The sequence below is a fragment of the Cryptomeria japonica genome, chromosome 10, assembly GCF_030272615.1.
Source record: "Cryptomeria japonica chromosome 10, Sugi_1.0, whole genome shotgun sequence".
In the NCBI taxonomy this organism is placed as follows: Eukaryota; Viridiplantae; Streptophyta; class Pinopsida; order Cupressales; family Cupressaceae; genus Cryptomeria; species Cryptomeria japonica.
In genome coordinates this window covers 318,529,600-318,601,688 of record NC_081414.1, presented here as the reverse complement: position 1 = coordinate 318,601,688, position 72,089 = coordinate 318,529,600, and the positions used below count along the sequence as shown (strand labels likewise).

Here is a 72,089-nt window from a genome sequence, read left to right as displayed (position 1 = left end):
CCGAAGATGTAGCCCTTTAGGGGTGAACTCCGAGATCATTATGGTGTTATGTGATGTTATTCTCTTATGTTTCCCTTATTCAACTTTATCATGTATGATTAGCTTATGTTAGAATGGATAAGTGGATAAATGGAATTAACTTTAAATGCTTATATGGAGTCCTTTCTTGAATGCCATTTTGATCGAATGCATAAGTGGTTTAGATGAGATTTATTGTAGATGCATGTATGCAATCATCTTTTAAAATGTATTAAATTGGAATATGAAAGAATGTAACTTAGAGTAATGGAATATATTCAGTTGTTGTTAAGAAAAATTAAGTATGCTTGAAAAGATCTCATATGTTTATGATGAAATTCTAGTGTGTTAGAATATTCGATGTATGGCTTGTATTTTTATGAAAAGCTTGAAGGAAGTTTATGAATAGTTCTTAATGGATGAATCTTTGCTTGTGATTTATATGTCCATCTTCTTAAAGAAATTATCCTGATTAAGAATTATCTCGTTATTAAGATAATTAGCTTATTGGTTTAATTGTGCGAGTTAAGTGAATTGCGAAATTTAAGTAATCTCGTTGGGAAACTCTTTAGGTGTTAGTTGATGTCTTCCGCTTTGTAATCTGAATCTTTGATATCTTGTTGTATCTTATGTGGTGCATCTTAAAAAAAAAAAATTATTGCACTCCATTTGTATGTTTTAGCTTTATCCCTTCGGGGTTTCCTGGCGGGGCATTACACATCTCTTCTCCTCTCCTAGGAGATGTGGTTCTTATGTTGGGGGATAGGCCTTGGTCAAATTTTGAAGGTCTCTCCTTCTGCTACAAGAGATGCTTATCTATGAATCATCTTGCTTCGAACTGCTCTATTTCACACCACAAAGGTGTCTCTACCTGGTGGAAGAATGCTACTATTGTTCACTTAACAGTCAATGCTCTTGACTCTGCATTTTTTGGCTCCTCTCATGAGGATGATGTCGATGGCGTGCCCCTCACGACTACTGATGCTCCTGTTTCTTTTTTTGTGGCCTCATTTCTTGAGGTTCCCACTCCTCCTTCTCTTGTTCTACAACCACGCTCTTCTATTGTTGAATCTGCTTTTGCTACTATTTTGTCACATCATGTTGTTGCTCTTCAGCAGCCCCCTATTGTTCTATTGCAGCACTTTGTTGACACCATTGATTGTTACTGTACGGGGTCCCTTCCGATTGATCTCTCTTTTGATGGACCTAATGACAGCATCACCTGGACTGTAGTTTCTCACAGGCGAAAGGGGAAGTCTTCTCCCCTGCCCCTCGTTGGGGTTTGGGTGTCTCTCCCTCCCTTTGATTGAGGTATTCTTTGTTCTCTGGTTGGATAGGATTCCTTGCTTGTCTGACTGTGTTTGTTTCCAATTGCCTTTGCGTTGTTGTTCTTGTTGCCAACATCATTTCTCTTGATGTTGCTTGTTTTTATGTTGATATCTTTTGACTATGTTAAGGGTCGGCACCCTAGTTAACATCGCTTTACTAATAAAAAACAAATGGTATACCAACCTTTTTTTTTATCATGAAATGAAAAACTTTTGTAATACATTTAACTTACTAAATTGGTTCAAAGAGCATACATAATATTCTAAATGGGAACATTTCATAACAAGATTGACTTTGATAGCATACTAGAAAAGGCCTTCATTAATATGTCAACATATGCTTCTATTTGTGAGGGGTGATTGTTTATTAAGAAAATATGTGAAATCTCACTCAACATTTTCCATAGGAATAAGTGATAGGCTCCTCTACTACATTTAACAAGACAGAATTAGTAAGATAAAACAAAATTATCCCTCATGCTTTCTTATCCATCTTGTCACACAAGTCTTGGGAAATATTTTTAGGTTTGGATTCCTCTATTGTTACTATCCATTTATATCTCTTATAAGAGATCCTTCATCTTTAGCTTCCAGAACTCATAATTAGTTTTACTGAACTTCTCAATATCTATCCGAGATGTAGATGCAATCACGGCTTACAAATCTACAAAATAAAATTACTAGAACTCTTACTACAACTTAAAAAATCTTTCAATTCATCAGGACCAAAGGTAGATAAGTTGTGACACCAAATGTTGAGAATAAGGAAAGCAAACAACTCTATATGAAACATTTAAAATAAATTTTACAAATATAAAATTAAGTTGTTTGAATCGCGAAAACCCATACAACCTTAATTGTAGAATACTATATGGAGTTTAACAAAGTGCATATTATCTTCAAAAGCAAAATTGCAATACACCATAATCATTTCTCCTTCATTTGTCTTCAATCTAACAACTCTTGTGAACATATTAAAATTTGATATGAAACCTTCATCCAAGGCTCCAACATATAGATTTATTGGAGGGAGGAAGCCAACAAATAGTTTTCAACAAAAAGAGGAGCACCAAAAGCCCTCTTACAAAAACCAAATCCCTTGGAATCTCTATGACAAGAGTCATCAAACTTCGTGCTCAAAACATTTTTTCCCTTTGAAACTAACAATCACCTTCATGACCACAAATCATTACTCATTTTGAAATGCCCCCACTTGAGGAGTTAATTAATATTAGTTATAAATAATTATTTTTTGTTGCTAGTGAACCCCTTCACTCCTACAAATGTATTTATAAACTATAATAAATTAAAAATATATATATATATCAAATCAATAACATCCTAAGCACCTAGAGAGACCTTAACAATGGTGTTGGAACAATGAATGACATATTTACTGTAAATGTTATTCAATTCTCAATTCAAAATGCAAGTTATATTCTAGGTTATCTTTCTTTTAACTATGTATTATCTATTTAATATGATAAATCTGATTATCTTCTTTTATATTGCAGGTGAGAGGAGCATTTATTGATTTCAATGTCTTTCTCACAAATGTCATTTGATATATATATGAAGGCAGGGAGGATCAAGCAATGCCTTGACCGGTCATGTCTTTTAGACATGATCGATCAAGACATTACTTGATCGCACCCTTTGACTATCGTAGCATTTACCAAACGGTGTGTACTTAACAAATCACCCGATACTTAATCGGCGTGACTATCATATGCAACATAACCGATATTAATCGGTATGTATTAGTTAAGCCTGATAATCGGCAGTGTTCACCATTTAATATATCAACCAATATTAATCGGTGATCATAGTTTAATATATATCAACTGATATTAATCGGTGATCATTGTTTAATATATCAACCAATAATAATTGGTAACCACAGTTAATATGATAACCGATATTAATCGGATTGCATACATTTATAATGTAAACCGATACCAATCGGTATTCTGTGTTATGAGCATTGATCGAACTTTACAAGTATGATTGAACATATATAAATGAAGAGTGATCATCAAATGAAGGAACAATAGCTTGAAGTTTTCATCATAGTTTAATCGATAGGATAGATGATTGAATGAGAGACTTCATTTATCTCTCATTCAATCATTTATCTTACCGATGCTATTATGCATTAACACTCCCTCTTAGCTAGGTAAGATAAATGAAAATAACATATCAAGCATCACAATTCAAATGATGGTTAGTATTCTTTACATAATCTAACTCTTCAGAAAATCATATCACCTAATCACATGACATGAAGTATCACCTAAACACGTGATACAAATGTTCATCACATCAATCTTGTGATGATGGGATATCAAACTAAGCATGTGATATCAGTATTGCCTAAACATGCAATACTTAAGGATAAACATATAAGAATGATTAAATTCTCATCTTATCCAAGTTATGGTATGTGCACTAACATCCTATACAAATGTTTTACCACAACACAATCATGGCACATCCATGACATACCAGAGATCCAATATGATAACTAGTTTGGACATCATAAGATCGTCACCTTAAAATGTCTACATACAAGTGTTCATTATCTTGAGAGATCGTCACCTCTTAGATATGAACCCAGGGGATATAATCCAAAATGTCCTATCATGACAAAGAAGTTTACACATTAAACATCTTATTGATATGCAAATACAGATTACAAAGCAAATTACCTTTCTATCATACCTAAACCTTTTCTGAAGTGATCAACCTTCACTCTAGAAAGTGGTTTGGTCAAAATATGTGGTTCGATCTCCTGTACAAACATATTCTAATTGGATCACATTCATGTCTACCATATCTCGCACATAGTGGTATGGAATCTTAATATGCTTGGATCTGTCATGGAACACTGGATTTACTAAAAGTTTTATGTAGCTCTGATTGTCACAATGTATAATAGTGGGTTTTATAGGCTCTCCAAACAACCCCACAAGCAACTTCCTAAGTCATACTGCCTCTCGGGCAGCCATAGAAGCTACAATGTATTCGGCCTTCGTGAAGCTTTGAGCTACAGAAGACTGCTTTCTGTTGATCCAAGATATCATTGTTGAACCTAGACTGAAGCAACACCCTGAAGTGCTTTTCCTGTCAGTCACACTTCCAGCCCAATCTGAATCTGTAAATCCATGTAGGTCTATATCAACTTTCTCATATTTGAGACCAAGTTTTCGGGTACCTTGTAAGTATCTCATAATGTGTTTTACTGCAACCAGGTGTATCTCATTAGGTTCACACATAAACTGACTTAGAGCATTAACTGCATAGCAGATATCTGGCCTTGTATTTACCAGGTACATCAGGGACCCAATCATCTGTCTGTATAGAGTAGGGTCAGTGGGTTGTGACTTTGTTGTTACTTCTTTAAGTTTATGTAAATTGGTTTCCATAAGAGAGGTCATGGGCCTACAGTTTAGCATTCTGAATCTCTTCAAAATGTCCAAGGTATACTTTCCTTGGTTTAGTATAATGTTATCAGAATTCTGCCATACTTCCAATCCTAGGAAGTAATGAAGGAGTCCCGAGTCCTTCATATCAAATTCTTTGGATAGATCTTTCTTGCATTGATCTATAAGGTGATCATTTCCTATGATTAATAAGTCATCAACATATAAAATCAATATTAGCATATTACCTTTATTTCTTTTGTAGTAGAGATTAGGATCTGCATCATTCTTAGAGAAACCTAGTTTTGAGAGATAGATGTCAATTCTTTCATACCAGGCCCTGGGAGCCTGTTTAAGCCCATAGAAAGCTTTCTTGAGTCTACACACATGAGACTCTGCATCATGAATTACAAACCCTTCAAGTTGCTCTAGGTAGACTTCTTCTGAGATCTCACCATTTAGAAATGGTGTCTTAACATCCATCTAGTGTACCTTCCACCCTTTTGTTGCTGCAATGACTAGTACAGCTCTTACTGATGTATACCTAGCAACAGGTGCAAATGTTTCTTCATAATCTATTACTTCCCTTTGTGAGAACCCTCTAGCTACAAATCTGGCCTTGTGTTTTTCAATATTGCCATCTGCAGCATGTTTGATCTTGAAAAGCCATTTAGATGAAACAATAGATTTCTTAATTGGCCTAGGAACAATCTCCCAAACATCATTATTCATAATGGACTGATACTCTTCAGACATAGCATCCTTTCATACTTGATGTTCAAGTGCATCTGATACATTGTTTGGTTCAGCTTTAGAGAGATCATTCATAAGGGCAACATAGCTAGTGAATTTATTAGGCCTTTTGCTTTCTTTGAAGGTTCTTGAAGGAAAAACTTTTGAGCTTCTGCTACAGTCTTGGTGGCCCATAGTGGTCTTTTCTTGATGTTTTCTCTAGGTGGGTTTTTAGTTTCACCTATAGTTTCCTCGGGATTCTCCCTCTGAAGCTCAAGAGTAGGATATTCATCTATGCTAGGGGTAGGGATATAAACTTCAGGTTTTAGTGAGCTTTGGGCTCTTTTGAAGGCTAAGTCTTCTTCAAAGATCACATCCCTACTTAGTTCAATATTCTTTTGACCAGGTATATAGATCTTGTAGGCCTTGGAGGTTTCACTATATCCTACAAGGATTCCCCTATTTCCAGAAGGCGCTAATTTTAATCTTTTCTCCCTAGGTACATGGATATAGATAGGGCATCCAAATATCCTAAGGTGACTGATATCTGGTTTTGATTTAGTAAAGACTTCCTCAGGGGTCTTATCTTCAAGATAGGAGTGAGGACATCTATTTTGAATATATACATCAGTGCTAGTTGCTTCTGCCCAAAGATTGACATTTAGATTTTGATCAAGAATCATAGCTTTGGCAGCTTCAACAATTGTCCTATTTTTCCTCTCAGCTACCCCATTTTGTTGAGGATTATAAAGTATTGTTAACTCCCTCTTAATCCCTAAATTTTTACAAAAATACTTAAATAATTATGATGTGTATTCCCCCCATTATCAGTTCTTAAGGTTTTAATTTTATTTCCTGAGTAGTTCTCTGTTACGGATTTGAATTCTTTAAACCTATTGAGGATCTCTTCTGATTCTTTACATTTCATAAAGTAGATCCAAGTTTTCCTAGAGTAGTCATCAACAAATATTACATAATACAAAAATCCCCCTAAAGAAGGTACGGACATGGATCCACATACATCAGAATGAACTAACTCTAAAATTTTACTTGTTTTCCTATTACTATTTTGAAAAGCACCCTTAGTATTTTTACCTAGGGCACATCCTTTGCATGCCCCTGAATGATATTACTTTAACTTAGGTAGGCTTGTGACAAGGTCTCCCATTGATGATAAAGCTCTAAATTTCAGGTGGCCTAGTCTTCTATGCCAGATTTCATTAGCATCTATAGTTTCATGGATTAAGACTAAGTTGGGCTCTGTGCATAGCTCATACAAGTAGCCTTGTCTTTGACCAATAGTTTTGGCTTTCTTGATGGACGAATTCTTTGGCCAAGCCAACACTTTGTTGTCCATGAAGGTCACTGTGTATCCATTATCCTCCAGTGCTGATATTGAGACTAGGTTTCTCTTGATGCCTAGGACATATAGTACTCCTTTAAGTTGTAATGATACACCTGACTTTAGTTTGATGGTGCAGGTTCCAACTCCTCTGACTAGATGTGTGGAGTCATCTCCGATAGTTACTTCCTCATCATTCTTCTCTTTCATGGAGTCTAGCACTTCTTTGAATCCTGTAATGTGTCTGGATGAGCCACTGTCGATTACCCAGGAGTTACTTTGTTTGATGCTTGGTTTGTGAGTGTTGAATAGAGTACATACTTCTCGAAGTCTTCTTCCCTTTTAGATTTTCTTGTTTTGGCAAATGTGACTTGTTGTTTGGCTCTTTCTGGACATTTGGCAACATAATGCCCAAATTTGTCACATCTGTAACATTGAATTTGTGAAAGGTCCTTCTTGAAGGTGTTCTTGCCATGACAACCTTTTCTCTTTCTAAATTGTTTCTGCTTGCTTTTCTTGTTTGAGTTTGTATTTAGGACTCGGAGATCTTCATCTATATTCTTTTGCTTGATTCCTTTCTTATTTTGTCTTGATTCTTCTTGGAGACAGTCATCCTTTAACCTATCAAATTTTGGAAATTCATCCCTTGCACTGATGCCTTGGACGAATGTTTCTCATATACTAAGTAGCCCATCTAGAGCAATGAGTGTTAATTCTTTGCTTTGGATCTCATATCCAAGAGTTGCTAGTTCATCCCTTAGGGCTGATATTCGCATGAAATAGGCATTGACTGATTCTCCTTTGATCATGGCTATGTGATTTATTTCTCTTTTTAAAGCCAAAGTTCTACTAGCATTGGATATCTCAAATGCATCTTCAAATGCTTTGAACATGTTGTAGGTCATTTCATGTTTCCTTATGATAGAGCATAATATTATTTCTCGCCCCATCAACTATGATTTTGATGGCCTTATCATTTCCCTCTCTCCAAGTTGTTTTGTTAGGTTCAGTCTCAGGTTCTGCAGTTTCAGTTTTTACAAATGATTCGACTTTATTTTCTTTTAGAATCATCTGAATTCTGAACTTCCATGCTAAGAAGTCATCACCTCCTCCGAGTCTATCTTCAAATCTGATAGCGCTAGCCATTAGAAGAATTGTGATGTTGAATATATGCTTGTTTTGAATTTTTCACAAAATTGAACAACCTCAGGTTCGATTTAACTATAGCTCTGATACCATGTAAATGTTATTCAATTCTCAATTCAAAATGTAAGTTATATTCTAGGTTATCTTTCTTTTAACTATGTATTATCTATTTAATATGATAAATCTGATTATCTTCTTTTATATTGCAGGTGAGAGGAGCATTTATTGATTTCAATGTCTTTCTCACAAATGTCATTTGATATATATATGAAGGCAGGGAGGATCAAGCAATGCCTTGACCGGTCATGTCTTTTAGACATGATCGATCAAGACATTACTTGATCGCACCCTTTGACTATCGTAGCATTTACCAAACGGTGTGTACTTAACAAATCACCCGATACTTAATCGGCATGACTATCATATGCAACATAACCAATATTAATCGGTATGTATTAGTTAAGCCAGATAATCGATAGTGTTCATCGTTTAATATATCAACCGATATTAATCGGTGATCATAGTTTAATATATATCAACCGATATTAATCGGTGATCATCGTTTAATATATCAACCGATAATAATCGATAACCACTGTTAATATGATAACCGATATTAATCGGATTGCATACATTTATAATGTAAACTGATACCAATTGGTATTTTGTGCTATGAACATTGATCAAACTTTACAAGTATGATTGAACATATATAAATGAAGAGTGATCATCAAATGAAGGAACAATAGCTTGAAGTTTTCATCATAGTTTAATCGATAGGATAGATGATTGAATGAGAGACTTCATTTATCTCTCATTCAATCATTTATCTTACCGATGCTATTATGCATTAACATTTACAAGGATGATGACACCTTAATCCTAACAACACCCCATGATTCCATCCATTTTTTATCGATTTCTCATAATGAAATGAAAGTAAATACAAGGATGAGCAATGCAATATGTTTAAATTTTTTGTATCATGTTTATCATGGATGCTACTAGTGCCTCATTGTGCCCATGCATGCAAATTTGAAGATGTGGCCTCGTTGAGATCATGAAGAGAGTGACAATGTTTTTCAAACTTATATCCATATAAAATATGCTTGCTAGTTACCAACTATCTTATTTTAATTTAACATGTGTGATTCATATAGCTCACATAGACAACAAAGTGTCTTTTCCTCACTCGTCATGTACTCATTTTGACCTCATATTTATGTCATTTTGGTATTTAATTTGATGGATTTTAGCGCACAAGATAATTAAACCCATCTAATTCCCCTATATTTTACTAAATTCAACCCTACAATCCAAACCCAACTCAATTTTTACCTATTTCTCCATATTAGACAAAGTTGTGTTAATCTATCACATGTGATCTTGTCTACCTAATTTGAATCCAATTTTGACACTCCAAAATGGACCATTGTTAACTTGCATGCTAACATATCCAAATTTGGCACTTACGATGCCATGGTAAAAGATAAGTCTATAGCGCTTACAATCATTCATTTGAACAAGCATTCAAGTGCCCAAGCACCACTCCAGAGAGCATTTAAAGCATAAGAGTATTCTATACTGGAACCTTCCAAATTGTGCATCAATCAACTTGCACATCACATCTTTAATTTCAGATACTTGGAAAACATGTCTACTAGTGTATAAAGAAGTATCAAACTTTAATTCTAACATGGTGAAGTCCAAAATGTGTTCTTCGACACCAATACAATTCTAACTCAAATATCATAACAAGGCAAAAGGTAGACAAACTTGCAAGTGCCCCAAACAAAATCACACGTGATCACATTAAACTATATTGTAAACTTCTTGGAATCGTTAGGTAAAAAGGTAAATTTATATTTGATTTTCACATTGTAGGAGAGGTCTAGAGTGCAACTATAGAATTCAAATCAATTTTATCAACTATCATCACCATCAAAAGCTAACCGCCTAGTAATCTCTATTTATTTTCCTAATTACTTTTCATGTTCCATATTTTGACTATATTTTTCTAGAATAAGATTATAGTGCTTTATGTATCTTCTTTTATTCCCCAAATTAACATATTTTTGTAGAGGGGTATTTATTTCCTCGACAATAATATTATTTATAATGTTATCCAAAATAAATAATTAAATATATATAATGTTTTTGATTGGTTATGCAGGAAACAAGGGTGTTGAACCCTTTGCGATAAAAGCCCCAAGGGGCAGCGATAAACAAGCCAACAACATGCCAGTTACCATACACCCATAACTCAATTATTAGTTTGGGAAGAGAGACGAAAGACCTTTCCTCCATCTACAAACAATAGTCCAAGAAATATTCTCATACATCTCATGAGACTAGAGTTGAGCAGAAGCTATAGGCAAAACAAGCTACAAGCACAAAGCAGTAGGTTCCCCAACAAGGTCCACAGGGCACAATAAGGCCACATCAGAAGTAAAAGGCTCATTGATATCATGGGAGGAGTCATCAAATGTAGAAGCAAAATCTTGGATGGTCAAATGATCACCAATAGCATTCTTCCAAAAAGTAACAACACCTTTATGATGCAAAACAGAACAATCCATAGCCAAGTGACCAATTGAGAAGTAATGAGAAGGAAAAACGAAGCCCTCATAATCAAGCAATTGTGTCCAAGGCCTATCCCCAAACATCAAAACCACATACCCATGAAGCAGCCTGGAGATGTCAATATCCAGCAAAATGCAAGCAAAAGTAGAGTGCCCCATACAAGAAGTGAAATCATCAACCTTCAAGAAGCAAATGATAGAGTTGTCAATAACCTCATAACAAGAAACCTCCAAAAATTGGAGGGGGAAATTAGGTAGCTAACCCAAACCAAATGCATGTTGAGTGGTTCAATAAGAGGGTTAAAGGAAGTTAGTCAAGGTTTGACAAAGAATGAGTGCTCTCCCTAAGCCCACAACTTAACACCAAATTTATGTCCTATAAATAGCAAAGGAAGCAATTAAAAAACCCTTAAAACAAAGAAAGAGTTCAATCTTACCAACCTCTAAGAGCCTCCAAAAATCCAACGCCCAGTTGTGAGGGTCCACAAGAAAAGGCCGGGGATTAGAGAATTTGCACACCAAACCTCTACATTGGTAGAACTTCTCATTTTCCACCACATCTTGGCCACAAACTACTACTGGAGAGAGTTTGGCACAAAGAGAGGACAATGTTTTTCCTTGGGAGGATGAATAGCAACAAAATCAACTACATGAGCAAAGCTCCAAATACCAATAGTAGTAGGAGGCCTCAACGGCAGGGGGGGGCACACTTCTCCCCCACAACCCCAAAAATACCACTAGAAGAACCCATAGGAGCAGATCTCCCAGTTATAGGGTCGACGGGACTATCAAAACCAAGCAAAGACGACCAAAAACCAGCACTGTTGAAAACAAGGGAATCCCCCACACCACCCAAAGAAAGAGGCCTCCCAATAGAAGCAACACCAACAAGCTTGGCCAACACCAAGCCCATGAACACCAACAAGAAATACAAGAAGAAAGTATTTGAATCTTGTCCGTGCAAAATTGAGCAAGAGGGAATGGTTACTGTTGCAGAAGCCATTAGCATCCCATCAAAAATTTGGTGTATTAACACCAAGGTAAGCAACTCTCCATTGTTGACACATCAAGCGTGTTTTTTGTTGAGTTATCATAAAAGACCCCCAAAATAAGTACTAAAACTGCATCAAATCATGTTCTTTTGGTGAGCTATGATATAACAAGTTTCGATTAATTATTACTATTTATGATTAACACTAACAAACTTGAAGTCAAAACTAATTATTCTAACCTCTTAAATATAATACTTTAAACCTACAAATGTTAGCTCAACTATTGGATCCTTTCTAGCAACAAAAGCATTATTGGGAACACCCATGCTATAACAACAATGCCACTCTGCAAGTACAAGAATCATAATAACTCAGTAGAAATGAAAACCATCGAGAATAAAAGTTTTGGAAGAGATGGACCTCACCATCCGAATAAACTGCCCTAACTCTTACCCAAGCAATCGTCAAAAAAGTTAATCTGCATAAAAAAATTAGAGGGATTTTCTCAAGTAATAACAGGGAAAGTAATGAAATTGTCTTCCTGCACTCAATTCATCTATGATGATCAATATCCCCATGTCATTTGGTGGATGGTTTCAAAATTGCAAACCCCTATACCCTGAATGTAAGAAGCTACAATTTAAGTTCTATGAAGGATTGGGAAATAAAATTGCAAACCCTACAATCAGATAAAACATATTACTCAAGCACAAGTAGCTTTCACTCACACTTCGAAAGAACATATATACTACCATGCAAGACTGCAGGTGTCATCACTCTGGTGCCTGCATATCTTCCATGTATGTGCTTTGAATTCTTTCTTTTGATACTTTAGATTGAAACTTTGAAATTCCATCCACTATTGACAAATTATAAAATAACATTTAACAGTTTTTGGTCATGAATAAAATATTCACGTCTTCATTGATCATTTGATGTTGCTAAATTGATGTTGAACGTCTTCATTGATCATTTGATGTTGCTAAATTGATGTTGACTGATCTCAAAAAAAGTCATCAAGACTTGCAAGAGATGATGAGAGAGGTAGCATCAATATTTTTATATCAACCACTCGTAAACCATTGTGGCATAAGCAAAAACAAATGTGTCCATACATTCATTTCGCTCACATGAAATTTCAAATGAATGCATTCAATTAGTTACAAATAATTTTAAACTAGAGAAAATGATAGCAGAAAATGATAAACTTTCAAGTCAGACTGAGCATCTACCAAATAATAAAAATTCAGTTTTCATATGCCTGAGGATTGATCACTACTTCGAAATAATAACAAAAATCAAAAGCAAATTTCACACCATATGAAGTGTGTAAAAAATGTTTTTTAAATCAGAAATTGGTTTCGCTACATTATTCCAAGAGCATGAGCCACAATTAATGCACACAAAACCACTGTCCAGTATACACTATGAAGACTACAGAAAAAGCATATATGATTTGTAATTTTTGAATGCTTATAACATCATTACAATATGAAGAGAAACTGGGTAACTAAATGCAAATATTTTTCAGAGAAGCAATAAACAATAGACATTGCATAAATCAACAGCAAAGGCAATAGATTACACGCGTCGTGTGCTTAAGCCTGTCATTTAGCCAGAATCATGCTTCTGCACCAATTGAAATATAAGAGGAAGCAAATCCAGAAGATATCTGGATATGGGAAACTGCTTGGGTTCAGATAAGTTAGTCTAAGACTCATGTGGTGCCTCAAACCTTGTTGGTGTTTCAATTCCCATCATACAGCTAAGACCAAACAGCAATATTATCAGAAGAACGAGACCCTGCAGCACAAATACAAAAGCATTAGTTATGCTCAACAATAAAGTTCATGCATAAAATGTCCAGAGTGATTAAATATTCTGGCCCAGCTGAGAGATTATACTTAACACAAAAGCCTACATCTAACAAGAAAGATAATCTAAAACAATAAATCTTATTCTCAGGTATAACCTATAGGACTAAGATAACATTCCTAATAAACTGTTCTGTCATAGAGCTAATTGGAATAACAAATTTTATTCTACGATAGCCATAGAAATATAATATAGTGACCAAATGACAGAAATAAATGTATTATCGAATTTTACTGAACTTCAGAATGATCTCTTTATGCCACATAAATGGCCAAGTTAATTTTAATTTGAGCTTTCATATATGAAATTTACATCAACAACCCTATTTAGTTGTACAAGCATTGAAATAAGAAACTAAGGATAAAATCTTGAATCTTATTTTCAGGTATAGGACTTAGATAACATTTCTAATAAACTATTCTGTCATACAGCTAATTAGAATAACAAATTTCATTATACGATGGCCATAAAAATATAATATAGAAATCAATTGACAGAAACAGATGTATTATTTACTGAACTGCAGATCATAATGGTCTCTTTATGCCACAAAAATGGGCATATAATAATCATTTGAGCTTTTCATATAAAATGTGCAACAACCCTATTTATATACCACAGAAATCAGAAACTAAAGATAAAATCTTGAAAGTATCAAAGACATTACTACGTCAAATGTCTTGAAACCTGTAACTTTCCTAGTTCCTATTTCCAACTAGAACGATATGACACCTGCCATTGCCAAACATACATTCCCAACATATGTAAATATCCCCTTAAGTGTGAATAGTTTCTAATGGCTAACAAGTACTTTTTTAAACCACCAAATCTTTTTGGGTCTTTCTTATTGTTTTCTTTCAATTCTTGCCAATATAGTTTCCTTGAATAACATGTCACCAATTAAGATACAGGGAAGTTTCAGGTCATAATTCCCTTCAATATTGTTACCTTTATATTCTCTGTGACTTGAATAATCTCTATAGCACACCTTCAATTTGTAGATGGATGAAAAAAAAATCTCTGAAGCAAAAACAAAACCTCTGGCCTCTGGACGAGAGCATCAGTTTTGTGTAGTTGTTATTATCATGACAAAGCAAAGCTTGGTTTGAGGAATTTGTCTATCAAAGAATCATCCATTATTATCGTCCTTAGGATTAGAGTAGATTTCTCTAAACCCTTTTCCTTTTGTCTTTGTTTGAGTTTGAGATATTTAGTATCCACATTCCAGCTGTGATTCAAAAGCGTAAATCCCTTTGTGATTACCAGCAAGATCACATCATACACACCAAGTCTATCCATTTGCAATGTCAAGACCTGACTAAAGAAACCTTGGGGTAGCCTTACTTGATCATATCATTTAGAATATAAGGGTTCCTTGTTCAAGATAGGATAGATTACTTAGTATTTTATTCTATGTTCTAAGTGCATAAAAAACACATCAACAGGTAATAGTTAGTTTATGATCAGCATATTGTGAATTGTGTTATTCTTGTAGACTTTTGAAGGTTTGCCCCCTCAAAGTAGCAAACTGTTCTCAAGTGTTATCATGTATTTGCAGTATAATTCCTATTATATTCTTCTCTTGTGCAAGTTGTTTCATTACATATACCCAATTACGCCTGAAAACCCACGGAGATCCTTCAGCATGTGAGGTACTAGCCAGATAACAATTACATGAAGCTTTGAGGGTCTGCCTTAACTCTACCCTTGAAAGTGATGTGTACAAGGTACTCCACTTCCTGTTGAGCAAATGGGCATTAAGACTCCTTGACATATGTTTGACCGTATCCCAAGATCTGCAGAGCCTACATGAAATGATGAAAATGACACTACCAAATACTGTTGTAGGTAAGAATATAATCAAAAATATACCAAGACAGCACAACAGGTGTGGCCAAAAAATTATGTTCATCAGAGTTTGGAAAGCGAACAGTGCATTGGTTTGGCCAAATGGCAGAACCTAGAATTCATAATGTCCCTCATGCTTCTTAAAGCAGTTTTAGACAAGTCCTCTTCATGGATCTAAATCTCGTGGCACCCAAAACAAAGAGCAAGCTTGAGAAGAATCCTGCTCCATGAAGTTCATCTAAAGGTTGTTAATAACCAGAATAGGAAATTTATCTTTGAGGAAGATCCAATTGAGCTTCTAACAATCAGTACACAGCTGTCAAGACCCATCCTTTTGGGCTAAAATGACTGGAGCACAAAAAGCAAATAGTACTCAGTTGGATGACTCCTACATCAAAGTTGTGGACAAGTTGCTTAATTTCATTTTTCTACAATTGTGGTTACTTTTCCACCCTGAAGTTGGGTGGCACAATCGCAGGAATAAAATCAAGAAAACGTTCATGATTTCAATGCAGTAAGTAGTAACATTCCTTACGAAGGATCATCAAAAACATTTAAATGCTTAGCAAACTGGACACGACTCAAGCTGCATTTGGATAGGATCTCTAGTAGCTTCAATACAAGTGAGTTACGCAATGATTCCTGATTCCCTTGTCCATCTTTCTACAGCAGTTTCTCCATGCAATGGGAGGTGATGACTTTAGTGGGGAATGCATCATAAGTTGTTGAGTCTTACAGTTCTCAAATTTAATGACTAATTCTTCAAAGTTCATGGAAAAGGTTCCAAGGTTTTTAGCCACTAAACCCATAGTGCAACATCAAATCCACCAAGACTGATGGCACGCATATATGTGTTCAACTGGCAGTCACCCATTGCTAGCTTTTCATTCTAGCAAAGTCCACGAGGAATTGTGTCTCCATTGGCAATAATCACTTGAAAATTTATGACCAGATAAGGTAAGCAATTTAACTAGCTAATCAACTTCTTGTAAAAAAAAATTATGATAACCTAATTCAATAAGAAAACTAACCTTTTTTTTAACATAATCATAGCTGCTTGGAGACAAGGGGCTCCTTGGTGCCAGTATGGTGACAAGGACACCATTAAAATTGGGAAACATGGGTAAATGAATATGGGTGTGGCTACATTATATATAAGTGTAGTCACCAAACATTAAGGGTATGGGAATAAGAACATGATCCTTATTTGGATACTGGAATTTCGTAGGAACCGAGGACATAACCCTCAATTCACAATCTCTAGAGTGCAATAAGGCTAGCTAGAACATGCATAGAAATGGTGGCCAAATCCAGACAGTCATCATCTAGAACTTCCCTTGGTTCTTCATCTAATTCATCTGGATCATCTACATCAATGCCCCTTTGACTACTACTTCTAACGCAAAGCCTTAGCTCTACGTTCTTTTAACTACTTTGAGGAAATTTTACCATTGAATTTGACATCTTTTCAGTAATTGGAAAAATAAATAAAGCTAATGTTGTTGGCAGGTTCTTGATCAAACTATACATGCTAGCAATTGCAATGGATAAAGAACCAAAAATAATTAAATTTTACTTAAACAAGATGATGCCCTGATACCAATTGTAGGGAAGCTTCTTGATCAATGGAATGTGAAGATCAGAATAGAAGCTTTACTTAATATTTATCAATTTGATGGGGCAACCTCCCATTACAATTAACTCAAATGCTAGGCATCCTTCCTTGAATACACAACTCTTATTCATAAGAGATAATAAGATAGTCACATGCTACCTAATATATGGGAGATTTAAAAAAGAAGAAAAATTAACAGAGCACCACATGCTACCTAATATATGCAGGACTTAAAATAAAAGAAATATTAACAGATCGTCACATGATACCTAATATATGTATTCAGGGAGAAATGGGATAAAGATAAGAATACAAGAAAAGGGAGATAGAAGAAACAAGGAGGTAAGAGGTGGGGTACATGACATAAAGTTTAAGTAATGTTATTTCTTCAAATTCTGTGAACAAATCAAGTGGGAAGACTACTATAAATACAAAAGAAAACTGCAACAACCCTATAAAACCTAATTGATAGGGTCATGCCATCTTCTCATGACATTTTTTAGAAAAATAAAACATTGAAAAAAAACCATAAATATTTCCCAACATGTTAGAATTTAAGTAGTATATGACATAGAATAATGTAATAATGGAGTTGAAGATGAATGACTCTTTGTTTTCTATTTTCAATATGGTATCAGAGCAGGTTTGATAGACTCTTTGGTTGCCTTCCATCCACTTGTTTTTACTCTCCAAAGCAGTACATACAATGGCCAAGCAGTGCAGACCATTTGCAAAAGCCATGGATGTCCGTGCACCATTCTTGCATTTTGTCAACAAAGGAGCAGTGCAGAAACTGCAGACCACGTGTAAATCTGTGACATTCATCGTATTTGCATTTCTTTTCTATTTCCATCTTGTTCACTCGTTTTATAGCTTTTCATTTCACTTTGTTCATGTTCATATGAAAAATTTAAAATGGAAAAAACAGAGGTGCTGCAAAAAAGTGCAGGAGGTTAAGGTGGCTGAGAAGGAATTTTTTGATCTTTCAATTATGAGATTGACTGTTTGAAGATTGGGGAGATATTATGTTGCTCTTTGATGGATATTCAGTTTGTGCAAAGGAGGAAGCATATTTTCATTAGGCACTATTCTATTATTGGTACATTGTTCTAATTTTCAATGGTGGTTCAACAGTCTCACTAGAACTGCAATATCTTTATTATTTCGTATTTCCCAATGAAATTCAAAAATTCAAAATGTTCTGTTAAACTGTTTTAAAGGAGCACCAGAAACGTTTCAGAATAAAAGGCATATTTAATTTACAGTGTGATGCAGAAGATAGAGGCATTTCAATGGTTACTGCCAATTTAATCTATCTTTCTCATATTGTATTTAGATTCTAGAGCCATAAGGGTTTCAGTTGCACATTGCAATTGGATGCATTATCGGTAGAAACCGACATCCAGAGAAAAATTTTCATTTAGAAGGAAAAAATTTGAGGCAAACCAATTGTTGCTACTGCAGCACCAAAATAAACTCCCTATGTCAGCCCTAAGGGGGTGTTGGAAATTAAGTAGTTCATGACATAAAATACTGTAATAAATAATAAATTACATTGTTTGCCAAAAGGCATTTGGTTTAATGACAAAATCCATGTAGTAGGCAGCTAAATGGTGCTGAGTTCAAATCTTCTACAATACAAAAATTAAGTTAAATTAAAAAAATGAATGTTATTGTTAATTTATTATATGTTAGTTTTTAGTTAGTTGTTAGTTAGTTGTTAGGTAGTTGTTGGGTAGCTGTAGATTATATGGCTTCATAAAGCCATTGAATGTGATAATGAAGAGTTGAAGATGAATGAATGAATTTATTGTGTTAAAGCCTTGTGCTCTTCTTTGTTTTTCTCCATTTTCAATACAGCACACTTTTATCCTTTTACCTAAAGAACGAAAGGAAATGTATAACAAGACTTCTTGTGTGCTTCCCTAGTGTCAAATATGTATATTCTTTTAACATACGTAGTAAAAATAAAAAATGATGAAATAAGAACCAAAGGAAGAAACTTACAACAAGAAACCCTTCTAACATTGATGCTTTTGATTGACACACTATATCACAATAAGTCACATTTGTGGATGTATTCTCAGAGGCATTGGCAATAAGGAGTCTTTCCAATTTCTCAAATCTCAGAAGCGGAGCCATTTCATATGGATCTGACGTATACAAAACTGAGTATGCAATCCCACTCTGTTTTAGATCCATAAGAATATTGGCTAAATTTTTGCCTGAAACAAAGGTTATCATTTGGAATGTGAGATTAAAAACAGGATATAGTTTGTTCAAGAGTTTGCATTTCTGAAATAAGCTTAAACAGAAAAGTTAAGAGTGGCATACTTTCCATTTCGGTCCTTCCAGACTCTTCAATTACTGGTGATTTATCACTGCACACAAAGATCAAATTGGTATCTCCATCTGTTCTTAGCTGCTTCTTTTCATTGACGTACTCCTGAAATTTGAATGCCATATAAGCTCCAGACATTTAGAATACAAAGAAATAAAACCAGTAAAGATCTTAAGCCTTACATTCACAGCTTTTAGGTCAGATAACTTCTTAATATTAGTGCCCTCGACAGAGCACGAAGCCACCACAGCTATTTCAATGTTTCTAAATCCATGGTCACAGTTTTTCATAAATCCCGAAAGCAAAGAATTCGTTATACTCCCTCTGTCCTCAGACAAAGCCACATATGGAAATGCCATTGAAAAATCTGATTCTTTAAAAGATTCCTGGGAAGAGAACAAGGAGTAGAATTAATAATTGATTTCATCATGTATTAATCAACACTAACATTAAATGAAATTTATACCAATAAATATCTAAAACAGCGAACGAAAGGTATAAAATAAATGGAATAAAACTCATATTAAAATAATTCATAAGAAATTTACCCAAGAGACAACCTTGTGCCATGGTATATCCAAGATAATGAATCAAAAGTATTAAATAATACAGCAAAATAAACACTAAAGCCACTAAAAAGAAGCGAATGTCAAACTAGTGGAAATTTAATAAACTCAGTGCAATTTCTAGAGATATAACTGCATCAAAGTTTTTAATGTTCTGTGACTTCTGTCATTTTAAGTTGCAATGCTAGAATCACCATCACTGAATTAAGTTTGTGCTTCAATTTACTAGTTCTTTCACAAATGGCACATACAGAGGAAAGATTTAAGTCAATTCATAACTTAGAAAATTAAGGTTTTAGATTACAAAATTTGCATTTCTAGATACACATCCAGAACAAACCAGCACTCGTGGCCCTATAGCTCAGGAAAGTCGAGGAATTTAAGAACTTGTAAATTTGATTTATACATTGCTTGCATTAATTCAACTCAACACTAAGTTCAACTATAGTAATTAAATGCCAGATGGTCTGCTCCTGAAAACATTCATAAAATATTAAATGTAATGAGTGAAAGCCATTTTGATATGACAAAAATAGCAAAGACAATTCTAGAATGAACGGGAGGAATGTCACATTAGTTGCAATTTCCAGATTGACAATGCTAAACCCATGCAGATATCATATCCCTTATAATGGAAATAGACAGGACAATTAATTCTGTCTGCAAAATCCTAGTATCAATCAATTTCTCCAAGCTTTCCAAAAATGCAGAAGACATCTGTTAATTTGATATTAAAATAAGCAATTTGGTTTCAGTTCACTGTAAGAGGAAGACTTTTGCTATAGTTTTTTAATTCTGTCTTCTCCCAGATGAGACTGATCACGGGGGTTGCCATGCCACTTAGAGGTTCTCCTTTCGCCATCCTCTGTATCAGATAACAAAAATTGGGACAGCTAGTGCAGCAGCTGTAAAGAGGGAGATCATGGACAACAAATCTGTGAGCAATGTTTCTATCACAGCCATGGATGAAAATTGTGCAGTCAGTCTAAACAGTGGTGAACTCACAAAAAGTACTTCATCCTTGCATGAAAGAAGTCTGATCTGCAGATTTCTGGGTACTCAGCTTTCTTTGGAGGACTTGCATGCATGGGTAAAATAAAACTGACAACCAGATAGCGAATATGAAATTGGATTGCACTAAAAGTTACTTTGTAGCTATCTTTGTCAATGAATCTAATGCAGACAAGATTGTAGGTGGGGGCCCATATTTTTTCAGAAATACAGAGCTTTTTATGAAACACCAGAATCTGGGCTTTTTGGCAACAAAGGAAATTCCTTCCACTGCTCCAGTTTGGATCTGTATGTAGGCTTTGCATCAAGCATCCTAGTCAAAATATAGCTTTGACATGATTGCCAATTCCTTGGGCAAAGCAATTGACACCTCTCATCCCTACCAGGGCAAAGGGCTCCCCAGTTATGTGTAGACTTGTGTGAAATTGGATCTAGCAAAAGCTCTATTGAAGAATGTCATTTTGAAAGCTGGGGAAGTGGAACGGGAGCAAGCCCTTGATTATGAAAACATCCCATTCAGAAATCAGACCTTGAAGACAACACGGACAAAGAAGGCTTCACCAAACCAAGGAATAAAACAAAGATTTTGACTTATCAAAGAGGTAACAAAGAAAGGGGGTATGACAAGCTCCTGGATAGATATGGTTTCAAAGTTGATGCTGCGAAAATGTTGGAGGATCTGAATTCCTCCTCAAATGAAGAAAATAGAAAAGATAACAAACCTGGATAAACATGGAGCAAGAGTCAGTGCCCTCACTGGTGAGCCTCACACAACTGCAATGATTACCAAGGAAAGAAGTGAGGACTCTAGTTCAGACCAAGGCAGCAGAATCTGCCTTATAAGCAAAAGAGGAAAAGAGATGTTGGTGCTGAAAAAGTGGGAAGACAATCCAGACATGATTTCATTCAAACTGCTGCTATAGCAGATAATGCTGCAGGAAACCAATCACAACTGGTGGACAACTTGGCAAGCACCAAGAAATTGAAAGTTTTACAATGACGGTCATCTCCTAGAAGTTAGAACATTAGGGGACTCAAAAGCCTCTTGGAACTTTACATGCCAGACATTCTTCTTCTGCAAGAAACCAAATTGGCTGACCCTCTAGATGGTTCCACTTTCCAGAATTGGCAAGTCTCTTTCCAGAAAGCTAATTGTACCTCTAGAGGATTGGAAATACTTTGAAATGAATTCTCTCTTTCAGTCCAGGCAATCCAATCCTTAGATCATTTGGTAGACCCTCCAGATCCATCGCAATAGTCTTGGTCAGAACCTTGGTCTTACTCTTATTAATGTCAACAACCCTTATGGTAATCAAGAAAAAGAGTTCATTTGGGCTGAAGTCCAACAGATGCTTACCTCTTGTATGAATTTGCATTGTTTTGTAGCAAGGAACTTTAATGCAATTATAAATCACTCTGAGAAACAAGGTGGAACTCTCAAAAATTAAAAACATGAATTTCCTTGTCAAGTGGAAACAGCACCCAAGTGTCAAGGATGGCGCCAAAATGATGGCATCAGGGAAAAACATGTGGAAGTTGAAATTTTCTCCATCAAGGTCGAATTTCCTCCAAGTTATGGATTCCACGCCCAGTTCAAAAGATGAAAAAATTTCTAAGGCATGGAAATCCAGGGGCCAAGGATGAACAGAAAAGGAAAGTCCCCTCTAGAAAAATTTTCAAAAATCCATTTTTAGGCATCAAATCACATCCAAATTTCAAATTTTTTACAGATTTGGATTTGTGAGAGAATTTTCTCTCTACTGGACCCTAGAACCCTAATATGAAAATTTTCCTAAAAAATAGGAAATGTGCAGGATTGATGAAAAATCTTCTCCAAGGCAAGAAAAATTCAAAATCTCAAGAAAATTCTTCCCAGATAAAGTTTCTCTCCAAGGGTTTCTCGCCAAGTGGCAGTCGGGTCAACGCATGCCGAATTCATGGAGACCTCTTTGCATGTAGCCGCCACATTTATGGCATTATGGTAGATTCCTTTGCATGTAGCCATTGCATGGGAAGAAGGTGGAGCATTTAAAGCATTATGGGCAATTTTGCATGAGGGAATATTCTTTGCATGTCAGGAAAACTTAGTAAAGGATGGCGCATTTAATGCATTTTGGGATTCAAATTGTAATGGAATGCAATTGATTGTATATGGGCATCATGGGTATTTATTGTAGATTCCCACCCTATTGCATCATGTGTGGGGAATCTTTTCGGGAAAACCCTAATTAGGGTTTGCAGGTAGCCAAGGCATGAAGCCTATATAAAGGGGTGACCTCCCTCATTTGTAAAGAGGGGAGATTTGTATGAAATTGTTGCAATTAAGTTTTTGAGATAATAACAATGAAACATTGTTCTCTGATGGTGTCCACTTAAGTTATTTTTCAAAACTTGCCTGATTTCACCTTCCTCACTTAGAGTAGAATTTTATTTTCTCAGTTGTTAGATAAAGTGCTTTGATTTCAATGAAGAATGTAATGGTGTTTGATGAATTTCCATGGTTCATACTTTTTGCATCTTGTTGATTATAAGATGCAGTGTAAAGTTAGCCTGAACCCCCAAATTTATGCTAAGTTCGATTGTGAATAGTCGTTTGGATTGCACCATGTTGTGTATTCAAATGCACTTTCTCAATGTGAAAATCCTTCAACATCCTCTAAAGATTGCACCAGTTCTTGCGGAGTTGTAGTTAACCTTGGCGAAGCAGAGCTAGGTTTATTTGGAATTTGTCCACCAGAACACTATCCATTAATATCATTGCCCTTAGGAGTAGATTTAGATCCTTCTAACCCTTTCCCCTTTATTTTCAGTTTCAATTGATTTCGAAGCAGAAGCATCACGGAATCGCCATATCTGATGATGAAGTTCCAAGCCACAGCAAAGGAGTGAAAGAACGATTCAAACGTATGGCCTCTTGGATTACCAATATATCACATCAGCCAACTAAGTCACGTCCGTTGCACATAGGAACCTTGGAGTTGATTGTTTGATCTTCCCGCAATCTTAGCATACAATCGCACTTTGATCAAGAGAGAGTAAGGTGACCATTGGTAACTTTATTCTATGTTAGGCGTTGTCATAAAAAACACGTCAACAGGACAAGCAAGGAAGTAGAGCATACTCTATAAAAGGTGATTTCTTTTGAATTATCAAGGGGACCTCTCCCATATGTCCTTGGCAAAATATATGGCTATCTAAGGTCCTCCTCTGGCTGGCCACTCATGTAAGTCCTCACCTAGCCTCAATTAACCAAAACAGGTTTCGTTGGTCCTTGCAGATGTCCTTTGTGTCTTGGAAACGAGGAGATCCATAGTTTGCTCCTTCACTGTCCTTTTACAAGAGATCTCTAGGGTAGATTTTTATGTTCCTTCAACACTTGGGTTTATCACTCATTTTAATAAATTCTTGAGGAGCCTTGGGAGCTAGCTCTGGGTATGATCTCCTAGAGCTTTTGGTTAAAAAGAAACAACAAAATTTTCAATTTGAATGAGATATCTTTGGATTAGGTTTGAGCCTATGTTACCCAGGGACGCATCCCCGGTATTTTTTTCAGCCGTCCCTGTCCCAGGGATAGGGGACTCCTAGGGGACGTCCCCATAAATTCTGCATATAGACAATGAATTTTGACAATGAATTCTATAAGCAATTTGACTCAATTTAACACAAATTTGCCATAAGAACTCTACTAGTTCTTATATGTTAAGGTTCTATAATGGATATGTACATGTTTTATCCATGTTTTCGTATGAATATTTTAAATTTCCCCATTTATTTTAATTTTCCCTACTTTTATATAGCCGTCACCAAAATTGGCAAAAAAATCACCGTCCCGGAAACGCGTACCCCCGTCCCCTACCGTCCCCGTACCGGAAACTTGGGGTAACATAGGTTTGAGCATATTTTTCAACCAATTGCTCTCAAATTTTATCTCTCAATACTAAAACTAAGAACACAAAGAATAGTCCAAATGATCTCAATACCCTAAACAATTATTGAATCCTGAAAATTTCCTTTAATCTAAGCAAGCCTGAAGTCAAACATAATGATAAGAAGGACAATTGGGTCAAACCATGTGAAGAAGGATGGGATAAATTGAATTTTGACTTAGGCACCAAGAAGAATCTTGGGATCTATGGGGCTGGAGCAATCATTCACAATGCAAGATGTTTTATCATTAGTTATGGATCTAAAAGTACTACCTACAATTCTAACAATGTTGTGGAAAGAGAAGGAATGATCCTTGGCAATGAGCTGTTTGTAGCATTCCAAAGTCAACACCTCATGATCTGGTGACTATAAATCGTGGTAGAAGGTATTAGGTCTGGTAAGTTTTCCAATTGGAAGTTGGAAAGACTTTGGTTGGAGGCCACATCTCCCAACAAGAAACTTGAAGTTATTTGTTTCCTGCATATTGAAAGAAATGGGAATAAAATTGCAGATTAACTAGCCAAACAATAAAACTCTTAAGTTCAACTCTGGTTTCCCTTCTCTCTGCAAGGTCGTGTAAAATGATAAAAGGCAACTTTAACTACTTTTTGATTGGCTTTTTTTCCATTTTGGTATTGGAAATTTTCCCTAATTATTCTATGATTAAAATGATTTAGCTTTTATTTCTATATGGAAACCACATTGGAAGTTTTTAAGCTGCTTTACCCTTTTCTCCTTTTCTCTTCTGCAAAATCTGAAGGGCTTGTTAGAATCTACCATTCATGGTTCCCTATCAAAAAAGAAACTCTTATTCTTAGGACAGGAATGTTAAATCATCCTTCTGATTTCATATGGCAGTGACCAACAACAGAAGTGTTTTTGTTGTGGATTTCGGAAGAAATAAGATCTTTTGCATAATCCCAATCTTCTTGAATTGATAAGATCTACAAATTGTTTTAGAATGTACACATTGGCAGTGATCACTCTCCATTGGCTTGCTATCTTTCTTTAAAAATCCCCTTAAAGAGGGGATGTGGCTGCTGGGATTGCCTGTGGCTTCTTTAAATGTGTCTTATTCACCTCCCCTTTTAGCTTCTGGTACAGCTGATTTATTACTTTTTGTCTTTGCCTTTTGCTTACGCTGTTTCCTCTGTCCATTTCAGCACCATGACAGACCTTCTGGCTATCCTCCTTGGCTTTGCAGCTGTCTGTGACTTCTCAGCTTTTCCAATTCACCAAAAGCCTCTGATAGCCAAGCTCTTCCACCAGCAGTGTCCCTCCTAATGCCATTCAAGAGGATGTGTTGCTCAGGAGGACATCTCTGCCTCCCTGGTACCTCCGGTCTATCCTCCCTACAATTTTAATCAGCATATTTATCACTGTGGTCCTTCAAGCATTGAGAATCAGAGGAATCTCAAATGGTCTAGTTTGGATGGTGTCATATTCTTCAGGCAGAAACAAACAGATAGCAGTGCCTTTGGAATATTGCCTTAACAAAACTCCTCATGGTAGCTTGATTGAAGAGTAGGAAAGTGGTATTTAAAGGACTTAAATTCTATAGTCGTTGACATTTTGAAGGACCTAAAAATGGACCTCCAAAATTTGAGACTCAATTCAAAACAGGAAAAGGCCAAACAAGAAAACTCCTTGCTCTCAGTGAGATAATATCAAGTTTCAACCTTCATCTCCAGACTATCAATAGTGAGTTGGTGGAAGGTACTTGAAGGCTGGAGGATATTATCAAGTTTCAACCTTCATCTCCAGAATATCGATGGTGAGTCAGTGAGAGGTACTTGAAGGCTTGAGGTTATCTTTAATACATTAATGACCATCAATGTGAATATGAATAAGCTTGAAGTCATCCAGGAGCACATGAATTTCCTCCTCAACGACATCCACAGCATCCAGTATCACCTTCACCACTGGATCTGCATCCTAGACCCTAGCTCTATGTCTCTTTCTGGTCATGATTATATATGCCTGGTGGTTATTTTGGATGAAATAATCAGGACCTGATAATCATGATTTAAATAAAAAAATAACTTCTATTGAAAAAAATGCAATAAGCGATAAAATATGTGCTTAAGAAACAAATACCTTGAGCAACTCAATAATCTCTGCATCTGTGCCTCCCTTACGTGAAATGTCTTGTGAGCGTAGCTGAGCATGGCAAATGCTTATTAGTATAGTAGCAATAATGCACACTTGTAAAGTGCAGACCTAAAAAATCAATATATATGAGGCTATCTCTTGCCAATAGATGAATAGAATAAGCCTGCTCCAGTAGGCAACTCTCCAACTTGCAATAAAGAATGGTAATTTTATATGTGAGGCATCTAAATAAGTTTATTTACCAATAAATTTCCATACCTTACTACCAATAAACACAAGTGCAACTTCTGCTGCTTCATCTCTCTTCTTTTCAGAACACTGTGTGAACACACAAAAACAAGAAATACACAATCACTGGCAAAAATAACAGGTAAAAATGACAAGGTTAATTCCAAATCCACAAGTTCGATTGAAGCACTGAACGTAATGAATTTGACATAAAGTCAGAATGCAAAAGGAAAGAAAACTTTAATACTGATTATCCATACCCTAGCGATGCCTCAATTTACTGAACCATGACAGAGAATCACGTTATCTGGCTCAAATGCCTAAACAAAATCGAAGGCCTGCAGTTTTTAACTTGGAATAAAGAACACAAACATTACCAGAATTTGCGACCAGCCTGCCATATTGAGGACATTCTTGGCCAGATCTCCAGGAGAGATGATGTTGTAATTTACTGATCCTTCATTGTCATAACCTGAATACCTATCCAGCAAGTAGGAAGTATGACAAGCAATAAGACCCCATGGTTATATATTCAAATATTTGCTGTCCATTTTTCTCACTTAGAAGCAGGTTAAAAATAGCAAAAAAAAAATCAATTATTGCAAAAACTCTGATATCTATGTTCAGTGAAAAACTGAATGGTACTTATTAGATGCATCGTGTCTGAAACCAAGACAAAATTTAAGCTTATTTAAGTGCATATTGTGAGACAACTTGCATTGGCCCCACAAATTAATATGCTCAACAATAAATATTTTCGCAATGAAAGTTGAAATTTCCCAATTTAATAACCACTTGGTTTCTACTCTCAGACCAACCTTGAGAAAGAATGGAAGATAGAGTGATGTCAGGAAAACTTGACTGACAAAATATAGTTCTCCTTCCCTGAATTTTTGACGAGGAAAAAGCAACTGGACCACTAATTCATGATGGTCATGAAGTTTGGGATAATTATAATATATGTTCTATTCATGTTGCAGGTACCACCAAGAAGGCTATGTGTATATTACTTTACAACATGTTCATTAATATGGTAAATAATTGTTAATAGTGGGAGATATTATCCGTTGTCTAGACTCTATAGCTAATGTAATTTTAGATATGGAAGAAAATGGAGGAAATCAAATTTTATTTCCCACACTTTCATGGGCCGCAATGAGCTAACAAACAAGATCAATGTATTTTTAAGGCTCATTAAGGGAGAGAATTTTGTTTTTGAGCAAGAAAGACAAACTAATTACAAATTATTCTCCTATCCAAAAACATGAAAATTTGAATTGTCTAATTAGAATCCTTTACCTAAAATTTTTTGTCTCAATTAACCTTTAAAATGCAAACCAATCAATTTCAAGCTTAATTAAAAAAAGGAAAAGAAGAAATAAGTGTTGACGATAAATACAGACCCAAGGTCTAGATAAATTATGTCAAAAAGTTAACCCTAGGGTGATACAATAAGAAGGAAAGCAGAATAGATGCGGCAGATAAACATGCAAGCAAAAGAAAGATCATACACACATCATAAGATTACTCATTCAAATATTCATATCAAATACTTCTTCTTTACAATATCTATTCATATACTGCAAGCATAGATATATACATCACATATATTTGGGTAATATATCTCTTATCTTTACAATAGATTCATTCAGCTATATTTCTTTCTTCTCTCTCCATATCTCTATGTGGTATGGCTAGATACCAATATAGCTTATAAAGATGTGGACATTTCCCTCTATTAGTCTTTGTGTATTATCAGCCATTAACAGGTACCACACATTGTCAAATGCTACCACAAAGTACTTCTTGAGTGCTCCAATAAATGTGGCTTGTTATGTTTGTCTTTTGATTCCATGCCTACCAACATCCTCCCATGACCTAAACTATTGTCTTGTCCTCAAGACAAACAACCTCAGAGTTGTTCAAAAAGAAATTCCACCATCTTCAAAACCTTAATTAAGATAGGTCCTTTGATATCTCAAAATTTATCTCAAAACTTAACAAAATATTGAGCCTAGATTATGGTAGCATATGCTTGTAGGCGTTCTTAACCTGCCCATAAGAAGTTTCCCAATGTAAGATAGTTCAGTGGATGTCAAAGTAGTAGGTTCTACAAAAGTAGGAACCATCTACCTAATATTCAACGGGAGATTTGATAGTATGTAAAGGTGAACATTAACTTCTATGCCCAGCTCCTTTAGATGGCCAATCAAGTGTGTCCTTTGCATATTCATCTAGCTAAGTTGTGACTAGAGGCTTCTTAATTGTTGTCGTTGTAAACCATCTAGGTCACTCATAATGTCATAAATGCCTGTTAGTTGTATAAGTTGGATCTATATGTTATCCATCTAGATTTTTGTTGCAAGGTGATATCTAGCCAATTCATACGATACTGATATAGTATAGAAATATCATTGCAGGTGTTTTGTAACTTCTCCACTTATTTATCAAATTCTTCCCTTTATTTCTCCAATTCTTTTGTACGTGATCTAACTTTTCTGCCTAATAGCCCTAACTACGTAATTGTTTCTTCTCCTTTTCCCAACCATCAATTTGTTTTAGTAAATGTTGTACTACTCCTAACTATGTTGTCATAGCTACAAAGAAATCAAATTAAAGTTGTGGTTGCTTTTGTTGTATTAATTTAATCATTTTATCCACACTTTCCTCTATGGTGGCATTTGCTTATTAAGTCTTCCTCGGCATTGCTCCCAAACTCGGTTGCTTTTGTTGTATTAATTTAATCATTTTATCCACACTTTCCTCTATGGTGGCATTTGCTTATCAAGTCTTCCTCGGCATTGCTCCCAAACTTCACTTAGCCCTAACTTTTGCAATGGAGAAATTTGAGTGAAGTCGACTTGCAGTACTATCGAAGTGTTGAGAAATATGTTTGGGCTCATGGTCACTACTAGAGCTATATGTTTGTCTTGCCATGTATACCCTTATCTTGCTTATAGGATCATTGATTGGTTGTTTCTTTGGGGCGAGTACCTATTTAGCAACATCTTCTTTCTCCAATTCTACCTACTTTCACTTGTGTCTTTTTGAAGACCATTTCTAACACCAATGTCAATTACTGTCTTTTCTGGCGATTGCTTTGCATGTACACACTTGTTGTCCTCTCCCTTCTCCTTGTGACTCACTCGTATTTGCTCTTCTACAATTGTTTGTTGTGGTGAATTTATTGTATGCATTGGGGATAACAGTGATATAATGTCCTTAGGCTTGTCCTATGCCTATTTGTCCTGAAGTACCATGTCATAAGCATGTTTAGATGCTAAGATTGCTTCTTTAGATAGCGTTTGTTTCTATTCATCATTTTGTGAATTCATTGCAAATGTATCTACACGATCTTTCATTCTCAACTCTCAATTTAATGGCTACTTCCTCCATCACTCGACTTGTGAGTGATAGTCAATTTTACACACTTCCTCCTATTGTGAAACCACTTAGTTCTGAAGTATTGTACCTCAATTCCAATGGAAAATCTTCAATTGATGGATATGAAACCCATAATTGCTTGGATTATGATCTATTTGTTTGTTGCAATGGTAGGAGCATATAATTTTGCTATCTCCAGTGGTTTCCCAACTATGGAAAGAGACTTGAATAGTTTCTAAGCATCTAAAGACAGTCTCTTGTGATTTTTCATTTTCGTCTACCACTTGGCACCCTGTCACTCTTTTTTGTGGTAAATCCATTGTAGGTTTTTTGTCGGTTTCTTTCTCCTCTTCTAATGAACTAGCATATTGCATTAACCCCTTATGTGCCTTTCATTTTTGTCATCTTGGATTAACATGTTGCTTTTCCTCCTTTTTTTAACTCATTTGTAATAAGGCTTTTGCAGATTCATCCTTAGGTGTTCTTTGCATTTAGTGGGTGGATTCTAACTAATCAATTTCTTCTTCCTAATGCTTCCTTTTCTTTCCTTTCTCATACCATTGTGTCTCGTATTATGGTTCTTCTTGAACCACTTGTTTCTTTGTCTTTATCTCCTTCACTCCATCTTTTCTTTTTGCAATGAGGTAGTTCCACTAGTAGATCATTGTCTTTCAAATCTTCTCTTTGTTCTTCCCTTGATCTTTCCCTTCCTTTGTGCTTTGTTTCTCTATTAAATCAATGATATGAGAAGGAGAAGGATCTTGTTTTGCATTGGCTTGCTTTGTGATTTTTTCTTCTTAAAAAATTTCTTCTAAGCGTCCTTCTTAACCATTTTATCAATGTACATTCACCATGTGCCAAATATTGCTAGAATAGGATCTCGAGGATGGTCATAGAGAGCTTGTGTTGTATTTTCTAACAATCGATCACTTGCCTCATATAGAAATGTTGAGACCAAGAAGGTTTGGAGTCAACAACTTCTACGTGAATATAATCTTTGCCCACCACAAACACATCATTTTCTAAGTTGTGAGCCATCATATGACTTAAAATTTCTCATTGTTGAATTCTTGTTTGAAATTTTGAAAAAAATAAGTTGCAGCCATATATACAAGTTGTCTCATCCAGAAAGCTATGTTCTCTTTAATTTGGTTGGCTACTGAAATATCTTTCCTCCATATACATTTACCAATTCCTAGTAGTTAACTCAAATAGTAAAGAGATAAACAAATTATGAATGAACCATGCCTAAATCCATGGTGATTCTTCTTTGTTTCCTCCAAATTCTCCATTATTTGCTCCCTTGGGGTTTTGCATAAGTCAAACACTTTACATTAGCGACAATCTTGAAGACAATGTGAATAAAAGTAGCTACGGCAAAACCCTCTCAACCTAAGTGAAAAAATTTGTACACAATGCATTTGGTGGTATATCTTACTCTAAGGTCATGGATTTGCCTACTACCAAAAATTGACCATCAAATGTTGCCCCTGTCAACACCATCATGGACTTATTCTCTACTTTCTTAGATTTCGCTCCTTTATCCCATTGCCCTATAACTAACTTAATTGCTCCTTAGCTATGAGGAATGACCTATCCAAGTACATGAAATCTCCATGGATTTGGCTTAGAATTATTCAAACCCATTTGTGCTCAATTTTTAAGTTCAAAAAAATCACCTAGATATCTAATTGTAGCCTTCCAACATTTTTGTTTGGTTCCAAATGCTTGCCTATTGTGAGGATTTTGAGATCTTGATCTTCCTTTTGAAATTTTGAGTAATCCACCTTTATTAGCTTGACTTGGATGTATTTGCGAACATCTTCAGCATATACTAAACCTACAAGAATATTTGATAATGCCCTTTTTGAATCATTCTTCATGGCCTTCCATGGGAATGGTTTGTAAATAGATCTCTTGAAATCCTTGGCCTCGATGAGTTGTAGGACCATGGTTCTAATCAATCCTCATTGTTAACCTTACTGCATTTTGGCTTATGCATTTTACCTTTTTGGTGAGCTTTACACTCATCTTTGACTCCTTTTATAGCTTTTGTAGCCACTTAGCTGACATCATTGACGAGGTCATTGTAGCTTTTGTCTCTTTTGCCCACTTTTATTTATATTATTTTTGATGGTTGATTGCTTTTACATGGTAAGTACCAACTATAGTAAAGCTATGATACATAGTATACAAATTGTCCATGTACTCGTTTTGATTTTATAGTTCAATCTCCTTTGTAGTACAGTTTCAACTAGCACCGTAAACATAACCATTTGGTAATTCATCTACCAAAGTTTTCAATTTTACCACTCCTTTCCCTTGTATATGGTCTACGTGGCAACTGCATTTTTAGCTTTTGGGGGGTTTTGAACTTACTATCATATAAGTTTATAACAACACTGTATCTCCTTTTTTCAATTGTTTACTATTAATACTATAGATATGCCATGCATTTTTGTTCTCTTTTATTGTGTTTGGTTGTATGTGTAAATGTATTTCAATTTTCAATTCAAGGTGCAAGTTATATTCAAGATTGTTTTTCTTTTCAAGTATATGTTAATTCACAATATAATAAATCTGATTATTATATGGTATGTTGCAGATGGAGAAAGAGCATTTATTAATTTCGATGTTCTTCCCACATTTCACCTATTGATATATCTATGTAAATAAAGGAGATCAAGCAATACCTTGACCAGTCATGTCTATTAGACATGACCGATCAAGATATTACTTGATCATGCCTCTTCAAACCATAATCGAATTGACCGATACCAATCGGTGTGTATGCCATTAACAAGAAACCCGATACCAATCGGTGTTTTGTGCATTACGATTTGGAACCGATGTTGATCGGTATTTAGGCATTGGTTAAGAACCCGATTATTAATCGGGATTTATATGCCAAGTTATATTATGAATCAAGGGATACGATCACAGCTAGATCGTAGATCATGCATGCTATTATTGACATAAGATAAAACAAAAATAACATATCGAAGAGTAGTTATAATAATCATCAGACAAAGGAATGATAACTGAAGTCTTATCATAGTCTATCGATGAGATAGATGATTGAATGAGAGACTTCATTTATCTCTCATTCAATCATTTATCTTACCGAGGCTATCATGTATCAACACTCCCTCTTAGCTAGGGAAGATAAATGAAAGACAATATATCTAGTATCACATTTCTCATTATGGTCTTATAATCTTACTCTCTAAGGAATCATATCACCTAGACATGTGACATGAAGTATCATCAATCATATGATACAGGAAATCACATCACCTAAGCACGTGACATGAAGTATCACCTAAACGTGTGATACAAAAGTTCATCACATCAACTTGTGATGACAAGATATCACCTAAGCACGTGATATCAGTATTGCCTAAACACGCAATACTTAAGAATAAATACATGAGAATAGTTAAATTCTCAACGTATCCAAGTTGTGGTATGTGCACTAACATTTTATCCAGATGTTTTACCACAACACAATCATGGCACATCCATGGCATACCAGAGACCCAACATAATAACTGATTTGAACATCATAAGATCGTCACCTTATAATGTCTACATACAAGTGTTCATTATCTGAGAGATCGTCACCTCTTAGACATGAACACGGGGGGTTAAACCCATAAAAGTCCTAACATAACAAAGAAGTTTACACATAAAACATCTTAATAAGTATAGGAGTACAAAGCAAATTAAATTTCAATCATACCAAGACCTTTTCTGAAGTGCTCAACTTTCACCCTTAAAAGTGGTTTGGTAAGAATATCTATTGTCTGATCTCCTGTACAAATGTATTCCAACTGGATCATTCCTATCTACCATGTCTCGTACATAATGATATGGAATCTCAATATGTTTGGATTTGTCATGAAACACTGGATTCACTAAAAGTTTTATACAACTTTGGTTGTCGCAATGAATAATTGTAGGCTTCACTGGTTCACCGAATAACCCCATACTGCCTCTTGAGCAGCCATGGAGGCTGCAATGTATTCAGCCTCAGTGGAACTTTGTGCAACCGATGACTGTTTTCTGCTAATCCAGGATATCATGGCTGAACCTAAACTGAAACAGCATCCTGAGGTGCTTTTCCTGTCAGTTACACTTCCAGCCCAATCTGAATCTGTGAATCTGTGTAAAACTAGTTCAACTCTCTCATATTTGAGACCAAGTTTTAGGGTACCTTGTAGATATCTCATGATATGTTTTACTGCTACCAGGTGTATCTCCTTTGGTTCACACATAAACTAACTCAAGGCATTGACTGCATAACAGATATCTAGTCTCGTATTTACAAGATACATCAGGGACCCAATAATTTGCCTGTACAGAGTAGGATTTGATGGTTGTGATTCTGTTGCTGCTTCCTTAAGTTTATGAAGGTTTGTTTCCATTGGAGAGGTCATGGGTCTGCAGTTTAGCATTCCAAATCTCTTCAAAATGTCCAAGGTATATATTTACCCTGGTTTAGTATAATGCCATCAGAATTCTGCCATACTTCCAAACCTAGAAAGTAATGAAGGAGTCCCAAGTCCTTCATGTCAAATTCTTTAGCAAGGTCTTTCTTACACTGATCTATGAGGTGATCTTTTCCTGTGATTAACAAATCATCAACATATAGAATCAATATCAGCATATCACCTTTGTCTTGCTTGTAGTAGAGATTTGGATCTGCATCATTCTTTGAGAAGCCTAGCTCTGAGAGATAAATGTCAATTCTTTCATACCAGGCCCTGGGAGTCTGTTTAAGCCCATAAAGAGCTTTCTTGAGTTTACATACATGAGTTTCTACATCATGAATCTCAAACCCTTCAGGTTGCTCTAGGTATACTTCTTGTGCAATCTCTCCATTAAGAAATGTGTGCAATCTCTCCATTAAGAAATGTTGTCTTTACATCCATCTGATGTACTTTCCATCCTTTTGTTGCTGCAATGGCTAAGATTGTTCTTACTAAGGTATATCTGGCTACAGGTGCAAAGGTTTCTTCATAGTCAATTCCTTCCTTTTGTGAGAACCCTCTGGCTACAAATCTAGCCTTGTGTTTCTCAATGCTGCCATCTGCAGCATGTTTGATTTTGAAGAGCCATTTGAAGGTGACAACAGATTTTCCAGCTGGCCTAGGAACAATCTCCCAAACATCATTTTTCATAATGGACTGGTATTCCTCAGACATGGCATTCTTCCATACTTGATGTTTAAGTGCATCTGATACATTAGTAGGTTCAGCTTTTGAAAGATCATTCATGAGAGCAACGTAGTTGGTAAGTTTGTTAGGCTTTTTGTTTTCTCTAAAGGTTCCTGAACGGGCAGCATACTTCTGAGCTTCTTCTACAGTTTTGGTGGCCCATAGTGGTCTTTTCTTGAAATTTTCTCTAGGTGGGTTTTGAGTTTCACCTTCATTTTCCTCAAGACTCTCCCTCTGAAGCTCAAGAGCAGGGTCTTCATCTATGCTAGGGGTAGGGATATAGACTTTAGGTTCTATTGAGCTTTGAGCTCTTTTGAAGGCTAAGTCTTCTTCAAAGATTATATCCCTACTCAGTTCAATATTCCTCTGACCAGGTATATAGATTCTGTAGGCCTTGGAGGTTTCACTATATCCTACAAGTATTCCACTTTTTCCAGAAGGCTCTAATTTTAATCTTTTCTCCTTAGGTACATGAATATAGACAGGACACCTAAATATTCTAAGGTGGCTGATATCTGGCTTTGTTTTAGTAAAGACTTCCTCAGGGGTTTTATCTTCAAGATGGGAGTGAGGACATCTATTTTGTATATATACAACAGTGCTGGTTGCTTCTGCCCAAAGATTGGTATTTAGATTCTAATCAAGAATCATGGCTTTGCCAACTTCTACAATTGTCCTATTTTTCCTCTCAGCTACCCCATTTTGTTGAGGATTATAAGGTATAGTAAGCTCCCTCTTAATCCCAGCATTTTTACAAAAATCTTTAAACAAATCTGAGGTGTACTCCCCCCCATTGTCAGTTCTTAAGGTTTTAATTTTATTTCCTAAGTAGTTTTCTGTTAGTGATTTAAATTCCTTAAACCTATTAAGGATCTCTTGTGATTCTTTACATTTCAGAAAGTAGATCCAAGTTTTCCTAGAGTAGTCATCAACATATATTACATAATACAAAAATCCCCCTAAAGAAGGTACGGACATAGGTCCACATACATCAGAATGAACTAACTCTAAAACTTTGCTTGTTTTCCTAGTACTATTGAAAAACACCCTTAGCATTTTTACCCAGGGCACATCCCTTGCATGCCCCTAAATGATATTGCTTTAACTTAGGTAGGCCTGTGACAAGGTTTCCCATTGATGATAAAGCTCTAAAATTCAGGTGACCTAGTCTTCTATGCCAAACTTCATTAGCATCTGTAGTTTCATGGATTAGGGCTAGGTTGGGCTCTGTGCACAGCTCATACAAGTAGCCTTGTCTTTGACCAATGGTTTTAGCTTTCTTGATAGATGAATTCTTTGGCCAAGCCAACACTCTGTTGTCCATGAAGGTCACTCTGTACCCATTATCCTCTAGTGCTGATATGGAGACTAGATTTCTCTTGATGCCTGGGACATATAGTACTCCTTTAAGTTGCAATGATACGCCTGACTTCAGTTTGATGGTGCAGGTTCCAACTCCTCTGACTGGATGTGTGGAGTCATCTCCGATAGTCACTTCCTCATCATTCTCCTCTATCATGGAGTCTAGCACTTCTCTAAACCCTGTAATGTGTCTGATGCTTGGTTTGTAAGTGTTGAGTAGAGTACATACTTCTCGGAGTCATCTTCCCCTTTAGATTTTCCTGCTTTGGCAAATGTGGCTTGTTGTTTGGCTCTTTCCGAACATTTGGCAACATAGTGTCCGAATTTGTCACATCTGTAACATTGAATCTGTGAAAGATCCTTCTTGAAGGTGTTCTTGCCATGAGGACCTTTCCTCTTCCTAAATTGTTTCTGCTTGCTTTTCTTATTGGAGTTTGTATTTAGGACTTGAAAATCTTCATTTATATTCTTTTGTTTGATCCCTTTCTTATTTAACCTTGATTCTTCTTGGAGACAGTCTGCCTTTAGCCTTTCAAACTTTGGAAATGTAGCCCTTGCACTAATGCCTTGGACGAATGTTTCCCATATACTAGGCAACCCATCTAGAGCAATGAGTGTTAATTCTTTGCTTTGGATCTCATATCCAAGGGTTGCTAGCTCATCCCTTAGGGCTGATATCCGCATGAAGTAGGCATTGACTGACTCCCCTTTGATCATAGCTATATGATTTATTTCTCTTTTTAAAGCCAAGGTTCTACTTGCATTGGATATCTCAAATGCATCTTCAAGTGCTTTGAACATATTGTAGGCCGTTTCATGTTTCCTTATAATGGGCATAATATTATTCCTCACCCCATCAACTATGATTTTGATCATTTCCCTCTATCCAAGTTGCTTTGTCAGGTTCAGTCTCAGGTTCTGTAGTTTCAGTTTTTACAAATGATTCAACTTTATTTTCTCTTAGAATCATCTTAATTCTGAACTTCCATACTGAGAAGTCATCGCCTCCTCCGAGTCTATCTTCGAATCTGATAGTGCTAGCCATTTGGAGAAATGTGATGTTGAATATATGCTTGTCTTGAATTTTCCACAAAATTGAATAGCCTCAAGTTCGATTTAACTATAGCTCTGATACCATGTAAATGTATTTCAATTTTCAATTCAAGGTGCAAGTTATATTCAAGATTGTTTTTCTTTTCAAGCATATGCTAATTCACAATATAATAAATCTGATTATTATATGGTATGTTGCAGATGGAGAAAGAGCATTTATTAATTTCGATGTTCTTCCCACATTTCACCGATCGATATATATGTGTAAATAAAAGAGATTAAGCAATACCTTGACCGGTCATGTCTATTAGACATGACTGATCAAGATATTACTTGATCGTGCCTCTTCAAACCATAATCGAATTGACCGATACCAATCGGTGTTCTGTGCATTACGATTTGGAACCGATGTTAATCGGTATTTAGGCATTGGTTAAGAACCCGATTGTTAATCGGGATTTATATGCCAGGTTATATATATGAATCAAGGGATACGATCACAGCTAGATCGTAGATCATGCATGCTATTATTGATATAAGATAAAACGAAAATAACATATCGAAGAGTAGTTATAATAATCATCAGACAAAGGAATGATAACTGAAGTCTTATCATAGTCTATCGATGAGATAGATGATTGAATGAGAGACTTCATTTCTCTCTCATTCAATCATTTATCTTACCGAGGCTATCATGTATCAACAGTATGTTGCAATTAACCAATTCTCACTTAACTTCTCCAATTTGATCATCCTTTCTTTAATAGATTACTCTTCATTCAATCTTGTGGATATTGCTAGTCTTAAATTAGAAACCATGTATTGTATTGGTAATGTTGCATCCAACCCATATGCTAACTGAAATGTACTGTTCTATATGTTGTGCATTAGGCCCATAGTACCACAAGTATCTTTTGATCCCAATCTAATGTATCACCATTACATACCTTTGAATGTGCCTTACCTAAAATTTTGTTAAATACTCCATTTGCTTGTGGATGGTAAAGTGTACTTTTGCTATGGTTGATCATTAAAGTTTTCAAAAGTTGCTTGATTGTTTCGTTAACAAAGTGCTTTCCTTGATCACTTGTGATGTTCAAGGGCCATCCAAATCATGTAATAATATTCTAGTACATAAACTTAGTAGCAATTCATGTGGTACAATACTTAGTTGGTTTTGTGTTCGCCTACCTAATTGTGAAATAGGTAGCATGTAACAAAATTAAAGTTTGGACCATGATTGTGAATTTCCTTAGTGTATCCAACCTTCAGTATTTTCATGATGAAGCTCAACAAACAAGCGGTGAAATACTGGAGATACATTTTTTTGGAGAATGAGAGTGTGAATCTAGCCGGAGCAGAAACAACTTTAATTCCTGAAATACAAGACAAAGATGTTGAGGATACAAATTATTGTAATGGTATTGAATTTTTGCATTGGCTTCTAGTATTTCTGAGTCATTCTTCATTGATATTGAATATAGAGACATCTATGCAATTAGGTAATACCATATTTGTTCCAACGTAAAGATATGTTGTTGTTCAAACATCCTGAGGAACTTGTTGTTTACAGGGGATGACAAAAAAATGGTTTGTTCAGTTTAAGTGCATTGTGACTCATGAAAGGAAGCAAAATATTAAAAAAAATTTAGCAGGCACTCCTAGAAGAAACAAAGGATAAGAATAATTGAATCTCAGCTAAGTGGTTGTGAAAAAGTATTATAACATATTGTAAAATCCCATGAATACTATTAGTAGGCATACATTATAAGAAAACTTAGAAGGATCACTGGAAGATGGAACTCTACAATAGTTGCCTATGAACATAGACAGGCCATCTTCCAATGAGATATACGGTAGATTCAAACTTTTTATTATTTGCTGAATTTTATATTTTTAAATTCTCTCTCTCAACTAAGAAGATAGCCTCACATAAATTGCAACATTTCTAAGCCTTTATCACTCTTATAAGAACATTGATACTATCGGCAGCCAGCAAACAAGGCACCATTAATAAACTTCATGTGAAACCCTTGCAGTAAATCTCTGCACCATGACAAGCCATTCAATTATTGGAATGCTACACAACATAGAAATTTATAATCAAATATTGGAGATGAAGATGCAAGAACAATGTCATAAGCATAGGCTCACCCACATGATGGCCTAGATTCTTCATCTCCTTATCGAAATCAGTGCTTGTGTCATGTAAACAACTGAAATGATTTCCAGGAGCATTTTGAAAAGAAGAACAAATACTATGCTAAATATTGGCAACTTCACCTGGTCGAAATTAGTGCTTATGTCTTGTAAACAACTGAATTGCCTCACAGAAAAAGTTTCAAAAAAGAAAGAATTTGAACTTTATACTACACAAATGATTGGCACTTTCCTCACATTGACTTGCAGACCAAACTTGCTTCAACATTACCGTTTGTAGAAGTGAAGAAGCTGGTATCTGTGAATTCCCATGTCTACTTTTGCATTATTGACAAAAATAAGAATGGTCGGCCCCATCTCATAACATTCTAAAACTCAAGTAATATCAGGCAACCATTACAAACCCAACCAAACAGGAACCAATGGCAACCAGAGACATCCACTAAACTAAGCCCAGTGGTGGACATTAAAATTGATTGACTTTGAAGGTAAGACATTGAGACTCCGCGGTAAAACCATGAATTCACAAATCTCATGAAAAGGGTTTTTGTCTCTGATGATGATTGACTGCATGTTTGTAAACAGGGGGATTAGTTGCAATTTATAATATAGCCATCATGTTTATTGACACTTAATTGAATAATTTGGTACAAGATGTAGTAGAATATACTTCCACGAGTTATCATATCAATGCAGCTTACTTACAGATGATTATATTCACATGGAATACATGAAGTAATTTTGATTTGTAATGATAAAATAGACATCTTGCACATAAAAAATGTTTCCAAAAACTGAAGGACGACAGTACTTCCACAAGCTATTACTTCCAATCTGATGGACCATGAAAACCTTGTGTACATTAAAGGAGGATTGTTATTCCCTAGATTTCCTACTGCCATAAATTAATCAATGTCCTCGAAGATGATTGTAGCATAAACCTGAACAGGCAGTTCTCAATCTTGTAACCAAAAGCATCATCTCTCATGGTTAATAACTTCAACATGGCAAAAGCAGCACATAAAAGGAACGAATTGTCTACTGTTTGCCTCAAGTTTTTAAAAAACTCCTATATTTCTTTATTCTAGCAATGAACTGCAACCAATCCTTTGAAGCAAACATACCTGTGCCTGATCAGTTTGAAATATTTTATTTTAGGTGCCATCATATAAGTTTTGTACTTGCTTTGAGAATTTTTCTAACTAGTTTGAATTCCAAGAGAAACATAAAGCCCTAGTGAGTTGTCTTTCCTTCTCTGTCCAGAAACAGCAGAAAATTTGTAGTGGAATTCTTTACAATAACAAGAAGAAATGGGATATCAGTAGAAAACATTTTGAGAAAAGTAAGGAATCTCTGAAACTTTTAGAAGTGGTATTTCAGACATTCAACAACTTCTTTTTTTATATTAAATATAAGGAAAAAGCATTCAACAACTTAGGAAAGCAGTATTTGGAATTAGGGAAAAATCTGGAAAGCTGAATTCAAGTGTGGAAAACTGTCAGAAACTCCAGGAAAATGGCTGGAAAATTCCAAGAATATTTCTGAATTTGTCAAAACAGTTTTTTGGGGTCTTTATCCCCTTTACAAGGATTTTTAGGAAGGAGAAAATTTTCAAGAAACCAGGAATTGGTTTTCCACCTACTGGAAATAACTTCTGGACTGCGGTCCTCCTAAATTAACAAATATTTTTAAGAAATTTGTTGTATTTCCAAAGGAAACTTGTTTTTCCCTTTCTTTTGCTCATAAAATTGCTCTGTTGCAGGCAAATACTTCGGAGTTGTTCTGTTGTAACTTTTACCTCCAAAGAAAACTTGGCTTTTTTGTTGATCAAATTGCCCATTGGAGAGAAACCATTGGATTAAATGCCACAACCAAGAATATCATTTAAAGAAAGCTACCCAGAATTTCCACCTGGACTCATCTCTCAAGGCAACTCACTAGCAGAATTGTCATTGGGCATGGTTTATTACTGAATTTTACATGTGAACATGTCTATTGATGATTTCGACACTGAGTATTCAACACAAAAGGACCCATTCATCTTCCTTTCAAAATTCAAACTTGTCCGTGCTAAATGACGTTACTTTTTCTAGAAGCATTGCCATTAAATAATTTGGCCCCCCAAAAATAGACCCCTAAGATTCCAAGTCAAGTTTGCTTCTTCCATCGGAAGAGTACAAATCCAAGATCCCTTGAATATTAAGACTAATGGTGGGGTCCCATGGGAGGGGCTTGGGCTCTATTTTTATGGAAAAAGCGGTCTCATGGAAAAAAAAAATTGGGCTACAGGATCATTTGGAATCTTTCCCTAAAAAATAGAAGCTCCTACTTTTTAGATTTTCATTTTTCAGTGGGTGAAAATGGGGTGGGGCTAGAATTAGCCCCTACAGCTTAGGGATAATTTATGCCACTTGTCAATTATAATTTGTTTCCCACCAAAAAATATTTAATAAATCCCGCCAACAAAAAATTTAGAAGGAAATCAGAATTTATGTTTAAATTTTTAAGCTGAATTACGCTCATGGGACCACCAGCTTCCTTCAATTTAGGAGCTTAAATTTTTAAGCAGAAGTGCACTACAAATTTCACGGGACCACCCGCTTTAAAAAATTCCTAAAAAATCTCTGCAACACCTGCTCTATTTTTTAGGAAGCCCCCTCCATGGGACCCCAGCCTAATTCCCCGACCCATAAATGTTATTACATAAAATTTGTATGCAGACAAATACTGGACATGAAGATAGATTGAACATCTCCATACAAGTCCAGCAGCCCATGGTATGGTAGTTACACAAATTGAGTACCGTGATGATGATCCAGGTGCAAGCCATATTCTTGCATGATACACAGCGGAAGGTAATTTTTAAGTCACAGCCAAGCCAATAAACCTCTTGAAAGAATAAGAACCCCTCTGTTGGAGCAAGAGAACTTTACACTTTACTTTGAATATATAGTTATTTGGTTTCAACCCTTTTGGCAAAGCTTGTGATAAATTAAGCTATATCAATCTTCTCCGTGTCTTATCTGACCATAATAAAGCCGACCTAAAACTGGACTGACGAGACTAGGTGCAAGTCGTAACCAGATTTAGGTGAAATATATATCCCTCAGACTTGGCTCGTTGGCTAAACTGTACTCTAAGTTTGATTGCTAATTATACAAATAAAATAAAATAACAAAAAAAAAATGATAGAAATTATTTACCCAAAAAACACTTATTACCCGATTGAAATTGAAAAGAATTAATGACTTCATGCTTCTGCAGTCCTTAATTTGAGACAATGAAATTCTGCATAAACTGGCACAAAAAAAAATTTAAAAGATTTCCACGCCACATTCCACATCAAGCTAGATAATTATTTTCTCAAAAAAATTAAACCTGTATCAGAATGAATCCAGATACGTGGTATTCAACGTCTAATGCCCCAACAAGATTGAAGATCTAATACTGGTTGAAATGGGGTTCAAGCTCTTAACCTAGATCGGAATCTAGATCGATTTCTTTTTATCATGTCCAGACCCTTTTGAAATTGAAAGCATAATTATCACCAAACATGGTGATGATCTAAAGGAATGCACAGAACGACTCGCTTACCTGGAAGGATTGTTAGACCAGATGAACGCCGGTACAGTTGGAGTGTAGCAGAAGACTAAATTGGCAAAGGCAGAGAGTAGCAGGAACCTCGCAACCACTTGCTTCCCCATTCTTTTATTTTTACAGCTCCTCCTCCGTTTCAATTGGCAAAACTCCTGAACTAAGATTGAGAGAGTAGATCAATTGATAACAGATAGGCATACAACTGATTTTACAGACATGGGGGGTGATTATTAAGCCTTGTGCCCCCCTGGTCGAGAAAACGAACAATTAAAAAAGCACGAAATGATGGAAATACTTTAAAATCAGAATGGAAAATCAGATATGTTATTTTAGAATTTATACCACAAATTTAATATACGTGTTTCAAGATTTATCTCTTTTTTTTTTAAGATATCTATATTAGATACATTTGAAGGCTTTCTTTTCTTGTCATTGTAGTTATGATAGATTAAAGATGATTGAGGAAGATTAGTGATCTATAATAATAGGGACCTCACATTGGTACCAATTATTATATGTAAAGAGATCAATTGTTTGGTATCTTAATTTGTGTATATATTAGATAGAAACGACGTGGTCACATGATCTTATCAACGACATTTTATTATAATTCAATGGAATCGGGTTTGTCATTTGTTCATAAGCATTTGATGAAGCTTATATTATGTGGTTGTTCTTTTTTGGAGGTGTGAATCTTCTATAGTGATAAGGACCCCACACCCATGTATCAATCACTATATTTCAATGTAGTAGAATATTAATCATTTTTGTGTTATAAATATTATCGGTCACTCTTATCATTTGGATACAAAGGTCAACTAATTGGTTAACACGCTAATTTGTGTAGACTACTTGTAGAAATGGCATGGTTGCATGGATATATTAAGGATATTGTGTTATGTGTTATGTGTTGTGTAGTGTGCTTTATCATTTGCCCATCAACATTTTATAAAACTTACCTTAATTTGTTGTTCTCTTTTTAGGGTTTTTTTAATCGATTTAAACTAAGGCTTTTGGCTCAAATGTATATTATGTGGTCATCAATCAACTTAGTTTAAAGTTGGCTCGATGTACCCTAATCATTGTGATGGTTGTTCCCAACAACTCAAAGTTTGAAGCTAATTGTGAAAAAAAAAAAACCAATTTCTACAAAGATTAATAGTTTCATTGTTCAAAGAGCTTAGCTTACATTACATGATTGGAGATTGGATCAAAGAAATATTTACATTACTTCTCAATTTGTGTGTAGTGCATGTGCATGAGCCATATCAATCCTATGTACATAAGTCCTATGGATGTGTCTCTATACCGTTATTTTACATGTGACCCAATTAGGTGACAATTGTATTTGCATCTAATAACTTGTATATTAACTTTAATACCTTGCTCTCTTTGCGTTTATTTCATTTGCCCGTCTAGATAAGGAATTTGTATACATGTCAGGTTTTATAATATTATTTTTAAATATCATGTATGGCACATAGTAGTATTTTTTTGATTATTTACATCCATGTTAATTTGGGAAAATAAAATTTAATGATTTCAATTATATACATTAGCCTTTAGAAAAAAAAAGCAAGTTTTTAAACAAATTAAAGCTTACAACAACTTGACAATATTTGTCCTAGGAAGATGAAATAAATAAAAATACACTATTACCCATTTGTATGATTTGTGAAACTATTTGAGTCATTTGTGTAATCCTAATGCATTATTTTTTAAGCCCCACCTATAAAATAGATAGTTGATCTAAAGATGAACCAATCAACAGCAATAAACAAGGCCAATATACCACTAAGTTGCTTCTAAACAACTTTGTAACAAAGTAAGCACAAGATGAGACCCCTTTACAAAGGTAAAATAACAAATAAATGTTGGAGGAGTAATTACAATTGGAGGGCCAATTTAGAAACATGTTGGGTGATCTAAATTTAAGGGACTTCCCCATGTTTTAAAATGGCTACCTAAAATAGGATAGACCATTGTCAAGCTCATCCCTGGAAAAAAACCACAAGCACAATTAAACACATCACAAAAAAGAAAAAATAAGTAGGGGTTGCATTCCAAATGAGGTGTCTAGACATTTATTTATCTTTTTAGAATTTGCAGTATTAAGGCTACTTGTTTGTGTTAGTGTAAATAGAGTCAACATACACCCAGTTAGCTAATCAACTTTCTAAGATTGACCTATTCACATCTACCTTAAGTTTACTTAGGCTATTCTAGGTTTTTGTCTCACTTCATATCATTAAGACATGTGTCCTCATCACGTGAGAGGCCTAGTGCATTCATGTTTGACACTTGCCCACACACTTGTCAAGTGAGCTCACAAGTGTTACACCATTGAACGAGTAGTCTGTAATGCCTCTTGTATTTGAATTTTGTCATCATTATTTTGATCCTTTGTCGATATCGTATATGTTATATTAAATTGTATGTACCATCATTATTTTGTATTGGCACCCACGTGGTACAGTCTTTGATACAAATTTATAGCATTATGATAGCACGCAAATATTATTTTCTTATCATTTCAGTTGATTATACATGTATAATTTGGTGATTGATTATGCTTATGATGTTGACCCTAATTGGGGAATTTATATATGCTTTGGCTATAATATATATATGAATGAGTACCCCTTACATTTGTTGAGTGATGCAAGTACTTAGTATCAACTCCACTTGGTTCCATAGGTCTGAGTGTACCCTCCCCTATGGTGGTTAACAAGAGATGGCACACTGACCAAAATGTCACCAAACCTTACCCATTGCACCTCATTGAGTGTGATTTCTCATGTGTTTACTAGTTTATACCCCAACTAATGCAATTGGTAATGTCTAAAAAATCTTAGTATTCCCTTGTGACTGATTAGTAAAGAGTATTTGTACATACGTGTTTATTTACATTTTGTCATCAATTTTAAATATGGAATCAAACTCAATAGGTTTTATTGCAATTTAATGATTTAGAAATAAAATGTGTCTCATTGTATTTGTTTTAATAGCAATTTAATAATTAGGGCATTTAGGTAATTGGGGGAAATATAAATAAAATTATTTTATTATTTTATTTATTATTTTCAAAAAAGGAAAAAAGGTAATGGGTTTTAATATGGGAAAATAGTTTATTTTCAACACTTGGTTATTTTTTAATATTGAAAGCTCAAAAACCCTCCTACACTTGGATTTTGAGAAGGAGATTTGAAGGGGAAATTGTGGGAAATTTTTGTGGGCAATCTTGCATTGGGATAGGAATGTGTCTATGATCTTGTTGCTCTTTGGATTTGAAGATATTCACTTTTCAAACTTGGTGCATATGAGAGGTAGGAACTTCATTAATTCCTTGTTTCTTCTTCTTCTTGGTAAATGGATGGTTGCAAATGCTTTAGATTGGCATTAGGAATATTTCTCTTGTTCAAAGCATTTTATTTTATGGATCAGCTCTTTAGATGTGAGAAAAATTTTATAAAATTACATATACTAATGTTACCATGTCAAAATTTCAATTAAATAGACTAATTGTAAAATTACATGTGAAAACCTAGTGTTTGGTGGATAAGAATCAAAAGGGTATCTTTAGAATTTTAAGATTTAAACTTTGAATTTTTAGTGTTCTTGAAGATATTTTCATGGTGAGAACACTATTCCCTATTTTTTGGGGGAGATTGGAAAAGAGTGATAAGTGGAATTTTGAATATTTGATGATATACTATGATGTAGAATGATGGAAAACATATATGAAAATTTGAAATTGGATTGTTTCATATTCATTATCATGGTGTTATTGTTGATTGGTTATTTATTCATTATATGTAAATAATTGTAAAATATGGTATTGCATTATGATTTTGTCTTGATTACTCGTTCATGTAGAACAGGATGAGCCTTAGGATTGGGTACTACATTGAGTTGTGGGAGTGGCTCCCTAAAGTGTCCCAGACCCAAAAGTTGGACATTGGCCATCATGATTTGGGGGAGTCTCATAATCAAGTGATAACTTAATTAAAACTTGGGTAAAACTTTAACAAGATAATTGAATGTTCCTTGCATACCTGAGCAATCATATAGGCTAAGGATGACAAGGGAAGACATGTCTACTCATGGAGCAACAAGAATTGTATGATTGCACATTCACATTCGTATGGAGGATGCCTAGTTTTGTGTGGTGCCATCCCTTTGTGCACACGTGATGACACTCCATATGCTTGTACTCTAGCATCTAAGTCCTAATGTACATCGATTAGATCTTGAATGTTATAGTATCCATTTATATCTTGATGATGCTTTATGATCTTGTATGATGTGTAACTCTGTGTATGGTGTGTGTGTGTAAACAAACCTATCCCCATGGGTATTCTTGTTTGAGTGTATGGGTCATGTGACTATCTCCATAAGCATGATGGGTTGGACCTGTAGGTTCCACATGCTTGGGTGACATGTACAATTGCCATTCAAGATCGAATATATTAGCTTAAAGGATCGATATTGAATTCTCTCTCTCTCTCTCTCTCTCTCTCTCTCTCTCTCTCTCTCTCTCTCTCTCTCTCTCTCTCTCTCTCTCTCTCTCTCTCTCTCTCTCTCTCTCTCTCTCTCTCTCTCTCTCTCTCTCTCTCTCTCTCTCTCTCTCTCTCTCTCTCTCTCAATTCATGCAAATGTAGACATATGTATATTGGAATAAAATCAATCTAATGATGTAAACTATATATAGAACATTCCTTGTGAAGGATGATGTAACCAAATGATAATGAAATGAAATGAATTAGAATATTTTAGCATTTTTCAATGTTGGTACTCGGCATGAGTCTCATGCATTATTTCCTTAATTTTAAATGTAGTATCATGGTTAAGCAAGTGTAATTATTTACTTTGGGTTTAAAATTAAGTTAAAAGTGGCTTGAGTCATCTTGGAGGATGGTGTAGTCCCCTCATGACGTTGTCATGTATTATGGTAGTGATTTAATTAGTTTTGAGTTAATCCAGGTTTGTTTGGGGCATTCCATAGCATGTTGTAAAGTCTTGTAAAAGTATTTAAGTGTTGTATTTATTGCTTCTTACCTTTTTTAACTTAGGTTAGGATTTTAGAGTTTCATGGAGGTGTTTGTCTCCCTCCCCATCATCTAGTTTGCATGTTGATGGTGCCTAGTGTCTAGGGGAGTGGTTTTGCATACCTTTTCCATGCACCTTTTTATTTTTTCTTGTGTTACTTGGGTGCTTCTAGGGCCTTTATCCTACTCCAATGGGTTTGTGGTGTCTAGGGGACCAATCCCTAACTTTGGTTTGCTCGGTGATTAAGATACTATACAGTCAAAGGATGACAACACAAATTTATACAAATTAGGGACACTAGCACACCTAGAGGAATATGGCATGGTGCAATAGTGTCCCTAGATAGCATGCTCATGTCCTATCAAGGCGATATAGTCCCTTGTGAGCACCCTAGTCTTTAGCAAGTGTTCGACAGGATTTTTGGGGTCTCGAAAGGGTAATTTGAGTGCATTGAATTTGTAGTTAGGGATTGGAATGTCTAGAGAACCTCTGAGGTGACCCAATTATGTCTTGAGTGAGTTTGAGTGGTGTCAATGATATTAGCTTGCATGTTGGTGTGTGTCGGAGACCAATCATCACACCTAAGGCCTATGAGAAGGCGTAGTTTGGCAAGTGGAGTGTTGTAACTATCATTTGTGTGAAGTAGGATACATGTAGTTGTAACACAAACACTCAATAGATCATTACAAGCATGGTTAGAAAATTTAAATCAAATGAAAGATAAACCATGACAAAGCGACCTATCGTCTCCTAAGAGATGCGAGTGTGGATTTGCTCTCAGATCTAGATGAGCAATCCCAGTGACTTGACTACACCTAGATAGAGGATTTAAAATGATATGATGGGCAAGCTAGATGAATGCATGATTAAGCTAGACAAGAAGCTAATTATGCTAATGATATGCATTGATTATGATAAATGAAAATGAAATTAAGCTAGATGAGAGATGAATTATGCTATATGATTCAACAATTATGCTAGAATATGATCAAATTAAGTTAGATCTAAGATGAAATTCCCCATAATAACAATGCTAAACTAGAATGCTAGAAATGATATACCTATAATAACAATGCTTAAATGATATGAGATGGGGATCCTTTGTGCTCCAAAATGGGGGATATTTATAGGATTTCCAAGGCCAAGGGTTAGGTGGCAGAAATCAATGGTCAAGATTGAATCTGAAGATATCAAGGGTTAAATTGGAGGAGGTTGGAGAAGAGGTTGGAGGAAGGGACACTTGTCATCTCTATGGTGACAAGTGTCAAGGAGCCTTTCTCATAAGAGGGAAAGTGTCCAAGGGAGGAGACGTGGCATAAGTGCCATGTGTCTCAAGGGGAGAATATCCACCCCATAGGAGGTTAGGATAAGGAGGTTAGGATGAGGAAGTTAGGATAGGGTTAGCTAAACCCAGGATTAGGTGGAATGGGTTAGGTTAGGGGATGGTTAGGTTAGGTGGTTAGAAGTTAGGAGGCATGTGGGTAATTTGAATTTAAAACTTCAATTAATAGGAAAAGGTTGCTTAACTTTCAACAACTCATAAATTGACTTGTTTTAATTAATTAGGGGATTAGAAGAAATGAATTAAATGGGGGGGGATTAATTAATTTAGATTAATTAATCAAATGGGACTATTGAAATGAACTTATTAAATAAATCCTTAGATTTATTAATAAGTAGATGAATGGGGGAATTTAATCAAGTTGCTAGTGAATTCAATTAAATTGGGAAGGGGGATTAATTAAATAATTGCTTATTTAATTAATTATCTTTAGACCATTTTTAGGTGTATACAGTAACTTCTTGAGGACTCTTGTGTGATTGGAAACACTCCTAATGTGTATTGAGTCTTCATGTGTACTTGGTAGATAATTTATATTATAATACTTTCGCTTGTGCATTGTCGCATATCAACAATATGTCATAAGTTTGAGGTTTGGGCTTTTGAACTTTTGTATGTCAGATATATTTAAATTAATTATTTTTTGAAAAAAATCATGTGTATATATGTTTTAATAGCTCATATCCTCAAGGGTTCCTTGGTGGGGCATTATATATGCAAGGAATCTATGTAAATTTTACGCATTCTCATTTTATAGATGATATGCATGCTCTTGTGCATTGTTTTGTTTAACTAGTGGAAGGTTAATTTGTGCTTTCATATTCCTAGCTTACTCCAACATGGTATCAAATCCATGAGAGCACATTCCTTCCCACATCAAGATAACTCCCGCACATAGCCCTATTATTGAAGTATCATAGAGCCAAACAAACACCACCATTGTTTTCACAAGGCTTAGGAAATGAATAAATTATACCTTTTGTTTCGTCATTTTTGGTAATTTTCATTTTTTGCAACAAAAAAAATCATTATATTGAAAAGTTGTAAAAATTAGAAAAAAAAATAGTAGAGGGTTAAACTCACCTTCTTTTCATCTCTACATCCACTATTTTTGGTTGCATTAAAAAAATTGGCCTATCTAGTCTATTTGGAGGGTTTTGTGCAATGATCTTGGCCATTTTAACCTATTTATATGTATTTTGGCATTCTATTTGGAAGATTTTATGGAAATATCTTGACCATTTCAGCTCATTTACATATATTTTTATATTCTAGTGTTTGCAGTGTTTGTGGTAATAGTATTTTCTAGGGTATATTATAGCCATGTTTGGATCTTTTTGGTGTTTGCATTATTGCATGAACCTGGGGTCTATGGAAATTGTTATTTTATCTTTTGTAGGAAAAGAATGACATTTACGTCTTCTAAGATTGTTTCACATACATCTCTCGGGTTCCCAATGAAAATGCAACCCAATCCACACAATCCTTTTATCCTACACAAGTTAGGAAGACATTTAGTAGGCTGCATCCATTTCTCAATGTATTTCTATATCATTAAATTCATCACACAACATTCATACCTGCATCCTGAGCTCAACCCAAACTAGTGGACACCTAAAATTGTCCTAGCCTGATGAATTTATATTTATTTAATTGCGTTATCCTAAGCCTACTGTTAATTAAATAGATATTTATTTATCTAATTAATTCACTAATCCTCTTCTAGCATTTCCCTATTTAATTAAATATTTTTATTTATTTAAATTATATTTTTCCTAAATTAAATAATTTTTTATTTATTTAATTGGCCCCACCTCTTCTATTAATTAAATAAATATTTATTTAATTAATAAATCCATTAGTTTATTCCTTCCATGATGTTAATCATTCATCTCTTAATTCACCTTTGACCACCTCTCTAATATTTTCTAATTCCCTTACCTACCCTGTAATCCCAGCTAGTCGTTTATCCTTCCACTTCTTAATCTTAGTCCCCCCATTTCTAGGGTGTTCTCTATAAAAGAGATATCTCTCCCTCTATTTATATCAATCAATCAAGTGAGGTACCTACACTCCATCAAATTTCATACATAACCACAATCCATTCTCTATTGAACACTTATGCACACAAAATCTGAGAGTGAGCATAATATATCAAGCAATATCAATGGATATAGGAAGGCAATGGAGATCAAACCCTAGGATCATGTGAAGGTATGCATTTCTTTATTTGATATTTGCATGATCTAGGTTCTCAATTGGTTTATGTTGCATTAATTGTAGAACTAGATTTAGTGGTTGAATCTCATAGGTTTTACAATAATTTTAGTTTTCAATCTCAACATAAACATTTTGGCATGCTTAGTGAGACACTAGTCCCTATTTTCTAACATTTTAGTGTTGTTTTAGTGTTTTTAGGTTTCAAGGTTTGCAATTTGTGATGATTTTCAAGCAATTTTGTGTCTATGACAATTTCTATCATGTTTATGGTTTTGTCAAATTGTTTTGTTTTCTAACATGTTCTCGTAGGTTTCTAGCGTGTTTTTGTTATAATTTTAATGTTTTCTGCAAGTTTTTTTGTTGTCATGTTTATCATTTTCCAATGCATTTTTGGCTCTGTTAGGGTTTTTAGTGTTTTATTTTTTGTCACGTCTCTTGTCTATTTGGACATGTTTGTGGTTTATCCTATTAAAGTTGTGAAATACAACCTCACAAAACCCAGTGAACACCTGTATGCAAATAACCTGTCACAACAATGGAAGATTCACACAAAACACAAAGATTGTTTTGAAAAACTAGAGCAAGAATATACAATAATTATAATCAGATTGGTTGAGGATTACAAAGGGATCAATCCTTATAAAAGGAGATCAAAACCTAAAAACATAAACCCTAAAAGCAATTAATAATTAATTAATTATTAATATTCCTAAGTTTATCTTCCTAAATTTAGCTTAAGTGAAATAGAGAAAAGGTGACTTAATTATTAAATCAATATGATTTAATTAATTAAAAGTAAACTAACACCTTTTACTCTAACAGATACTACCACATTTTTGTTTTTGTTAATTTTAGACATTCTATATACTAACATATTTTTGTCAGGTTTTGTCGTGTTTGCAACTGTTTCCACTGTGTTTTTTATTTTGTCAACTTTCTGAATGTTGAGTTTCTAACATGTTTTTTTCATATTCTATCACGTCTGTGGCTCTTCCTATCGCGTTTAGGGTTTTATTATTTTCGCGTTTCTCCTAACTTTTGACGTGTTTGTGGTTTTTTGTATTGCATCTGTGTTATGTAAGTTGGTTGAGGATTAAAACATAAAAACTCAATTGTGAAAAGCCCCTTTGCTTTAATTTTATGTGTCAATCTTTTTGGTTGTAGGTTGGGGTAATTTTGAAAACTACTTATGCATTTTTGCTTGAAGGGGTAACATAGGAGAGTGCTTGTTTTTTTAATAGATTAGAAAACAATTCCTTTGGTGCTTTTAAAAAGAACAATTTGTTTGAAGTGTTTGGTACACTTGCACAATTTGTTGTAGAACCCTAGGTGTTCAATGAAAGTTTCCTCTCCCCTCACCTTCACAAATCTTGGGTGTAAGAGAAATCATTGAGCATCTATTTTTTTTAGAGAGCCTACCTTGGTGGGAAAAAGTACTCACCTAAGAGCGACTCAAGTGGTACTTTTCTCTAGTCTAGTATTGAAATAAGGATTGATTCAAAAGTTGAAATCCCACCAGCATTAGCCTTTGTCATACTTATCAATCCAAAAAGGGTTTAATACTATAAGTAAGCTTGTTTTGGATGCTCTCAAGGTGTTAATAACCCCAGATTGTGACTAGAAACCTTAGTAGTGGCCCACCCTATTTTTGATCATACATTGTCGTAATTTCAGTGCAAGGGCATAGCTGGTTTTGCCCCTAATATGCTCACCATATGGCTCCCTTGAGATGAGGCAAAAATCTCCGACTTAGCATAAGCTAATTGTGAAGAGGGGAAAAACTTGCAAGGTCGGATTAGATGGTTATAAACTCAAATAAACATTCAAAATACAAAGGAAACCATTTTATACCTTGCAAGCCACCTTCTCCTTTGGATTGAGCTTGATGAAATGGAATGATGCACCCTTGATGTCCACTTGATTTTCTTCTTGGATGAGGATTGTGGATTTCTCTCCACACACAACAAGATTAAAAGATTTGGATTGAATTTGGATTGTGATGGATATAGATTAGAGAGGAGGAGGTTTGGCTTGGGTGAAGGATTATTTTAACATTATGGGGGTATGATGGAGGACTTGCATCCTCAAATAAACAACATGAGAATATTATGGAAGTGGATTTCATTATTTGTGAGGAAAAGAGACTCCAATTTATAGATTGGAGGAGGCCAAAATGGAGGGCCAAGATTGATTTTGAGGGAGCACATGGATTGAGAGGACAAGGTGTGGGATTCAAGAGATATGCCATAAAGGTATTCCTTGTCTCCACACCTCTCAAGGTACATGAGGAAGAGCTCCCAAGTACATTGGGAAGAGAAAAGGAATATAAAATTCCTTGGGGGAAGGAAGAAAGAATTAAAAATTCCAAAGTAAGAGGGTGCGTGGGAAGACTAAATGAGAAAAGGAATTAAAAATTCCTTGGGAAGAGGATGCATGGGGAGATTCAAAGAATTTGAATTTCCTTGAAAAGATCAAGGTGATTAGGGATGTGCAAATGATTAAGGAGATTGATTAGGTGGCTTAATGAGTGATTAGAGAGCAAGTGGGAAAGTTAGGAGGATGTGACATGAGGAGAGATAAGGAGTGGAGGAATATAAAATTGAGGAATAATGATAATCATACTTCTAAAAGAATTAATTAAGTGAAGTGATGATTAGGAGAAGTGATTTGTAGGAATCACATGACTTAAGTTAATTAATTAAAATTAATTAACTAAGAGGAATTGAGAAGAATTAATGATTGAGATGACTTTAGAAGAATGGGGAATAATTAATTCATTGGCAAATTAATTATTAGACTATAGTGATAAAATTAATTAAATTTGATTTAATTAATTATAAGAGGAATAAGGATAAACATAATTAATATTTAATTAATTTGAGGTGTCTACATTTTATATCTTTCCAAGGAGAGGATGATTGGGTCATCCTTCCAGTCTTAGCGGCCCATACCCGTCATCTCTCGAAAAGAAAAAATAGTGTATACACCCATTTAGGTGTCCCTACATTTGAGTCGACAAAGATTCCAAATTGTGGGTTGGATTTACTACCATGAGACCTTGACCTTAGGGCCAGGAAGTGTTTAAAGTGTATTCATTTGTGTTAAAGACCCGTGGAAATTGGGTTGAACTTGGCCTATAAAATATACACAATATGCTCACATTTTGGTCCAAAACACTTTAGACATTGTGCCTTCTTGTTTGTTGTGTCTTCTCGCCACAAAAACATCAACATTCAAATCTGGTCACATTTCACAAATTCAAAAAAAATTGGACAGACTTTAAAGAAAAATATTTTTCACTATAAACATGTTTGTGGCACTTTCCAACATGTATATGATCATTATGGTCGTGTTTGTGTACATTACTAGTGTATTTTTTAGACTTTATACCATATTTTTGTCAACTTCGGGCATGTATATAGACAATATATTGAACAACATTTCAGGCTGAGAAAACATGTGTTTGAGCATTCCTATCGCATTTATGCAACATCCTAACGCATATCTGAGAAACTATTTGGACAAGTTTGAAAACAACACTCCACTGTAAAACCACATTTTTGGACTCTATAATTGTGTATTTGAAGCATTCTAATGCATCCATGGATTTAATACCATGTTTGTGGTTTTTTAGATTCAAAGTGCTTCTAAGGTTGGGTTCCATTGGATTCCTTTTGGTCAACCATCATCTTTCATGACTTTCCATCCATTTTCAAACATTTTCAAAACCTTCACTTACATTTTTCAACTAGAGTCAAAGAGTTGTTTTGTTGTCCTCGTCATTATCTTCCAAACACATCATCACAAACATCACTAAGTGGTTCTTGCATCATATTTGTCATCTTGGTACCATTTTAGCATCTTGAGTTAAGGTCAACTTACCTATTGGAATTTATCATCTCCTAGGAAGCCACATCTTGCTTAGATTATCATATCAACTTTGGAATGAAACCTTAGGATGTTGCAAGAAAACTCTAGATCCTCTCCCATAATTATCTTACTTTTCATAATCACATCTTATCATTCCTTCCACATTCATCTTAGCCAAAATATTTTCATGATGGAAACCTGATCCCAAAGGTCTAGAAAACAAGTCAAAGAAGCTCAAGGATATCAAAACATGGACTCGTATGTGTTTGATGATGAAGAATTTTATAATCCGTGACCTTTTGAGAATCAATATTGTAGACACCTAAAAATATCTCATTAATTACACACTAATTATTCCTCTTTATTAGTTAAATAATTATTTAATTAACCTTATTCTTTTGAATTCATATTTCTTCATCATTACTAACTATTCAATTTCCCCCCCTAAACAATTCATCATTTAACCCTTCCTCAAATATTAAATATTTAATTAAATATAATCTTTATTTTTTAATTAATTTTATTTCTAATAATTCAATAATTTCTTTTAAATTTTTAAATTACTTAATTTAGTCTCCAATTTCTACCAAATTCTAATTTCAACTAATTCCAATTTCTCCTAAATTTGAATTTCACCAAATTCTAATTTCATCAAATTTAAAGTAAATGTGCATTTCAATTTCGTCATTCAAAAATAAAAATAAAAATAAAAATTCAAAATGAATTTCAATTCAAAAGTCCTACAACACATGTTGAAAATCATGACTGATCAATCAAATCAGTTAACACTTAGTTAACTCTCCAATCTCCATTTCTAACTCCCAATCACCTTTTTCTAACAAATCAATCAATTCAAACATCTCCCCAATCTATCTAGTCAACTATTCAATCTATCCACATAAAAGATCAATCAAAGGAGTTAACAAATCAATCAAAGGAGTTAACTGATCAATCAAATCAATTTAACTATCAATCAACACTTGAGTTCCATTTCTCACCCAATCTTCCCCAAAAATCTATAAAAGCAACACCAATTCTCCATTTTCAATGATCACGAACTTTGAATCTTTGTGCCATATGCAGGTAACCAACATGATATCTAAGAGACAACATAACTCAAGGAAGAAAAGGACAATGGAAGCAACATGGATAATAGGGAGTTTTAATTAGATTCATTTAATTAAAATATCTTATTAGGCTAAATACTTTCATTGATTTATGTTTAGGATTGCTTTCATAGTTAAGGATTTGTGATTTCCTTGTACCCTATTTAGCTTGATTCCCCTAATGATTTTAGACATGAAAACAATGGTGAACGCGACGTGAACTCATAGCATCTGATTTATTTCATGTGTTTTTCAATTATTTTTGCAGGTTCTTTTGTATATTTTGTACGAACAAACATGATTTGTTTCACATTCATTTTGACAGTGTATCACATTTGTCAAAAACATCTTGCATTCGTGCTTACAAAAATTCACATACGTAGAGATAGAAATTTGCAATTGTCTTGACGTTTTGTCTCATTCATCTAGCTTGATCTTATATTCATTTCATTTTGTCGCTCCTTTTCACGATTTATCTGTTGGTCTAGCCCATAATTAGTTTTTAAATATGAAAATTATCACTTTTATTTTCTATTTAAAATGCACCAGATCTCATGGCAGGAAAGGTGAGATTTAAGATTTCAAGTTCGAGAAGGAAGGCAGATGAAAGAAGACAACAAAGATCCTATCATCGAATGTTAAAAGGAGAAAGGAGAATCCAGGACATAGAAGAACAAAGTGCCCTTTATGAATATTATACCCGGGTGCATACTTACGTCTTGAGATACAACATGCTAAACAAAGATGAGCTAATGGTTAGACTAATCATGGAATAACTCTTTGTTTTGTAGGTTTCCTCATCTTTTTAAAAAAAAACTGTTTGTCATTTCACTTTGGTCTTATCCATGTCGCATTCGTCCTGACATCTTTTCACAATCATTATGTTAGTAATTCACATGCGTATAGACAAAAAATTGCATTCGTTGAGATATCATGTCACATTCATCTTGATAACATTGCACATTAGTTGGTTAAACTTGGAAGCTTTTTGTTTCTGTGTTTTATTTTTATCTTTGGTTTTTCTAGTTTTGCTAATGTCTTGTTTGTAGTTTGTGGCAGGAAGAATAGAGAAGAACCAATTGGTTAGAGAGTTGCATGAAAGTATTGACATGTGTGAATGCAGGGTTTTGTTAGGTTTTTAGCTCATATCTCATTTTGGTGCTTAAAATTGACAATACAAATCTCACATTTGGTTTTGGTGCCTAAAAATGAACAACACAAATCTCATATCTCGTTTTGGTGCTTAAAATGAACAATACAAATTTCACATTTGATTTTGGTGCCTAAAATTGAACAATGCAAATCTCACATTTCATTTTTTTGTATGCCTAAAATGAACAATGCAAATCTCATATTTCATTTTGGTGTTTAGAACAGACATGAACATGTGCATCTTGCACCTCAATTTGGGCTTTAAAATAAATGTGAATCAGGCTTATGTTTAGTTTAGCTCATATTGTGATATCTCAAGGGAAAAGAACCTTTTTCATGTCCAGAGTGGTCCCACTATTAACACACACTATCCTCTCCCCTGGCTTTCGTGGACTTGGGTGCAAGAGAAAAGTGTTAAGGACGCTCAACTTTAATTTTTTAAGTAGTAGAGGGATATCTTTGACTGGGGATTTTATCACCTCACAACAATATTTCAAATTGGGTTGTGTTGGGGATATTGTCTCTCCTAGCATACTCTCGAGTGGTGTGCTTTCGAGCCGCTATACAAAAACTTGGTCAAACGGCTGAGGTGTTGAGTGAATTCGACATATGTGGGGCCTTCCCTACACCGACAAGCTCACCAAAAGTCTTAAGTGGCTTGAATCCGTTGTTGGACTAGACCCACCAGAAAATCACTAAGAACCAAATTAGTAGCCCAAATCCTTACATTTGATGGTTCCGGGTGTGCGGATCATACCCCATAGATACCCCTCATGTACCTTAATCAAACAGAAAACCCCCAGTGATAATATCTTTTGATCTTCGGGGTAAGAGAAACTGGCATGCCTAAGAAGTGTGTGTCGTGGAGTAGAGCCAGTGCTGCCAACTTCTCTATCTGTCCGTTCTGTTTTGATATTTTGTTGTGGGGGCCCCATTGAATGGTTTCAAATTTCCAGCCTAAGCTTTGTTTTCTATGTCTTTCTATGTATTGCTCGTGTTGAACCAGTATTGAGTTTTGGTCTAATTTAGGCCCTTCACCTTGCATTACTTTGATTTTTAGAGTGTGTCAGAACGGAATTCATTTGGCCATACTTGTCTATAAATTGTGTTCTTAAAATCATAAATTTGTCACCCAAACAAGATTTTGTCCTCAAAACAGTCCAACCAAAACAACAACAATGCAAACAATATCCTCACTTTCAAAACAAGACAAAACATCTTATCTTTGGTGATCATAAGTTTGCCTAGAGTCCTTAGTCTTTGCATAGTCCTTACATGGTCCTCATATCAGTCATTGCATCAGTACTTATATATTTTTTATTTACGTCCTTGTATACACCTAAAAACGGTCTAAAGATAATTAATTGAATAAGCAATTATTTAATTAATCCCCTTTCCCAATTTAATTGAATTTATTAGCAATTTGATTAAATTCTCCCATTCATCTACTTATTAATAAATCTAAGGATTTATTTAATAGGTTCATTTCAATAGTCCCTTTTGATTAATTGATCTAAATTGATTAATCCCCCCCATTAAAATCAATTCTTCTAATCCCTAATTAAAATTAACAAACTCAAGTTTGTTGAGATTAATTATCATTTTCCAAATTATTTGAATTTCTAAATTCAAATGAGCACATGGCTCCTAACTTCTAACCACCTAACCTAACCATCCCCTAACCTAACCCATTCCATCTAACCCTGGGTTTACCTAACCCTATCCTATCTTTCACATTCTAACCTCCTTATCCTAACCTCCTATGGTGTGGATATTCTCCCCTTGAGACACATGGCACTTTTGCCACATGTCTCCTCCCTTGGACACTTGCCCTCTCATGAGAAATGCTCCTTCATACTTGTCACCACAGAGATGCCAAGTGTCCCTTCCTCCAACCTCTTCTCCAACCTCCTCAATCTTGGCCCTTGATATCTTCATATCAGATCTGGACCGTTGATTCTTGCCACCTCAGCTTTGGCCTTGGAATTCCTATAAATATCTCTCATTTTGGAGCAATAAGGATCCCTTGCATTCATATTTTCAGCATCATTACTATAGGCATTTTCATTTCAATCATCTAGTAATTATCATTTTGGATTAATCGTAGCATTGCATTTCATATCATTTGCATAATCAATCATGATCAAGTAGCTACTTAGCTCTTGGGTTGCCACTTTGGAGGTCATTGCTCCGCTGAGAGCCAACCAATCCAACACCTTCAAGGTCCTCAAGAATAGAGGAAAACGGGACATTCCAAGGAAGGATTATGGTTTGCATCTTTAAATTTAGTTTTCAATTAAGCTTTTCATTATGTTTTCATTGTCTCATTATATGTGTATGTCTTTCTATCACCACATTTTTAGCATCACATTAATTGACGCCCACCGTGGGGCCTAGCCCCTTTGATTTTTAACAAGTTTGTTTGGAGGAAATCTCATTGACAGGTTGATTAGCTCTTTTGGTGGGCAGATTAGCTCTCTCGGGCTCTCAAATCACATTCTTGGTCTCTATTGTAGCGTCCCGACACTTAAAATGGCGTTTATGGGAGATTCCTCAACTCTGTTTTTATGTTTTTCTCTGTTTTAGCATTTTCAATCTATACCTTAGTGTTTTTGGCATGTTCTGTAGTGTTTCTAGTATATTTGGCAGCGTTTTCAGTCAGTTTAACAATGTTTTTGGTGTGCAAAACAGTGTTTCTGGTGTGCAAAATAGTGTTTTGGGTCCATTTGGCAATGTTCTTGGCACATAAGATGGCGTTCTTGGTCAATTTGATGGCATTTTTCAGTTTTTTATTGATTTTTCAAATGTTGTATTTTGCATTCCTTATTTCTGCTTTTGGACTGTCATTTTCTTGAACCTAATTTGTAGATTGTTGGTTTTGCAGGTACTCATTTCGTTGTGAGAGACTAGAGGCATAAACCATTTCGCCATCAAAGAATGCAATATAAACTACTAACTTTGTTTGCAGCTGCGGGATTTTGCACTTATTTTTGTTAAATTAGGCACATAGACTAATTACAATGGAAATGAACAAACATGTCTTATGTGTTTTGATGATAGGCGAGTATGCTCTCACCTTTCTTAGGTGACCAGAAAGCCAGACTCATATTTTTCTTTCAATAGTGCATATCTTTAGCGAGCCAGCCCTCTCGAGGAGCCTATAAGGCCAAAGCCATTAAAGTCGATGAGAGGGGAATGACCCAAGTGGGAACCGCTAATGCCAAGTACTCCAATCCACTATAAAATAAACGTGATTTGATGAAAATCAAGTTAATGACAATGCTCGGGAATAGCTCTCCTCCGTACCTTCAGGTATATCAAACCTTAGTTTTCAAGGCTGGGAGACCTCTTAATTGAGTTTATACCCCGACACGCCGAACGTATCCCTTACTAATTCCAATTAAAATTAGAAGCTACCCGGTTTACCTCCGAAAATTATTAAATTCTTAGTGCATGGAGGGGGAAGAATCTCTCCTTAAGATACTCACCATATGTCCCTCTCGAGCGTATGTGCGAACTCCCCTTTTGAGACCTTATTGCTAGGCTCATAATGGAACTCCACTAGCTCTCGCAAAGGCAAAAACATAGGCGCCCTTTAGGGGGTGACAAGGTTGTGTGAGCTGACAGGGCACCAAGTGTGGGCTAAGAATTAATAATGAAGCCAACTCCTTAGGATAGACTAAATGATGTGTTTTCAATTGTTCAAAACCCGTGAAAACTGGGGCTTTCTTTAAAGCTTCTTGAACATACACTTTATGTGTCCTTTGGGACAAAAATACAATCCAATTTCTGTGTTTGTAAGTCAAGTCAAGATATCATCCATTGAAATACAACAAAAATTGCAAACTCAAATTTCAAATTGTCAAATTTACAAGTTTCACAGCAAATTAGCTCTTTCAATCCAAACAGTCATACTTTCGGTCCAAACAGTTGCACTTTCGGTCCAAATAGTCACACTTTGAGTCCAAACAGTCGCACTTTGAGTCCAAATAGTCGCACTTTCAGTTCAAACATTAGCTCTTTCAGTCCAAACAACCGTACTTTCGGTCCAAATAGTCGCACTTACAGTCCAAACGTCATCTCTCTTGGTATGGATGTTAGCTTTCTCATATTTCAACATTAACTCTCCAAGGTTGAGCTTGCTAGGTATAAACATAAATTTTCTCAGTCTACACATTAACTCTTGGGGTCAAAATAACCATTGTCTAAGTTCTAACATCACTAGTTTAAACTTCGGAGTTCTTGGTCTAAACGTCAGCTCTCTTGGTCTAAACGTCAACTCTCTTGGTCTAAATGTCAGTTCTTCTAGTCTGAACGTCAGCTCTTCTGGTCTAAATGCCAGCTCTCTTGGTCCAAACGTCAGCTCTTTTGGTCTAAATGTCAGCTCTTTCGGTCTAAATGTCATCTCTCTTGGTCTAAAAAACAACTCTTTTGGGTTGAATGTCAAATTACTCATGTTTCAACATTAGATCTCCTAGTTTGCACTTGCTAGGTCTAAATTTCAGTTATCTGAGCCTGAAAATCAAAAAGTTAGGTCAAAACAACAATCATATAAGTTCAAACACCCAATTTGTTGAGTCTAAACATCACTGTTTTGAACTTTAGAGTCACTGCACTACAAAATAGCATTTTTGGTATGTTCCTTAACATTCCTGGTCATTTTGTCAGCGTTTTTGGTCAGTTTGTCAGCATTCCTGGTCATTTTGTCAACGTTTTTGGTCAGTTTGTCAGTGTTTTTGGTCAGTATAGTAGCATTTCTGGTCCATATAACAACATTTCTGGTCCGTATAGCAGCGATCTCGGTAAGTTTAGCAGTGTTTCTGGTCATTTTGTTAGCATTTATGGTAAACTACACCAAAATCAGAAAACAAAAACAATCCATTTCTGGTCAATATAGCAACGTTCTCGGTCAATTTGTCATCGTTTTTGGTTAGTATAGCAGGGTTTCTGGTCAGTATAGCAGCATTCTCAGTCAGTTTGTCAGTGTTTCTGGTCAATTTGTTAGTGTTTTTGGTCCATATAGCAGCGTTTCTGGTCAGTTTAGCAGTGTTTCTAGTCCGTATAACAATGTTTCTGATCAGTTTAGCAGTGTTTCTAGTCCGTATAATAGCGTTTCTGGTCATTTTGTCATCGTTTCTGGTAAACTGCACCAAAATCAGAAAACAAAAACAACCCATTTCTTAGACAACCAAACATAGAGACTAGGTCATCTTCTCAGGTCGCTCGGTCAGGTTATCTTTTGTTAAAATAGATTCAAAGATAGATGCACTAAGGTTCTCAAGTATTCGTCTCCAACAAGTTTAAGATCTAATATCTCAAAGTGCAACATCACACCTTCTTTGATAAACTGATCACTCAAAACATAGTTTGTCATCGGGATCTATCATCCTCTATCACGAAACTACAACGTTTGATCAGGATAACCTTGTCCCACTTCGTAGGATATAATGTTCCTATTGGACTTGCTTTTATCAAAATCATCATCATTGCACTCCAAACTAAGATCGAAAAACTTACAAATCTACAAATACTTGAATTATATTTTCATGTCATATCACTCTATCATACCTACATTGGCAGTTGGTCATTTATTGAAACACCTTTTAGACAATCGAATCCTTGCACAATATTCAACACATGTATATGCCCATTTTAACTAGAGCACAAAGACATGATCAAAGAAACATAAATAGAAACATTCAAAATAGCTGAAGATCATTGAAATATGGAATACCAAAGCAAAATACAAGAAGAAGACATAACAGGTCAACATATCAAAGAATCAAACAAGTCCAAAATCAAAAGCCAACTATATCAAAATGTCACAAGGATTCAAATGCATCTCCAAAGAAAGGTGGCTCTTTTATGCAACTCATAAAGAGATCCCTAAAGGATTTTGCCGAGGAAGATCAAAATCACGCACCTATGTCTAGCAATGACTCATCCCCCTTATAAGAAAATTGACTCTCCAAAGGCATCTATTCCTACACCTCTTAAAAACTTGCAAGAACCTTCCATAGCATCCTCACCAAACAATACACCCAAGGATGAAGTTACCCAAGGGATATCCATAATGGACATCAAACCTATTTCAAAGGATCCTATTCAAAGCCCATCTCCTTCATATCTAAGCATTGATTCCTTGCAACATCCTCATAACGCTCCCTTGCAAATTGAAGTCCTCATTCATAGAACGCTCGTTAAACCTGTCCTAATAGATGGGGGAGCTGGCTTAAACATTTGCTCATCGAGTCTTGTCTGTGCTCTAGGTTATTTTGAAGATGCAGTTGATCCCCAGAAAAAGATCATATTTAAAGTATATGATGAAGAAGAGTCTTCCTCTAAAGAAATTGTGATATTACCCATCAGAGTGGGACCTTTGCAGAAAGACACATCATGCCAAGTTTTAGACTTGGATTTATCATACAACATACTCTTGGGAAGACCATGGATACATGCCATACAAGTTATTCCATCAACATATCATCAGTGCCTGAAATTTCCATACAATAGGGAGAAAATCACGATCTTAGCAGACTCAAATCCATTACAGTGCTGTAGTAATATGAAACCAGCCCCAGAGGTTATTGTTCCACATAACAGAGAGGCATCATCTTCAAGCACACAATCCCAAGGAAAATCATTTGCCTCAATTTTGTCAAGTATGAAAAAATAAATACAGCTAAGAGATATAGGGAACAGAGAATATTCACTATCACAGATACCACTTTCGCCTAAATCTTATGAAAAAACCATCAAACTCTAAACAACAACCCATTGTGAAAAATCTTCCTATATTTGATGGAGCATTTGTTAGTGCTGGGACCTTATCTGAAGAAACAGAAGACAAAGATGTACTACAGACAAAGAAAAGGAAGGAAGATATTCTAGAACCAATAGAACCTCATACTCAGCAAGCTACAGACAAATCAGGCTTAGGGTATGGACAAGTTATTCTACAAGAGGATACATCTTCTAGGAACCAAAAAGATGAATATGATACCCAACAAGAGCAACTTGAAATTGAAATGGAAGAAGAAGATGTAGGTGTTGATGTAGTTCATGCGTATGCAGGGCAAATGTTAGGAGCTAGCCCACTTGAATCAGAATCACCTTCGGTTGACTTGGACTTAATCGAGGACGATCAGGAGCTACTTGCAAGAGGTCATTCTGACGAGAGTATCGTTCTAGAAATTGAAATGCATATTGAAAGCTCTGACATGTCTATCATGACCCCAAATATCTTTGAAACAATTCAACTTGAGGATCCTTTACCCTTAATCTATCCTGAACTTATGGACTGGGAAGATGAAAGACATACCACCATTGATACCTTTCCTAATGACCATGTCATATCCTTATATATTAATGCAATTGAACCCACAACAACTTCCACCAGGGATTTCACTAACATATCTTCGAGTCAAGTGGGTGCCAAATCTCCTAGTCGCAAAAATGAAAATAAAGAAAACAATATCAGGTCTAATGCTGAAAACCATTTACTAACAACATTAGACCGAGAAAAAATAAAAAGAAAGGACACAGCTAACGGTGAAAACCTCCTCGAGGCGTTGAAAGATGGGAGATTTGACACCTTACCTGAATTTTATCAAGAGAGGTCATCTATCCTAATAGAATCGACATAGGCAGTTAGCATTGGCACAACTGATCTATATCCAACAACTTCTCTATTAGAACTAGCAAGGCAAAAATATTTGGAACTCTTTAAAAGGAGGCAAATCAAAAGATGGTCATATGAAGACATTCCAAGGTTGGATCTAGATCTTATAATACATCACCCAAATATCAGTCCAGGAGTAGGCATCAATAATGGATCAGGAGCAAGCATACTATTCATCACACACAAGGTCATACAATTCCAAAAGTATACGAATTAAGCTTCCCATGCACCAACAATATAGCAGAATATGAAGTTTTGGTCATAGGAATCAAAATGGCCATAGAGTGGAACATTACATAGCTACAGGTCTTTGGAGACTCTCAACTCGCCATCAATCAAATTAATGACGATTACCAAACCAAGGATGATAAACTAATGCCTTATAAGAAGATGGTTGATGATGTCAAGAAATACTTTGTTGAAATAAATTTTCAATAGATTACAAGGAATGACAACAAAGCAACAAATTCCATGGACACACTTCCCTCTCTATTACAGACACAGGAAAATCAAAAGCATTACAAATTCTTGGTGGAAGAGTTGTTTTACCCTGCACATGATTGTCCTGATTCCCAAATTATTTGTCACCTTGTTGGACATGATTCCTATGGCCAAATTTACACATACCTGAATGATAACACCCTCCCTCCGGACTTGTCAAAAAACCAAAAGAGAAATTTCATTTGCCAATCCTTCCATTATACTCATCATAGATACCCTTTTTAAATGAGGTCTGGACTATACTCTTTTAAGATGTCTTGAACAAGAAGAATCCGAGAAGGCCTTAAATGAAGTCCATAATAAAATTTGTGGCACTCATTCAAGTGGTCTAACCCTTTCAAAAAAACTCATACGCTTGGGCTATTATTGGCCAACTATGGAATGATATTCTTTTCAAATAGCTAAAACATGCAAACAATGTTAGATCCATGGAAATTTAATTCATGCACCAGTACAAGAACTTCATGCTTTGGAAAAATCTTGGCCTTTCTTCCAATGGGGTCTTGATCTAGTGGGAAAGATACATCCTCCTTCCTCCAATGGTCACAAATTCATCCTTGTAGCTACAAAATATTTCACAAAATGGATTGAGGCAGTACTTCTCACAAATATCACTGGAAAACAAATTACTGCATTTATCTTGAACTACATCATATGTCACTATGGCATACCCATGACCATTATCACTGATAATGGGCGACCGTTCAAGAACCAGGATGTACAAGAGCTATGTGAGAGATTCAAGATCCAACACAAATTTTCCACACCCTACTATCCACAAGGGAATGGGCAAGAAGAAGCATCAAACAAAACTATTTTGAAAATACTCAAAAAGACAATGAATGATGCTGGCAGAGATTGGCATATTCAATTAAACACTCCTCTATGGGCCTACCATACCAGTATCCACACACCAACAGGTGCCACACCTTTCTCTCTTCTCTATGGATCAGAAGAAATACTGCCAATAGAAGTAGAGACACCCTCTCTACGAGCATCATTAAAAGGCCTTATCCCAGATGAAGAACAACAAGTATCTAGATTGCAAGAGTTAGAATTGATCCACAAAAGAAGACAAAATGTCTTTGATCATTTAAAGGTATATCAACAAATAATGTGCCGAAGTTATAATCACAAGGTCAAACCACGAGCCTTTCAAGTTGGGGAACTAGTACTAAAGGAAAATCCACGAAACCAATCCAATCAAGAAAAGAAAGAGAATTTTGAACCAAACTAGTTGGGTCCATTTGTGGTCACAATAGTATTTGGGTCAGGAGCATATCAACTATCAACATAGGACTAGGACCAACTTGAGGAACCCATCAATAACATGCATATAAAGAAGTTTTATGTCTGAAAAAGAAGAGAAAATCCAAAAACATTGAAAAAGCAGAGAAAATCCAAAAACAATGAAAAAGCAGAAAATCCAAAAACAGTGGAAAAGCATAAAAATCCAAAAACAGTGGAAAAGTAGAAAAATCCCAAAACAGTGAAAAAACAGAAAATACAAAAATAGTGAAAAATAATAAAATTTTTTAAAAAAAAATCAAATATGAGAAAAAGTGCAATAAAAACAGATGGTGAAAACTTGGCAAACAAGCGCTATCTATTAGCTAGCTCTTCCATCTATTGGTTCATGCATCTTTCCGCTTGCATTCATTTCCATTAGCGTTGTTCATATCCATCATAAAGCCTTTGTACATACGTAGGCATCGCAGGTGATTTCTTGTCATGGTTTGGATCATTGTATATATCATAATAAAGTTTGTTTATAGACTGGGGGCAAAATCCTGAACCTAGCTGGGGGCAAAAAATTTCATCGTTTTGAGCTTAATCAAACAGGTAGAACAACAGTTAGAAAACACTTGTCAAGGAAAAAACTGAGACACATCCAACGTTGAACATAAGATCACATTGTCAATCATCAGCTATCACATATCAGTCTAAACATGACAAACATATATCAATGGATGATATATCTTGACTCATGATTTTAACACTTTGACAATAATGGTTCAACTATTTTATTTTGATTTTTCGCTATCATGATTTCTGAGTGACTCCAGGATGTCTTTGACTGGAGGAACAAGGAAGGAACAGGATATTTTTCTTGTCTACTATCTGTAGATTAATCGTTAATATGTGCAAAGTTGTCTCAGGACATGATCATCGGAGTATCATGGAAGAAATTTCAGACTTGCATATAGAATTGGTTAATATTGCCTGTTTTACGCAAGCAACACTCAGGTCATCTTGGTTCAATTATACCTCAATGCTTGTGCTAACTTGCAATATCAAAACCCAAGAAAGTATTGCTCAGGTCATCATTGTTCAATTATACCATTGATGTTTGCACTCACTTCCCACATTTTAAAAGCTCAATGATGAAACAAAGCAATGACCACATGACTGGTTTGATCGTCGCATTGCATTTCATTTTGCATTTGCATTTTTAAGTAGATTTGCATTTCATTTTGCATGGGATCACAAAAGATCATCTTATCCAAGGCCAAATCTATCTTAGGATTCATCAATGTATCATCATAGGTGTATACACAATCAGAATGATGACTCATCTCTCTCCAAATATTGTCCACCCAAATCGAATCTTACACTACTCCCTCAAATATGCCAACATTAGCTTATCTGAATCTTCCTGCAATAGGATATCAACAAAATGTCAATTCTTTATCCAATCGATCTTATCAATTCTATCAATCAATCTCACCTGATCTATTCTATCATATCTTATACAAGATGTATCTTTCCTAGAACCAGACATTTTGATCAAGTCTTATACAGGATATATCATTCCTGAAACCATACGCTTTGATCATCTTTGTCTTATATAGGAGGTATCATTCCTGAAACCAGAATAAATCTTGATCTTATCAATCTAATAAATCTTATCAATTCAATCAAACTCTATCAATCATCACATCAAGAACCACATCAAAGTGATCAAAGAACTCGTACTTTCATCAACCACAGTTGCAGGATTCATCCAATAATCTATAGGGAAATCAATTTCGCAAAGATCCAAAAACTCCAAAGGTCAATTATCTCAATTGATCTCCCAAAGGGGGCATCGTCGTATCACAATTTAGCAATCAATGGTTGGGGCATCCTATCGAACCAATATCACATCAACATCATCACATTGAGATTATTCTTTGAATCAACACGTCATCACACCTCGCTTCAAAGAGGGGCAAAATGTATACACCTAAAAATTGTCTGAAGATAATTAATTGAATAAGCAATTATTTAATTAATCCCCCTTCCCAATTTAATTGAATTCATTAGCAATTTGATTAAATTCTCCCATTCATCTACTTATTAATAAATCTAAGGATTTATTTAATAGGTTCATTTCAATAGTCCCCTTTGATTAATTAATCTAAATTGATTATTCCCCCCCCCATTAAAATCAATTCTTCTAATCCCTAATTAAAATTAACAAACTCAAGTTTGTTGAGATTAATTATCATTTTCCAAATTATTTGAATTTCTAAATTCAAATGAGCACATGGCTCCTAACTTCTAACCACCTAATCTAACCATCCCCTAACCCAACCCATTCCATCTAACCCGGGTTTACCTAACCCTATCCTATCTTGCACATTCTAACCTCCTTATCCTAACCTCCTATGGTGTGGATATTCTCCCCTTGAGACACATGGCACTTTTGCCACATGTCTCCTCCCTTGGACACTTTCCCTCTCATGAGCAAGGCTCCTTGACACTTGTCACCGTAGAGATGACAAGTGTCCCTTCCTCCAACCTCTTCTCCAACTTCCTCAATCTTGGCCCTTGATATCTTCAGATCAGATCTGGACCGTTGATTCCTGCCACCTTAGCTTTGGCCTTGGAATTCCTATAAATATCCCCCATTTTGGAGCAATAAGGATCCCTTGCATTCATATTTTTCAGCATCATTACTACAGGTATTTTCATCCCAATCATCTAGTAATTAGCATTTTGGATTAATCATAGCATTGCATTTCATATCATTTGTATAATCAATCATGATCAAGTAGCTACTCAACTCTTGGGTTTCCACTTTGGAGGTCATTGCTCCATTGAGAGCCAACAAATCCAACACTTTCAAGGTCCTCAAGAATAGAGGAAAATGGGTTATTCCAAGGAAGGATTATGGTTTGCATCTTTAAATTTAGTTTTCAATTAAGCTTTTCATTATGTTTTTGTTATCTCATGATATGTGTATGCCTTTCTATTTACCACATTTTTAGCATCACAGTCCTCATTTACATCATCATAATCCTTGCATAATTCCTTGCATAGTCGTCATAATCCTTGCATAAGTTCTTACACAGTCGTCATAATCCTTTCATAGTCTGCATTTTCAAACAATGTTATCACAACCAAAACATTGAGAAAACTCAAAATTCATGTTGTATCCTTCATATCCTTGCCATCAAAAAGTTTGTCTAGAATTTATAGGTCTTATAGGTTGCACAGTCCTCATCTTGCATCTAATCCAAAATCAGAAGAAATGAGTCCTGAAATAAATGAAGATAAAAGAAAAATCCTTTCATCTAATGCAATCTTTGATCAAGATCCCACCTATCAAGAATTTTATGATGATTCCCTCATTCTTTTGTATTCCATTCATAATGATCCCTTTCCATCTCAAGAGAATGGTGTCCTTCCAAGTCCCATTCAACAATCACCTCCTAAGAAAGATAATGATATCCCTTCCATACCCTCCAATGATCCAGTGCAAAATCAAGAGCCAAGCACAAACTCCAATGATCTTGTAGACACTTAAATTAATTATTTTAATTAATTTATTTAATTTCCTCACATAATTAATTAATTATGTCAATCCCTATTCTTTCTCAATATTAATTAAATATAATTAATATTGTCACTATAGTCTAGTAATCAATCTACCTTTATTCTTCTAAAATCCTTAAAATTAATTCTCTCCAAATTCCTCTTTTTAATTAGTTAATCTCAATTAATTAATTGATCCAGGTGATTCCTACAAATCACCTTTTCCTAATCCATCATTAACCTAATGAATTCTTCTAGAAGCACCCCTAATCTCACTTATCATTATTCTTCTAATTTTTAATTCCCTCCACTCATTCTCTCTCCTAGTCAAATCCTCCTACAAATCCTATTTGTCCTAATCGCACCTAATCATTCTTCTAATCTATCCTCTAATGAGTTTCTAGTGGCTAATCATCATGATTAGCCACAAAGTCAACTCCTTGTCCCCTCACTCACCCACCTTCCTTAAATGCCCTTTTCCTAGGTGAATGTGAGATTTTCAAAATCT

The 72,089-nt window shown here is 35.2% G+C and overlaps 1 protein-coding gene across 1 annotated transcript; it reads right to left on the bottom strand.

Annotated features, from left to right (window-relative positions):
* Positions 1-12,883: 12,883 nt before the first annotated feature.
* Positions 12,884-44,297, bottom strand: LOC131036695 (uncharacterized). Its single transcript, XM_057968656.2, has 8 exons — positions 43,858-44,297; positions 27,463-27,565; positions 27,116-27,175; positions 26,843-26,905; positions 19,424-19,627; positions 19,235-19,346; positions 18,908-19,125; positions 12,884-13,365 (listed from the first exon to the last, which is right to left on the bottom strand). The coding sequence occupies exons 1-8, from the start codon at positions 43,965-43,967 to the stop codon at positions 13,273-13,275; spliced, it is 963 nt and encodes a 320-aa protein (XP_057824639.1). The 5' UTR covers positions 43,968-44,297; the 3' UTR covers positions 12,884-13,272.
* Between the last annotated feature and the right edge of the window lie 27,792 nt (positions 44,298-72,089).

Excerpts from the sequence above, each read along its gene's own strand:
- LOC131036695 (XM_057968656.2), bottom strand. The coding sequence starts at position 43,967 with ATGGGGAAGCAAGTGGTTGCGAGGTTCCTGCTACTCTCTGCCTTTGCC. Across the intron at positions 27,566-43,857 it reads TGGTCTAACAATCCTTCCAG|GTATTCAGGTTATGACAATG; the intron begins GTAAGCGAGTCG and ends CTTGCTGGATAG. Across the intron at positions 26,906-27,115 it reads TTGTGTTTATTGGTAGTAAG|CTACGCTCACAAGACATTTC; the intron begins GTATGGAAATTT and ends TGCCATGCTCAG.